This window comes from Cynocephalus volans, chromosome 5 (genome assembly GCF_027409185.1).
Source record: "Cynocephalus volans isolate mCynVol1 chromosome 5, mCynVol1.pri, whole genome shotgun sequence".
NCBI lineage: Eukaryota > Metazoa > Chordata > Mammalia > Dermoptera > Cynocephalidae > Cynocephalus > Cynocephalus volans.
In genome coordinates, this window is record NC_084464.1 from 10,228,867 (window position 1) to 10,300,955 (window position 72,089).

The 72,089-nt window shown below is 41.1% G+C and overlaps 2 pseudogenes; both read right to left on the reverse strand.

Annotated features, from left to right (window-relative positions):
• Positions 1 to 23,976: 23,976 nt before the first annotated feature.
• On the reverse strand, positions 23,977 to 46,790 carry LOC134378874 (DCC-interacting protein 13-alpha-like; annotated as a pseudogene).
• Positions 46,791 to 62,510: 15,720 nt separating this feature from the next.
• LOC134378875 (dead end protein homolog 1-like) lies at positions 62,511 to 64,685 on the reverse strand (annotated as a pseudogene).
• Between the last annotated feature and the right edge of the window lie 7,404 nt (positions 64,686 to 72,089).

Genomic DNA, 72,089 nt, shown 5'->3' on the forward strand with positions numbered 1-72,089 from the left:
TAAATGGAATCATGTATATAACATGTTCCTTTCTGTATCTAATTTATGTTGTTAGATATGGCAATGTCATTCATTTTTGTTGTTGTATGGCATGCCATTGTTCAATTATATCACAATTATTTATCCATCATTCTATTGATAGACATTTATTTCCAGTTTGGGGATCTTGTAAATAATGCTACTAAGAACATTCTTTGTCTCAGTGCACATAAACATTCACTTCTGTTTGAGCACATACCTCAGAGCAGAATTGCATGCTCATGGGGTATGTGTACAGTCAGCTTTAATAGACACTGCCAAGCAATTTTCCAAAGTGGTTGTACCGATTTATTCTCCCACCAGCAGAATATGAGAGTTCCAGTTGTTCCACATTCCCAACAACACTTGGTGTTTATTTTAGTCACTTTGGTAAGTTTATACGGTTTTAATTTGCATTTTTTCTGATTACTAAAGGTTGGCACCTTTTCATATGTTACTTCTCATTTATTTGTAAATTGTTCGTTAAGTCTTTTGCCTATCTTTCCTCCTAGGTGATCTGTCTTCTTTCATTGATTTGTAGGAGTTCTTCATATATTCTGGATACAGGTTCTTTGTTGTTTATATGCATCCAGGCAGAAGATGTAATGTGTCATTTGCAAAGTTCACACCACCAACCTCAACTCCTTACTCTTTCTCCCACCCATCTCCCAACTTTATTTTAGGACTGAATTCACTTGTCCCATTCTGTCTATGATCAGCCCAGGCTCCCACTAATATTTCTAATCCTTCCTCACCTCCACGTGGCCTGAATACGGGTACACAAGCAGCACAACCAGATGCAATGTGGCTATTGGCAGACAGATGCCAGTTCACCCAGTCCTTGTGCTCTAGCCCTGAGCTGCACAGTGGCCTTAACACAGTCCCAGGGCTCACCCAGGAGTGTGAGCTCAATAAGGACTGGGGGAAGGGCACTTGGTATAGAGCATTTGTTTCATAAGTGAAAAGGCTAGTGTTCTGGCTGGAAATCAGGAGACGAGGACCTTGTCTCAGTACTGCCTATGGTGACTAGGCCATTTTGGTTTGCCTAGGATTGCCCAGGTTTTAGCTTTTAAAGTCCTGCATCCTGGCAAGCCCCTCAGTGCTTGGAAAACCCCTCAGTGCCAGGGCAACTGGTCACCCTGTTACTGCAGCCTCCTAAATAGCTGTGTGTCTTGGGGAAAACCATTCTCTTTCCCTGGGCTACAAAACTTTCATCTATAAGTTGAGTTGGGAGTATATAACAGGAGATTGATGAATTGCCTGAGGAGGAATCCCAAAGGGCAATACTAAGGAAACTCAAAATGATGGATAAAAATTAGATAAAAAGAAATAAATTTGAGGACATGTATGAGAAATTCAACAAAGAGATAAAAACAATAAAAAAAAATCAAGCAGAAATCCTAGAATTGAAAAATTCATTTAAAAAAATAGAAAATACAACAAAGAGCATAAACAGCAAGCTAGAACAAGCAAAAGAAAGAATCTCTGAACTACAAGACAGGCTTTTTGAAATATAGTTGGACCAAAAAGAAAATAAAAGAATTTAAAAAATAAAGAAAACCTACAAAATCTTTATGGTAATCTTAAGCATACAAACATCTGTATTATAGTTGTACCAAAAGGGGAAGAGAAAGAAAAAAGCATTGAAAGCCTGTTTAATGAAATGATAGCTGAAAACCTCCCAAATATTAGGAGAGATATGGTCTTACAGATCCAAGAAACTCAAAGATCCCCAAACAGATTGAACCCAAACAGGACTTCCCTGAGACACATCATAGTCAAAATTATCGAAAGTCAAAGACAAATAAACAATTCTAAAAAAAGCAAGAGAAAAGCATTAAATCCCCTATAGGGGAGGCCCCACCAGGCTAACATAAGACTTCTCAACAGAAACCCTACAGGCCAGAGGAGAATGGGATGACATATTCAAAGTACTAAAAAAAGAAAAAAATGCCAACTAAGTATACTATATCCAGCAAAACTTTCCTTCAGAAGTGAAGGAGAAATAGTACCTCTCCCAGACAAACAAAAACCGTGGGAATTCACTACCACATGACAAGCCCTTCAACAAATCCTCAAGGAGGTCCTACATCTGGAATAAAAAGAGAAAGATATGTCATCATAAATACATGAGAAAGAATAAAAACTGCTAGTAGAACCAATACATAAATGAGAAAGAGAAAGAAAATGCATTTTATCATTACAAAAAAACACCCAATAGCAAAGACAAGCAATAAAAGGGAAAGAAAGGAACATAAGAAATATAAAACAAATATAGAGAAATTAACAAAATGGCAGACAGAAGGCTTTGCCTTTCAGTAACAACCCAGAACATAAATGGACTAAATTCCCCACTTAAAAGATATAGACTGGATTCCCAGCTCGGCCGAGTGTACACTGACCAGAGAGGTGCCCTGCTGGAGAGGCCCAAGATCCGTGGAGACCACGTGCCCTGTGGTGACAGCATGTGACTGAGCAGGTGGGCCTTACCACTGCTGGATCCCATCCCTAGACCAGCTGAGTACACACTGACCAGAGAGGCATCCCTCTGGAGAGGCCTGAGTCACACAGAGGCCATGCGCCCCTCAGCACCAGCATGCAACCGAGCAGATAGGCCTCGCTACTGCCAGACCTCATCCCCAGCCCAGCCGACTGCACACCAACCAGAGAGGCATCCCCCAAGAGAGGCCCAAGTCCTGTGGAGACCATGCACCCCTTGGCACCAGCGTGTGACCTAGCAGGAAGGCCTTGCTGCCCCCAGACCCCATCCCCATCCTGGCAGAGTGTGCGCTGACCAGAGAGGCAGCTCCCCAGAGAGGCCCAAGACCCGAGGAGACCACACGACTGAGGCACCAGCAGACGACCGAGCAGACACTGAGGCAGCCATGCCAAATTGGCAGCCCCAGCAGGATCCTAGCCAGACAATAGTGTCAAGCCAGTGGACTGTGAAATCCCTTGCCACAATGAATGAACATCAAAGGAAAGATACCAGAAATACGAAAAATCAAGAAAGTACACCACCAAAGGGTAAAAACTCTCAAGCTCTAGCTCCTATAGAACAAGAAGTCCTTGAAATGTCTGACAAGAAATGTCAAGAGATAATTCTAAGGAAACTAAATGAGATACAAGAAAACTCAGCTAGACAACATGATGAAACGAGGAAAAGTATACAGGACCTGAAAGAAGAAATGTACAAGGAAATCAATGGCCCTGAAAAAGAATGTAGCAGAGCTTGCTGAGCTGAAGAATTCATTCAACGAAATAAAAAACACAACAGAGAGTTTAACCAGCAGGCTTGAAGAAGCAGAAGAGAGAACTTCCGACCTTGAAGATGGGCTGTTTGAAAAAACACAGGCATCCAAAAAAAAAAAAAACAATTAAAAACATTGAAGAAAATCTAAGAGAGATATCAGAGAACCTTAAGCTCTCAAATATCCAAGTCATGGGTATTCCAGAAAGGGAGGAAAAAGGAGATAGCATTGAAAACATATTCAACAAAATAGTGGCAGAAAACTTCCCAGACACAGATCTTCAGATTCGGGAAGCTCAAAAATCCCCATATGTATTCAACCCAAAAAGGTCTTTTCCAAGACATGTTGTAGTCAAATTGGCAAAACTGAAAGACAAAAAGAGAATCTTAAAAGCTGCAAGAGAGAAGCATCAAATCACCTATAAGGGAGCCCCAATCAGACTAACATCAGACTTTTCATCACAAACCCTAAAAGCCAGAAAGGAATGGGATGATATAGTCAAAATACTAAGACAGAGATTTCCAGCCAAGAATACTCTATCCTGCAAGGCTATCCTTCCGAAATGAAGGGCAAATAGTATATTTCTCAGACAAACAAAAACTGTGGGAGTTCACCACCACACAACCACCCTTACAAGAAATTCTCAAGGGAATACTGGGCTTGGTTCCTGAAAAATAACTACCACAGCCATAAAAACTCAAGAAAAATAAAAAGCCACTAGTAAAATAAAAATGCCAACAATGAAGAGAAAAAAAAAGTTTGTCTATAACCCAAGAAATGAACAAATACAGAAGACAAACAGAAAATCAGAAAGAAAGGAACAAAAGACACTTAAGACATCCAAACAAAAATCAGTAAAATGCTAGGAGTAAATCAACACTTTTTGATAACAACTCTTAATGTAAAAGTATTAAATTCTCTAATCATAAGACACAGACTGGCTGACTGGATTAAAAAGGAAGACCCAACTATATGCTGCCTTCAAGAGACCCACCTCACCTATACTCACACAGAGTAAGAGTGAAAGGATGGAAAAGATGTATCATGCAAACAGAAATAAAAATCGAGCTGGAGTAGCTATTCTTATATCTGATAAAATAGACTTTAAACTAAAAATTATAAAAAGACATAATGAGGGCCACTACATAATTATAAAAGGATCCATCCATCAAGAACACACAACAATCATAAATATATACACACCCAATGTCGGAGCAGCCAGATTGATAAAGCAAACTCTATTAGACTTAAAGAAGGAAATAGACACTAATACCATAATAGAAGGGGACCTGAACACCCCACTGTCAATATTGGACAGATCATCTAGGCAAAGAATCAGCAGAGAAACACAAGATCTAAACAACACCCTAGACCAATTGGACTTGGCAGGTATCTACAGAACATTCCATCCAACAACCGCAGAATATTCATTCTTCTCATCAGCACATGGATCATTCTCCAGGATAGATCACATGTTAGGTCACAAATCAAGTCTCAAAAATTTTTTTTAAAAAAATGGAATTATCCCATGTATTTTTCCAGACCACAAAGGATTAAAATTAGAAATCAGAAACAAACGAAAATCTGGAAACTATACAAACACATGGAAATTAAACAGCATTCTACTTAATGACATATGGGTCCAAGAAGAAATCAAACAGGAAATCAAAACACTTATTGAAACTAATGAAAACAATGGTACATCATACCAAAACCTGTGGGATACTGCAAAAGCAGTACTAAGGGGGAAATTTATTGCATTAAATGCTCACCTCAGAAGAATGGAAAGATGACAACCTAACACTTCACCTTAAAGAACTATAAAAACAAGACCAATCCAAACCTAAAGTTAGCAGATGGAAAGAAATCATTAAGATCAGAGCAGAACTTAATGAAATTGAAACCCAAAAAACGATACAAAAGATCAATGTATCAAAAAGTTGGTTTTTTGAAAAGATAAATAAAATTGACAAATCATTAGCATGGCTAACTAAAAAAAGAGGAGAGAAGATCCAAATAACAAAAATTAGAAATGAAAAAGGTGATATTACAACTGATTCATCTGAAATACAAGGAATCATTCGAGACTACTATAAACAACTATACGCCAACAAATTTGAAAATCTGGAGGAAATGGATAAATTTCTGGACACACACAAGCTCCCAAAACTGAGCCGTGAAGATGCAGAAAATCTGAACAGACCAATAACAATAAAGGAGATTGAAGCTGTTATCAGAAGGCTCCCAACAAAGAAAAGCCCAGGACCAGATGGATTCACAGCAGAATTTTACCAAACATTCAAAGAGGAATTGACACCAATACTTTACAAACTATTCCAAAAGATTGAAACAGATGCAAATCTCCCAAACTCATTCTATGAAGCAAACATCATCCTGATACCAAAACCAGGTAAAGATATAACCAAAAATGAAAACTACAGGAAGATATCCTTCATGAATATAGATGCAAAAATCCTCACTAAAATACTAGCAAACAGAATACAGCAACACATACGTAAAATTATTCACCATGATCAACTGGGATTCATCCCAGGGATGCAAGGTTGGTTCAACATATGCAAATCAATAAATGTGATACACCATATTAATAAAATCAAACACAAGGACCATATGATCATCTCTATAGATGCTGAAAAAGCATTTGATAAAATTCAACATTCATTCATGACAAAGACCCTCTGTAAGTTAGGTATAGATGGAAAGTATCTCAACATAATTAAAGCCATATATGATAAACCCACTGCCAATATCATCTTGAATGGGGAAAAGCTGAAAGCTTTTCCTTTAAGAACAGGAACTAAACAAGGATGCTCACTCTCACCACTCCTATTCAACATAGTGTTGGAAGTACTAGCCAGAGCAATCAGAGAAGAGAAGGAAATAAAGGGCACCAGATTGGAAAAGATGAAGTCAAACTGTCCCTGTTTGCAGATGACATGATCCTATATATCAAACAGCCTAAAGCCTCTACAAAAAGACCCTTGGAGTTGATAAATGATTTCAGCACAGTAGCAGGATACAAAATCAACACACAAAAATCAGTAGCATTTCTATTCTCCAATAGTGAACATGCAGAACGAGAAATCAAGAAACACAATAGCCACCAAAAAAATAAAATACTTAGGAATTGAGTTAACCAAGGATGTGAAAAATCTCTATAATGAGAACTACAAACCAGTGCTGAGAGAAATTAGAGAGGATACAAGAAGATGGAAAGATATCCCATGCTCTTGGATTGGAAGAATAAACATAGTGGAAATGTCCATACTACCCAAAGTGATATACAAATTCAATGCAATCCCCATCAAAATTCCAAAGACATTTTTCTCAGAAATGGAAAGAACTATCCAGACATTTATATGGAATAACAAAAGACCATGCATAGCCAAAGCAATGCTGAGCAAAAAAAATAAAGCTGGAGGCATAACACTACCTGACTTTAAACTATACCACAAAGCTATAATAACCAAAACAGTATGGTACTGGCATAAAAACAGACACACTGATCAGTGGAATAGAATAGAGAATCCAGAAATCAACACACACACCTGTAGCCATCTGATCTTTGACAAAGGCACCAAGCCTATACACTGGGGAAGAGACTGCCTCTTTAGCAAATGGTGCTGGGAGAACTGGATATCAATTTGCAGGAGAATGAAACTAGACCCATTCCTTTCACCATACACTAAAATTAACTCAAAATGGATTAAAGAATTAAATATACACCCTGAAACAATATAACTTCTTAAAGAAAACATAGGAGAAACACTTTAGGAAGTAGGACTGGACACAGACTTCTTGAATATGACCCTAAAAGTACGGGCAACCAAAGGAAAAATAAACAAATGGGATTATATCAAACTAAAGAGCTTCTGCACAGCAAAAGAAACAATTAACAGAGTTAAAAGCCAACCAACAGAGTGGGAGAAAATATTTGCAAAATATACATCTGACAAAGGATTAATATCCAGAATATACAAGGAACTCAAACAACTTTACAAGAAAAAAAAAAGCAACCCAATTAAAAAATGGGCAAAAGAGCTAAGTAGCATTTCTCTAAGGAAGAGATACAAATGGCCAACAGACATATGAAAAAATGCTCAACATCACTCAGCATCCGGGAAATGCAAATCAAAACCACACTGAGATACCATCTCACCCCAGTTAGGATGTCTAAAATCCAAAAGACAATGAACGATAAATGCTGGCAAGGTTGCAGAGAAAAAGGAACTCTCATGCATTGTTGGTGGGACTGCAAAATGGTGCAGCCTCTATGGAAAATGGTATGGAGGTTCCTCAAACAATTGCAGATAGATCTACCATACGACCCAGCTATCCCACTGCTGGGAATATACCCAGAGGAATGGAAATCATCAAGTCGAAGGTATACCTGTTCCCCAATGTTCATTGCAGTACTCTTTACAATAGGCAAGAGTTGGAACCAGCCCAAATGTCCATCATCGGATGAGTGGATATGGAAAATGTGGTATATCTACACAATGGAATACTACTCAGCTATAAAAAAGAATGAAATACTGCCATTTGCAACAACATGGATGGACCTTGAGAGAATTATATTAAGTGAAATAAGTCAGGCACAGAAAGACAAATACCACACGTTCTCACATATTGGTGGGAGATAAAAATAAATAAATAAATTCACACACACATACACAAAACCGGGGGGGAGAAGAAGACATAACAATTACAATTCCTTGAAGTTGACATGACAAGCATACAGAAAGGACATTGTTGGGTGGGAGGGGGGAGAGGGAGGAGGGAAGGAGGTTTTTGTAATGGGCCACAATAATCAACCACATTGTATATCAACAAAATAAAATTTAAAAATTAAAAAAAAGTATAACTGGATACTATGTGTGTTTATATGAAATAAGAGTACTACTTTGATTTTTAAGAAATTATAACAGAAAAGTGGTGGCTATGTCATAGCCGGTTCTTCCTCAGTGTTAAGAAAAGAGAACTAATTAATTTAAATCTATCTCTTAAGTGATAAATGTGTATATAGCAAAGTATGACACATCGAAAAGATCCGAAGAACTCATGGAGGAAATTAGTTTTTTAGAATAAAGACATACCTGCCTTTCATTAATTGATAGAGGTTTTCTTTCATATATTCAAATATAAAATAAAGAAGGTCATTTTCTCTGATAACTTCTTTCAGTTTAATCACATTGGCATGATTAAGTTTCTTCAGAGACTGCAAAACAACAAAGCATTGAAATTTTTAAAGAAAAATTTTAGAAGTTGGTCAAATCTCATCAATGCTAAGTATGATAAGTATCTTAAGTAATTTTCCATTTCTTCTGGATTCATTAACAAATTACACTTTAATATCTACATAATCTAAAAACATCTTAGAACATCTACTGAAAGCAAGCAGTAATTGTTTTAAGTAATGAATGTTCAGTGCAAAAATAAACCAAGTCAGCAATAGCTACGGAACATTTCAATCTGTCACTTCTTCTCTCGGTCTGTGAGATAGGTCTAACTTTTGTCTGACTTAACCATGTGAATTCCATAAAAGTCTCCAAAAGTTTACACAAGTCATACAACATAAAATATTTTAAAAGTGACACGAAGCAATTAAAAAAATCTTTCCTTTGATATTGTGAATTAAAATGCTCCTATAAAAGTGAGAGTAAACTTTCAAATATGAGGGAATAATTATTTTCTGTTCTCCACTAACATCAGAACAAGAAGAAATGAAAAATTACTTTAGGAAGATAAAGGAAAAATATAAACACAGGTATCTGTGGAATGCTTCCCACAGAGAACAGAATCATCTCCCTGGCTACAGTCCTCAGGTGTGAGGTAGAGTTAAGGCCTTCTCAGGTTCTGTTCATCTTTAGTATTTTACCTTAACTTCTCTCACGTTCATACATTCGTCGCAAGAATAGAACCTTCTCTTCATCCTGAAATAAATAAGGACAAGTTTAGTGTACAGGAACTGAGGATCTGAAGATACAAATTACACTGGTGGCTTTCTTACTCTATTATTGGTTCCCTTTGAGCAACTATGAAAAAGAAAAACCAAATATGCCCTACTGTTTTCATTTAGTATTGTAATCTCCTATCGAGATGTTCTAGAAGAGCCTTAGAAAGCTTAGAGGTAGAATAATTCTTATAATGCAGAGCCTCTATGAGGGTGTACTACACAGGTAAGGAAATGAATAAACATTTGGCAGCTCAACATAACGCTCAAGAGCATGGGCTGCAAAAATCAGCTTGGATTCAAATCCTTGTCCAGCTGCCCACTGATTGTATGACCTTGGACAAGTACCCGAATGGCCTCTCTGTGCTTTAAATTCCTCAGCTAGCCATAAAGTAGAAACTACTGCATAAGAAAAGTTTATTGTAAACCGCTCAGCTCAGCATTCAGTACATGTTCTTATTTTTACCAATATCTCTGATCAACTATAATAAGACATGAAGGCAACACTGCTATCATTTCTAAAATACACTTAGTGAATCAGAATTTCATTTGTAGTCACTCAGGTACTAGAAATTTATGAAGAAGCTTGATGAAATTGAGGGTTTTCTGCCTTACCAAAAGCTATTTTTCAGTGCTATAGATTTATAAATGTCTTGCTAAAATGAAAAAGGTAAATCTAGCACAATGATGAATTTAAAATAAAATAGAAGTCAATGCAAATAAAGCTATGCAAGTAGTGTAATGGAATGATCACATCCATCCAAAACTGTACATACAATCTGCTATGATTCTTAAAAAGTAATTTCAGAATTTAAAAAGTATCCAAGCTTTTAGAAGCCAGATAAAAATATATTCAAGTAGCTTTTCACAATTCAGTAATTGAAACTTTTAGCCTACTTAAAATCTGTACTCTGTTCATCCATACTTACTAATATGCTACTTTCTAGAAATTAGCACTTCTCATCAATACTTCCCTAAAGTGAGGTATGTATCTATCTGCAAAAAAACACAGAGATTTCCTTACAAAATAGTTATCTCAAAGACAAACCAATTTCCTAGAATAACTTTAATAAGGCCTTTTGGGTTCCTAGCCATCTTCTTTTATTTATTAATTCATCCAACATCAGCTACATGTCACGGCAATGAACAAATCAGATATGGTCACCATGGTGCTCCTCATCTAACAGAGGAAGTAGACTTTAGATTGCTTAATACAAAACAGATGGACAAATTAGATATAAGAACCCTCAGCCAGAATAACAAGGGGATCTTTTAAAGACTTAATGAACAGTCCTTTCAATAAGGCAGCATTTCAGCTGCGACCTGAAAGATAGAAAGTGCCTGCATGTGAAGACAGTAAAAGGTTTCAAGGCAGACAGAAACATCTAGAAAGACCTGGCTGGTCAGAGGAAATGAAAGGCCACTTCAGGCTGATCCTTATTTCTTTAAGACCCTAAACTAATTTGCATGGCTGTACCCAACTACTCGTCATAAGAAAATGATAGTAACTTTTCCAGTCACCTTTCTTGCTCTGCTTTTTCTCCATAGCATTTACCACCTTCTAACATGCTATATAATATACTTATTTTTTAGGTTAATCCTTCTCCCCTCCCCTCACACACAAGCTCCTGAAGACACTTCCATAAGCCTAGACCAGTTTTTGGCACATGGTAGGTGCCCAATAAATATCTGCTAAATGACTGGGTGGATTTCTATACCCACAGGTGGGCTCACGAGGACCTGCCACCCACACGGCAGACTCAGAAATGGAATTGCCTCTCAAGTCCTCCAAGGGCTTAACAAATATTTAACTTAGTGAGGTGAGGGAATCTAACAACCATCCTCTAATGAATTGTATGTTATGGCTTTTTTAAAAATGGCAAAAGGTTTCTTACCATTGCCGTACATTAAAGTTTTCCAAAGGAAATTTTCAAAAAGGAACCTTTTACTTTGTCCGTCATCGCAGTGTTCTTCCAGCTTCTAACCACTCAACCTCCGACTCACCCTAGAGTTCTGACTGCATTTCTAGATGGCTCCAAAGCCTAGCCCACTGCTCGCTGAACTATGTCCACACTTTCTTTCCTGTGCTCACATTCTCTAGTCACACCCCCACATCCACCAGCTGCCAGCTGCCACCCCCTGGCTTCTGGGTGACCGCACTGTGCTGGCGCTCAGCTTTTGTCCGTTCCATGCCTCCACGTCACTCTTCACTGAGTATGTCTAGTTCCAACAGCCCCCCGGCCCCGACCCCTGACTCCTGGTTCTTCTGTTCAAAATGCTTTTAGAATAAAAAATACCACCTTCCACATAATCTATTTCCCTTCATGGGGACATGTTTACTGTCCACTTTGAACATTAAGGATGGGCAGCTCTTCATCTGCTACATCCCTACATGGAATTTGTTTAATTTGGGGGCTAAAGTATGGATGGATTTAAAGTGTTGTCCAAAGTGTTATACCTAGAACATTTAGGGCCGACATTGGGAATGCCTAACATTTCATACCAACAAGCATAAGATGATGGCCCTGACTGGATACAATGGGATGCGAGTTGTGTTGGTAACGAATAGAGATAAATTGAGGATGGAGAATAAGGGGTCTAATATCTGTAAACTTCAGGTAGTTTATTCCTTCGCATCAGGCTTGAGAGAAATGACAAAGCCTTCTCTGTGTGACTCTCGTAGGACAAAAACTATCCTAAGATTCTACCTTGTCCAGAACCAAAGGAGCAGTGGCTACAGTCAACATTCATATCGATAGTCCTGCCAGCTGGCCTCACAGTTCCTTAACTCCAGACAGCTGTTCACCTCTATCCCACCACAGTCGCTCGTACACACCTTGTCATCCTGAGGAATAGTTCTGCTCTCCGAGACCTCAACCTGTATAACTCCAGACTCTGACCATAACCTCCTACCCCTGCACTAGTGCTACCCAGGAACGCCCTGCTGCACACGCCTCTTGTTCAGCTCCTGCTCTTCCTGTGATCACCTGCGTGGCTCTGCTTGCTGCCACATCCAGCGTGGGTCCCACAATCAGCCCTCATCCCTGTACTCTCGAGATCGCACACATGTTCTAAACGTGCCCCTCTCTCAACACTCCTCCTCTCCCGCCTTGCCATCCTCCCATCTCGGCTTTCCCTGAAGACTGGTGAAGGAAGAAGGAAAGGTCATGCGAGGCTCCCAGCAGCTCCACACTCCTAACCGTCCCATGTAGTCTCAGGTGGACCCTTCACGATACTCATGACTTTCCCTGTTCTCAGAAACACATTTCTCACAACTACTGAAAGCTCAGCGCCTCCAGTGCCATGTTTCCCTCTCCCTGCCCTCCTGCAATCTGCCTCGTCTCATCCACTATTTCCTGGAACAGCGCTCACCATGGCCACCAGTTATGCCACATTCCCCAATCCAAGAACACCCTGGCACATAATATCACGTGGATACAAGAATATTTCCAGCCCTGTTCCTTTTGCCTCCTAGTATAAAAGCTGGAAGAGCGAACACTCACTTTCTCAGCCCCCTTTGGAAGTAAAGTACCCAGTTCTAGCCATTAAGATGTAAGAGGAAGTCCTTGGGGGCTTCTGGGAAAGAAATATTCCTTCCTGGTAAACGAGGAGAGAAGGGTATGCTGGTATTATTCTCCCATCTTCCCACCTTGGGCATCAATGTAATGCCTGGAGGTGAAATAGCCATTAGGTGACAAAACATTTGAGGACAAAAAAAATGCTAATGGCTCATATAAAGTAGAAAAGTCTGGATTCCTTGGGTACACTGCTGAGCCACTGAAAGTGTTCTGGAAACATCAAACTCCAGATTTCTTGATATGACAGAAAAATAAACTCCTACTTATTTAAAGCATGGGTTTTGTTACTTGCTATTAATCTATGAATTTGTTACTTGCAGCAAGATGTGTTCCTAACAAATCCAGACGCTTTTCAGTCGTTAGTTATTACCTGCCTGCCAGTTGAGCACCCTCCTTCTTTAGATCTTTCCCTTGGGTTCAGCCATTTCCTACACTCTCCTGGTTTTCACTCTATTCCTCTGCTGGTTCTTTCTCAGTCTTCTTTGTAAGACTCTAACCCAGGCCCTATCCTTTTTATGCTGGGGTTTCTCAGTGCTCTGTAGGAGGACATATTTCCTACAAGAAAAGGAAATTTGGACACAGACACACACAGAGGGAAGACCATGTGAAGACAGAGAGAGAAGACAGCTATCTACAAGCCAGGGAGAGAAGGCTCAGAAGAAACTGACCCTGCTGACAGCTTGATCTCAGACCTCTAGCCTCTAGAACAGTGAGGAAATAAATTTCTGTTGTTTAAGTCACCCAGTCTGTGGTCCTTTGTTATGGCAGCCCTAGAAACTGACAGAGTGAGCCACTTGGAAGTGGATTCTGCAGCCCCAGTCAAGCCTTCAGATGACGGCAACCTTGGCCAATATCTGACTGTTACCTCATGAGAGACCCTAGGTCAGAACTACCAAGTTAAATGACTCCTAAATCCTGATCCACAGAAACTGTGTGAATTAATAAACGTTTGTTCTTAAGTTTCTAAGCTTTGTGATATTTTGTTAGGTAGCAAAAGATAAATACAGTAAATTAAAAAGAAATAATTAAATTAGTAATAATTAATTCTATTTAATTGATAAGCTCAGGAAAAAATACCAAATGCTATTCAGAACTCAATCTGGTATTATGAATGCCATCTGATTTCGAGGCCTATTGTTTTAAAGAAATAATAAGCTCTACTCTGTACCCATCTTAAATTTTTTTAAACTTTTAAACTTTAAAACCATCCCAAAGATTACCTTCAGTTTCAGTCCAAATGCATTATGCATAAAAAGCAGAAAACATATTTTTTTGTTCATCAATGGAGCTGGATAAACCAGAAAATTAATATACATGGGATTAGCAGAATATTCCTTTTGGGTCATTTTTTTCCCAGCATGGCATTCCACATTAGCCAAAGCAGCATGGTGTCTAAACTAGACCGTTCTGTGTACATATATATTTTCTCAAGCAAGCAAAGGAAAACGAACATCAAAATTTCAAAAGTAAACCTTGCCGTGTTGCACACGGTACCTTTCGATAGCCACCAGCTCCCCAGAGTCGTTACTCTTGCCCATAAGCACACTCCTGTAGGTGCCATCCCCCAACTGTCTCATGGTTGTGTAGCGGTTCATCTTGGAAAAATAATGCAGCAGAAGTTGTTGACTGAAATGACTTCCTTGTTGAATATAATTTAAATGCGTTATTTCTATTCTTTTTTGTCCTCTCACTGCTGGTGCTACACGGGTGACAGGTTTGTCATCATTAAATAAAGGCTCTTCCCCAAGACTATGTAGGTTCATGAGATATAGCAATAAGGAGTCTGGCAGGGAAACACTGCTTCCATTCTTATGAATACCCTATAAAAGAAAAAAACAAAAACAAAATAAATTTTCTTTAAAGAGTCTCTTTAAAACATTTACTGGCCACCACGAGCACAAGGAAAAAATATAAATAATGTAAATACCAATGTACCAGTAAATAATGTGAATGCAATTTGTCAGTAAATCATTTGTGCTATGTGGAATGTAGTTCACATAGAACACACTGATAATATTCATTTGGTGAATGCTTCATTTACATGGTTCTGTGCTATTTACCCCATGAATGTTTAATATTGGTTTAATAATTCATATGATTCCTTTTATTTAATATAATCTATATTATTGCAAATCAGACCTTGAAGAATCTGACATCTATACTATATCCATTCTTTAAATCAATTTTTTGCATATTTAATTTAGCATATTAAATTAAAAATTGTACTCTGTAAAAAAATTCCCTGTAGAATATAAGTTCCCCAATTATGAAAGGTAAATATAAAGCAAACTTTCATTTCATATGAAGAGAATAGTATTATAAAAGAACATCGTATCCTATTTAAATAATATGCTACTTTATTGGATGTCAAACGAAGAAAATTTTAAGTACCAGTTAGGAATTAGTGTTACAGTAGATTCAAAGAAATAAGAAATGTAAGACTATGATTACATATATATATGTCTATTTGTGAATATATGTGATTACTGTAGATGGAGTTCAAGAGACATAACCATAAAATTGTAGAAAGCTACATCTCACTGAACTATAAAGAAGCTGGATTAGCAGAACAGAGATTAAGGTTTGAATCTCAGCACAAATTCCAACTCCCTATATCCCAGGCAAAGCTTTCAATTTACTGGACTTCACTCTACATGACTGTAAAACAAGAGCATTCTGGCTCTACAATTCCATGAGGCTATGAACATGTATCTACTAATCACTTTGAACGTCTTCACACATACTCTCTCTCTTACCTAGTAGTTTTGCAATTATTACATCAAAAAAAGACACCCACAGACACACACTCTCTTATAACTAAAAGGGGCCAAAACACCAACTAAAATAAAAGCTTAGTGAAATTGCAATTTTCTTACCAGTTCTTCATTATCTCAGTTACTCTTTGCCCCAGTGGCACATGTGTGAGTGGCACTAATACATCAAGGGCCAGGTAAATGTGTGACCCACGTCATCCTGTGGCAGTTTCTCCCAGTGTTCCAAGTCCTCCAACTAAGTAGTGGCAGTGGGGGTAAGTGGGCAGTGGATGGGTGTCGGGTCTGCTGCCGACCAACCCGAACAGCCCTAGCCTCGTTCCTCTTGGTGGGCGAGTAAATGGCCCGGGATTCCTTTTTCCCTCCTGTCCCCTTTGGAAGGAGACGGGGGAAGAGAGCCGTGAAGAGAGGTGAGCACACCGCCGGCCCTAAAAACAGCCCAGTTAAAGGACACTCAGATGCAGCGGGGGTTCTGTCGAGCAGTTCCATTTATTACCACACAAGCGCTTGCTTTTAAAGGCAAATGGGGAAGGGAGGTTTTGTACATAATCCTATCAGCCTAAAGGTCAAGAGAGCATGCATCCTGTCTCAATGCCTAGCTATTGCAACCTCGAGCGCGGAAGTGCGTATTTGGCCAATAAGGGCTAAGGCAAGGTTCCCGCAGACACCCCCATCCTACTTCCTCCCGGCACCGTCTTAGGCTGCCACGTTTACGCCCTTGTGGGCCCATAATGGTGCCGCTTGTAATGTCACTTAAGGTGGCGTTAGTTTTTAAGGCCCGACAGATGGGCTATTCTAGCACTCTTCCTCAAGAGGCCAGCTCTTTCACACCATAAATAGAACACACCCAAACAGCAACCGTCAACAGAAATCCCTATTTATTTATTTGTACAACAAAACCCCAGAAAAACTTTAGGAAAGGAACCCAATTAGATAAAATGGTATAGTTTTCCATGTATTCCAAATACGAATCACAGAACATTACATGTAAGGACCTTGAAAGTCATTAAGCTCAAAACTCTCATTTGTTGGCAAATGCTTTCCTCTAAATTGTTGTTTATTTTTATTGAAACTAACATATGTACCTTCAAACAAATAATGGAATACTCATAGGACAGAGACTGTATTCTTATTTTCTACCCCTCCTAGAGAGAATCATACTGCCTTGCCCTTGCCACATGCCTTCTGGTGCCCATGTGGTAGGAGAGTGCTCACACGCCCCACCCCAACTGGCCATGTGACTTGCTCTGGCCAATGAACTGCAACAGTTGCAACACATGCCACATCTGAATAGAAGCTGTAAGAGCTAGCTAGGATCCCGTCCCGGCACTCCTCTAGACCATAAGTGTGGCATGCCCCATATGGGGGCTGCTCTTCAACCTGGTCCGGAGATGAAGACGACACAGCACCACTGCCAACTGCAGTTACAAGGTGATGGGAATGAGAAATAAAGCATTGTGTTGCAGCATTATGTATTACCAAAGCAACGGTGATCAATAAAAATATCAAGGGTCATAGTTGCCTTTTTCCCCTTTTAACTGTAGAAAGGTCACATAATTGATATGTAAGCTGCTGGAATAATAGCTCACGGGCATTTTCCTTCATGGAGAGGACAACATAGTTGATATTTACTTATGATAATTAACCATGAGATGATAATACATGTGGAGAACACGGCAACTATACATGTACTATAACAATAACGCCAAGCATCAATTATCCTTTAAACAGTATAAGTAAAACACTTCAGGCTCTCTGTTATTTCTAATTTTCCAATAACAGTATTACATAGCACATGATAATTTTCCAGAATACTCTCATGTAGCCTCCCAACATTTCTGTAAGGCCGTCAGGGTAGTTAATAAGCCCAGAAATGTTAACTGGCTTAAAGTCACTCCAGAGTCACAGTGGAGGTTGGTACAAGAACTAAGTCAAGGCCAATTCTGCCATAGCTCCTCCCATTAGTCATGTGCTATGGTCTGAAAGGTTGTGTCGCCTCCTAGATTCACATGTTGAAATTCTAACCCTCAAGGTGATGGTATTGGGAGATGGGGCCTCCGGAAAGTGACTAAGTCATGAGGGCTCTGCACTAATGGAATTAGAGCCCTGACAAAAGTGGCTTCAGAGAACTCCATTGCCCCTTCCACCATGTGAGGACACAGCGAGAAGACAGCCACCCATCGTGAGCTAGGAAGCAGGCCTTCACCAGACACCCAATAAGCTGGCACCCCGATTGCAGATTTCCCAGCCTACAGAACTGTGAGAAATAAATGTCTGTTGTTTATAAGCCACCCGGTCTGTGATACTCTGTTATAGCAGCCCAAACAGACTAAGACACATGTCAGTTAGTCTTTGCTGACTGAGAATCGGACTCTGTCTTCGGGCAGGATGTTGGCATTAGTGAGGGTCAAGACTGACAGAAATAAAACCCCTGAGGGAAGACACAACATTTTTATACGGCATTATGATCAGATGTTCTAGTAACAACACAATCTTGGAAATAAATTCACTAATATATGGAATAACATTTTTTATACCATTTTGAATTTTCCATTGAATAGAAGTTAATCAAATCTATCACAAACGGAGATAAGAATTAATGATTTGCTTATATTACTGTCTGTGAACTAACGTCGTCAATAACATTGGCAGAGCTCGGGCTACAGAGTTGTGGTTTTTTGTTTTTGTTTCTTTTTTTTCTTTTTAATTCTCTCGTAATATACAGGCCTTTTATTTTTTTTAACCTCTATTTGGATATCATTTCAACCTTACAGATAAGTAGCAAAAAAGGAGAACAGTACAAAGAACACAGAACACACAAAGAACCTAGATTTATCTATTTAGTGTTTTACCCCATTTTCTTTATCATTTGAGCACTCTATACACACACACACACACACACACACACACACACACACACACACACGAATCATTTTTTTCTGAACCAATTAAGGTTAACTTACATACATTATGGCCCTTTTCCCCTACTGAAGGTGAAAACGATATTTTAATGAACCATTCCTACTCCAGTTTTATCAGCTGACTCTATCATTCCTTTTATAGCTTTTCCCCCTCCATGATAGACTCCAGATCAGATATTGCCTTTCGTTGTCATGTGGCTATAGAGTTTTTAAGTGCATGGCCAGCTACAAATTTAAAGTAAAGCATCAAGTAATACCAATTTATATGCATAGTAATTATACTTGATTTTTTATTTTGACTCGAATAACAAATTTATTTTTAAATATTATTTGAAAAGTTAATAAAGTAATTTGCTTTATATTGTATTTTTGAATTTCAAAAGCAACGAAATTTATTATTAAAAAAACAAGTGACAGGGTCTAGATTCAAACTCAGGTATTCTAAGTCCAGGCTTCCTTAACTGGCCTGGAAAGTGAATTGGGGGGAGTCCCTTTGAGCAGCGCACTCACCAAATTCAAAGCTTCCAACTTCCTAAGTTATTTTCCGGTTTGTGTCCTGCCATCAGGATTGGCCGTTATCTGCCTAATCCGGAAGGAGCATGATATTTGTTAAGCATCAAGGAGGAGTGGTATCGACACACACAGTCCAGCAAAGGTCCATGAACGCTTACATGAAACTCCTGGACCAGACGTGTTTTGGAATCCAGAAATGTTCACATTTTAGAAAAGGAGTATGCTGTGTATGCCATATGTTTGTAACACCCCTGAGCAGCATCTTAACGTAGATGCAGAAAACTATGAAATGTAGACGCAGCAAAATAAATGAAGACTATAAAAGGCCTCACACTACTTAGGTCCCGTTTTAATAACTATTGCAATGAGTTTGCACACAATTATTTTTTAAATTTCATTTTCAGAGCTTTGTGGATTTCAAAACTACAGATAAGGAACAGCCGATCTGTATATATTAGAAGGTCATAGGAAGACCTTTAAGGTTTCAATAGGTTCTGATTTTCTTACTGCTTTTAAAGGAAAATAAAACAAAGCACTCGCCTTAGTGTCTAACTCCATTACAACAATGTTCAATAATTTCCTCCCTTGTCCTATTTTCAGTTCTGCATTTCAATGAGCTGTTTCTAATAAATACTTATTCATCATTCTTATTTTGCTTTTAAAAATCTCTATCATTCTGTTACAAGGCTTTACGCTTTATGCTTAGTTACAGATGGTAACAAAACGTTTGGTACCATTAAAATAGTTTGTTTTAAAATGCTGTTTACAATTCAGTGCTTCTTTCAAAGACTATTTTTGTCTCACTGTAGCACTTTCATTTCCACAAAACAAAATCATGGAAATTTCTTCTCTATTATATGCAGGAATTTAGGACCAACAAGGCTATGTTGTAGTTGTCTAACTACCTAAGGATCCCAAAGGCAGGCTTTCTGGAGAAAGAAACAAATACGTATAGAGAAGTGCAGTAAAACCGTGGTGTTTCCTATTTACAGGAATGTATTTGTTCACAGGAAACTTTGGAAGAAGCCTGTGGGGCTTATAAATAACAAGGTGTATATGTTAATTCAACATTTATCTTACTTCATATAGATAATAATCCCTTCAAAGGCACATGTAAAATAACTTAGGCTATGCTAACTCCATGACCAGGATGTTGAAAAAGACACCATGACAATAGATTCCATTTCTATTTAGGGGTTTCTTCGTTTTCCTCAGCTTAAACCCAAGCTGGTGGTCTTAATGAATGCCAGCAGGTGGTTTCCCAATTGCCTAAAAAAGAATCGTTTTTGTAAGTGGTCTTTACATTATGCACAGACACTGATTCTAAACATTAAGGTGTTAATATAGAGAAGGCAAAATCTCTCTACATGGTTCCTAACCAAAACATGTATTTGCTTTTCTTAATTTTTACTTTATCTGTATACGTAAATATAATTTTGAAAGATCTTTTGGGTTGTTTTGTTTTGTTTTGTACTATGTGCTATGATTAAAGAAAACATGTGCTAAAATATATTTCTTATCACTTAGGATTTTATTAAATCAGTATTTTGCAATTTATTACCAGTATATTAAATTGCTATACATTCTTTTCTAGCTTCCCTACTTAAGGTGACAAACACCTATCTCTTTTAAGGAAATATACTCTCTCTAGGTTTACTGATCCTTTCTGGTTAAGTAACAATATACAGAAGATATGAGGGTACTTCAAGAAGTTCATGGAAAGATTTGTAGTATCTTTCAATTCTATTTTTCCACGAACTTTTTAAGGTACCCTGGTATTTGTGCAAAAGGCCATTGTGATCCTCATGTTGGTAAGATTGTAAAATAAAAATATGGAAGGTTAAAGAACCTGTCTATGATTAGTCAGAGAATCAATGATGGAGTCAGTGTAATATATTAGGTTTGAAGCTGTTTGGCTTTTTAGCTTAGTCTCCAAATTATAAACAACCTATTCTTATGAAACAGTGCCAGCTTTTACAGTCACTGATGCAACTAAAGGAACCATCCCCTTCGCTCCAAAACCATGCAGACTTGGCCCCAAAACTCAAGCTGTTGCCCCCACCTGCACCTGTGTCATTCAGATCCCTGCTGAGACACTGTGAAAAAGAACAGAAAACAGTAAAAGTAAGGAAAGTGTGAGACATTAGAACTTGGAAGTTTAAGGGAGGAGTCTACTTGGAGTTCCCCTCATGAAAATTATTTAACACAAATGTAATGGTCTAATAGCATTATTTTTTCTTTTACCCAAATTATTTTCATGTTAACCCCTAACCGAGGACAAGCACTGAGGATCTGAGAGGTAAAAGCAATGGAAGCAATTCTGAAAAAGGACATATTGCTTGAGAAAGAAATGTGAGAGGGAGCTGCCCCCAGTAACGTGCTGGGGGTCACGGGGGTTGTTTGTTATCCAGGAAGTTCGAACAGAAATTCAGAGGTAAGAAGGTGCCAGAAACAATCAGCCAAATTTACCATGCATTGGCCTTAAAAGTGAAATTAATTGCATGTCTCTCTTCCACTAATATGACCATCAACCACCACCATCACCAGCACCAGGAAGTGAGAGGATGACCCTAAATCTGCATTAGGACAACAGATCATTCAGTCAATGACTTTCTGCATTGGCCTGGAAGACACTCCCAAATTAGCTGTTTGGGGAGTGGTTAAAGGTAGAAACCTCATTCCAAGCCTAAGCAACCAACTTCCACATAAACACTGGAAACACAAATTTTGTTTCAACTGAGGATGGCTACAGGATAGGGCATACTTATACTTAGGGGAGAATCGACAAGGAATATGACCATCTTCCCAGCTTCTTTCTGTTCAAGGGGTGGAGTGGTGAAGATTATGAATATGACATAGATTTTAAAAAGGTCAGATTTGTGGATCTGTGAGAATCTATCCACTTTTAGCCCTACCTAACCTTTAAGTAAAACTAGTTTACATACTATGATCTCAAACAAAAAATTCAACAAAGGCCTCTGTTGAGCCATATTAATTACAACATAAACAGCTCTCCAGGGTAAGAAGCTGGTCATTTCAGGGTAAGAAGCTGGTCATCCCCCTGAAAATATAGGGACAATGGACTAATGGAATGAGGCATACATATAAAGGTAGTTTTGTTTTGTTTTTTTTACGTCAATATTCCCACATACCTACTCACTGAAATCATAGTGTAGTATAGCAAGGTCCTAAACTGATTACTAGTCAAAAAGCAGTATATGGAACTAAGAAAATATAGACTGCCTTTGGTACTCCAACTCACACACAATAATGTTTCTCTATGGGATACAGATATTGTTCTTTGTTGACCTATTGGACAATTGATTCTGCAAAACAGGGATGTATTAACATGGTTTCTTTTGTATGTGAATATATATATATATGATATACATGCAACAAAAAAATCCAAGTGTAATATAACTACAATCCTCAATTTAACAAAATTGTTAAGAACTTAGAATATTCTACAATCAAGCTACAATATTAATTGATTTTCGTATGGATTAAACAAAACATATTTCGATTTAAAGAAAAAGACATTTATTTAGAGTCTCAATTACAGACTTTCACTAAATAAATATCCTTATAATTTATCTCCCATTCTAGTTTTCTTATTTTTATCTAAGTGCATTTACTGTAAACTTGGGCTTTATTCTCAGCAGCTTTGGCCAGCTAATAAGGGACTTAGATAGGATTAAAGAAGATAAACACAGAGGGCAAATGGAGGGTAAAACATGTCTGCCAATCACTGAACAGATGAGGTTTGGATGTCTTCAACTTGGCTTTGTAAAACATACTATAACAATCTCACTCCAAGTCTGGCATTAACGTTTGTAAAACAATACAAAACAGTAATTAACGTTTTAAAAATCGCTAAGTTGTTTAAAAAGCAAAACAGAAAAACGATTTCAAAGTAACCAAGTTATATATTTACAGAAATTAAAAGAGGAGCTAATACAATGGAAAAACAAAGATTCTGTCTTAAAAAAATAAAAGTACAGTGCTCTGTGCTAATATTCACAAATTATTTAAAAACTAAATTAAACGAGCAAACAACAAAAAACCTCCCCCAGACAAACAGATCAAACATCCTGCCCAAGGCCAGCTTTGTGGGGGCAGCAGGTGGTCGCCTTCAGGAGAACTTCTTCCTTCCCTATCAAGGCTGTAAAATAACTTGTTTCCACCGCTATTTTGACTCAGTGGTTGTTTTTATGATTAAAGTAAGTCCTTTAACTTTTTGTTCTCTCCGTGAGAATTCCGTTATCACCAAAACAAACGTCTGCTCACACAATTATATAAATCTCTTTCCTTATAGAACTGAGATGACTCACCGCTAAAAACCACTTTTATTGCTCCCGACACTCTGCACCTGTCCCTAAATTAAGGTCTTGTTTACAGTAAAGGAAGTTTCCGTCACTCGCCCTCTGATCGTTCTCCGCAAACCAGGATCCTTAAAAGACCCCTGGGGCCCGCGCACAGCGATGTGCTGGGAGGGGGTCGTCCCCGCGCCCCGCGTCTCTGGCCGCCGCGGACGGGGGGGTCCCCTGGCACCCCGGGGCTCCAGGACCCACAAAGCCGCGGGCCCTTAGGGGTACCCAGTGCCCGGATTACGCTTTCACCTGCGCGTCGTTTGGGATGCACCGACGAGGGCTGCAGTCGGACCCGTTTCTTCCTCCTTTTAAATTTCCTAACGTTCTGCGCTCAATTCCACCGCCTCCCGGAGACCCAGTCCCGCCCCTCGCTCCTCCGAGTAGTTTCCTCTCCAGCCAGGCCGCAGGGGGAGTGGAGGAGACGGGAAGGGTGGGAGGCCCGGGCGGGAGGCCCCTCAGACCCACGAGGGCGGGAAAGTTGACGAGGGGACCTGGGAGGTCACCGACCGCAGTCTGCGCGGGCGGACCCCTCCCGCTCGCTCCGCCCCTTCCCGGGACCCTCCTACCTCCGGTCCTTCGCCTACCGGCGTCCGGGCACAGTCTCTCGGCTGAGACTGGCCCCGGTAGGACAGGGCGCCGAGGGGACATGCCTGACCGGCCTCGCAAGACAAGCGCGGGCTGGGTAGGAGGCTGAGCGGCGGCCCCGCAGCGCGCTCGGGATGACCTGCCCGCGCCGGCCGCTTACCTTGCTCGCTCCCTCGTGGGGCTCCGGCGTCTTGTGTGTCTCATCTCCTAGGAAACGGCGGGGGCGCAGCAGCTCCCGCCCGGCCCGCCCGCTGACACCCCGCTCAGAGAGGGCGTGGCTGCGCCGGTAAGTCCCCGCCCGCGCAAGCCCCGCCTCCCCGTGGGCGGGGCTTCAGGGCACCTGCACCGTTCTATGGAGCTAGTGCTCTCAGCCGGTTAGATTTGGGGCTTGGGAGAGCTTGATTATCTTTCCAGTCGTTCTTTATCAGTTGGCTTGTTTGCCCTTTGTTTTTGCTCCGATCCATTCTACAAAGTCTTGATTAATTAAATCTGGTTAACAAACTGGGCAGGGCAAGAGAAGGGCACATGTTTTCCTCACACTTGTACTTTTTTAAGTATATACTGCCTGAGAAAAACTGCTCTTGTATTGCAGTTCCTTATATTGGTCAATTACTCAGGTCTGTGTGATCTCCTGGGCTGCACTTCTAAGTTCGTTTTCATTATTCATTCAGAGAACCTACTCAGTCACAGGGTTAGATCATGGTAATTCCAAGATAAATGAATGAACGTGTGAATATACAAGTAAACAGAAACTAGCCTAGTGTTGTGAGAAGAAGGCACACTTGTGTTACTGCAAAAAATTCAGACTGGCAGGCATAAAGGGTCCATGAGTCAGAAGCACAAGAGATGAGACAGTGGTGTGTCTATTTAGTAATTGTCTATTAGGAGTCAGGCTGTGGGCTTGGCACTGAGAATAGTGCCGAGGGAGACAAGATAGACGTGCTTGAGGCTGTCTCACAGCTTGAAGTAAAGTAGGCAGGCAAAGTACAAAGCATAAGTTAGATTGTGGAGGTCTCACATGCCCAGTTATGAAGTTATGTCACTGGGGGAAACCAATGAAGAACTTCCCACAGAGGAGTGACATGTTCAGATTTGCATTTTAGAAAGATTGCAAGAGCAGCAGTGGTAGGGTGGATTTGAGCAGTGACTGGTGGTGGCAAGAGAAAGAAAAGGAGGCTGTTGCAATTGATTGAAAAGAAATGATGAGGATCCAGTTGTAGCAGTGATGGTGGAAATAGGACAGCCAGGGGAGAGAATTCAAGGGACATTTAAGAATTAAAATTGACAGGCCCATCTGGCTTAGAAGAGTAGTGGATAGTCATGTCCACAACCAAGTTGGGAAACATTGGAAAACAAAGAAATTTGGGGGTGGGGGTAATGGAGGTTACAAGAAGGCAGTTTAAAATATAGATTTGTAACTTAGGGTTCTGTCAGAGTTGGAAATACAGACATATTAGGATACTGTGGATGAAGCCATGGATGTGATGAGATAAACTGTGAGAAGAAGAAAGGGCTGAGGTTCTGGCAAACTGCGTCTTCTAAAGGGTGGGGAAAGAAGAGTGAAGGTGAGGGACAGAAAAACTGAAAAACTAAAGTCAGGGAAGTAGTAGGAGATCCCTGATGAAAATGGTATTTCAGGATGGGAAAAGGTGGGTTTTCAAAAGGAAAGCAGGAAACGAGGGGGGAAACAAGATGACGACAGGCGGCACATTATATCATCTGAAGATTCAAAACAACTAGATCATGCAAAAAGCATCATTTGTATCACAATGTTGTGACAGGAAGAATAGAAAGTCTCTGAGTATTCCCAACCCCTTTGAAAGGTACTAGCACCTGAGCAGGAGCAGTAAACATACATGAAAGACAAAATTGGCCCAAAGGCAAATTCCATTTTAGCATAGCATCTAGCAGACTAAGCCTTGCACCAGTGGCAATGTGGCTGAGCTGAGCAAGGGACTAGAAAAATAACCAGGAGACCTGTGAAGGGGCCAAAGTGGTCCCAGGTCAGTAATGCCACCTGAATCCCAGAAGAAGAAAACACAAATCATCTCTGAATAATGCAGCCCCAATTTAGGCCTCCAGGTTTTTCACAAAATATGAGGTCATGACCACAGAAGAATGAACCCCCTTGAGTGAGAATCAACAGAAAAAGCAACAATATACTCAGACTTTCAAGGATTTCAGAAATTGGAAATATCAGCTTGAATATAAAATAGCTGTGTATAAAATGTACACAGAAATAAAAGATGGGATCACAAAAGTGAACAGAAATCAATGAGGAATATTAGAAAAAAGAATTAAATAACCTGTTAAAAATGAACACCGTAGCTGTTAAAATTTTTAAAAATGAGTTAAGCAATATATTAGAACCAAAGAAAAAATTAGGGAACTGGCACAAGATCTGCAGAAATCACCCAGAATGTAGCATGAAGAGATAAGAAGATAGGAAACACTACTGAGAGATTAAGAGAGATGATGGACAGAATAAGAAAGTCTAACATACGTCTAGATATAGTCTAAGAAGTAGAGAATAGAGAGAATGGAGGGGAGGCAGTGTTTGCAAAATCATGGCTGAGTATTTTCTACAACCAATTAAAGACATGAATCCACAGATAAAGGAAGTGTGAAGAATACCAAACAGGGCAAGTAAAAGGAGATATTCATTCCCATCTAGGCACACAGTCGTAAAACTGTAGAATGCCAAAGCAGGGCAAACTTAAAAGCAGCAGAGAGAAAAGAGAGATGAGGCACGAAGGAGCAGCGATTAGCCTGTCAGTGGCCTTCTCAATAATAAAAATGGATGTCAGAAGATGAAATGAAAATCTCTATTCAAATGAAAATAATATAAATGTCCCCTTAAAGTAATGAGAAGAAATAACTCTCAAAGTACTAGAATTATATGTAAGAGAACTATCTTTCAGGAACAAGGGCAAATAGAGAGTTTAAAAAAAAATGGTGACTATTCACCACAAACTGACCTAGTGTAAAGAAACTTTTTTTTTTTTTTGGCTGCTGGCCAGTAGAGGGATCTGAACCCGTCACCTAGGTGTTACCAGCACCACGCTATCCTAAGTGAGCCACCAGCCAGCCCTTAAAGAAACTTCTTTTTTTAAACTTTATTTTGAAAATTTTTTAAATTTCAGAAAAATTGCAAGAGCAATAATTCAACTCCAGTGTATCCTTTACTCAGAGTCAAATATTTTTAACAGTTTACATTTTAAAAAATGAATCACTGTCTCTCTCCCTCTCCCTCTCCTTACCCCCAGGTTTCTACAGATGTGGCATTGTGATTTATTTATTTATATATTTATTTATTTCGAATATTCACAAGATACAAAGCTGATTGTCCCCCCTCCTGCCCATGATGTGGGGGCCAGATTCACATTGTGGACATACTCATTACCAGAAATTGCTTTTGTACCTTTTGTCCCTAAAGATACTTCTAAAGGCTATACTTTAGGATGAAGGAATGTCATCTCAGGAGGAGGGTCTGGGGCACAAAATGATAAGATGAGTAAAGAAATCATTACATATATAAATGTATATTCTCAGTGTAAAATAATAATAGGCCAATTTATGGAGTTGAAAATATGAACTAAAATATTCGATGACATTAGTACATACTTTGAAGGAGTAATCAGAATTAAAGACAGCTAAGGTCCTTGCAGCATTTGGTGGCCTGTAAGATGGTTTCTTTAGCCTTTGTTAGGTGTTAATGTGTTCGCTGCTACTGTGGTGTCATTATTTCTAGTCTCTTTCAGTGGACAGAGATAGGAAATATTTTTAATGAGTCGTGCTCATCACTCTACCTCCAAAGTAAACTTGGCACCATGGACTTTTTCCTTTTCTTCCTCCATTCTGTATCTTTATCTCTTTTCTCCTGAACTATAACCCTAGTTTTCAACAGCATCAATATAGACTCAATTCTGCTATACAGACAAATTGTGTTGGAATTACCACAGCAATCCACCATCGACAATACATCTGCTAAGTAAATTTCAAGATTTCTTTGCAGTTTCATTTATCCTTAACATATATCCCACTGAAAATATACTGTCAGTTCTGTTTTCAAAAGTTTCTTCAAATTTTTGTTGTTGTTGGCCTATATAAATAAGGTAAATTATAGTTACATTCGTTTCTATTTGTATTCAATTTTAGTGTTTCTTTTTTCATTTATGTAGGAGAACAAATATAGAATAATGAATTTAAAAAAATAAACTATAGGAAGAGAAATAACATGCCTCTGTATGAGAAGGCTCAATACTATGCATTTGCAAATTCTCTAAAAGTGATCTATAAATTCAGTGAATTCCAATGGAAACCCCAACAGGGATTTTCTAGGAATGAATAAGCTGATTCTAAAATTTAAATGAAAGAACACAGACCTAAGAAGAGTTAAGATACTCCAGAAAGAGAATAGAGTGGCACAACTGCCCTATCATATATCAAGACATTATTTTTAAAAAGCAATAATATTATACAGTATGGATGCAGGGATAGAAAAAGATGTCCGAAGGAATAGAATCGAGAGCTCAGACACAAACCAGGCATACAGGGGAATTTGACATATTTCAGAGGTGTCGTCGCAGCCCACTGGGGAAAAGATAAACTATTCAACCAACAACATAAGTAATCCATATGGAAAAAGTGAAATTTGACCTTCATCTCCTAAGTAAGCTTAAAGATGCTTCCACTTGCCCAATCTGAAATAATTTGAGCATCAAAAAGAATGATGACAATAAGTTATGTCACATTAAAATTTTTTAAATTGATAGTAAAAATCGTATGTATTTATGTTGTACGTGAGGTTTTGCTATATGTATACATTGTGGAATGGCTAAATCAAGCTATTTAACATGTGCATTACCTCACATACTTACCATTTTGTTGTGAGAACACTTAAAATCTACTCTCTGCACTCTTCGGGTGCACAATATATTGCTATTAATGAAAGTCACCACTATGTACAGTAGATCTCTCGAACTTACTCCTCCCGTCTCAACCAACTTGAACTCATAGGTTGCTCAGGAGCATGTTATTTAATATTCATGAGTTTGTATATTTTCCAGAGTTTTGCCTGTTACTGCTTTCTAGTTTTAATCAGTTGTGGTCTGAAAATATACTTGAAATTATTCCAATTTTAAAAAATTGGCTTATTTTACGTAACATAATGTCTTCCAGGTTCATCCATGTTGTCAGAAATGACAGGATATACATATATATACAATGGAATACTATTTAGCTTTAAATTATATCACATTAAATTTAAAATATTCATCAATTCCTGATCAATAAAGACTTACACGTAAAAGGCAAAACCTTTAAATGTTTAGAAAAGTATATTGAAGAAAACATTTATGGCTTTAGGGTAGGTGAAGATGTTTTAAACAAGACACAACAGTGCCAACTCTAAAAGAGAAGTAATAAATTAGGGTATATTAAAATTAATATACCAAAAGACACAGGGGGAAATGCTAAGTCACAACTGGAGAGAAAATATTTGAACTGGATATAATCATCAAAGAATTAATTATATTTTATGTCCTAATCAATATATAACAAATATTCTGAATGCATATGAATCTTACATATCAAAAGAAAGACAACAAACCCGATAGAAAAATGAAAGAATATGCATTTCACTGTAAGTACTAGAGGTGAATAAACCATCTAGAGTGACAAAAGTATTGGCAAGAATATAATGGCACAGGGACTGTATTGGGGTGCAGGCGAGTGTAAACTGGCACAGCCAATGTTGAAGTTGATACTCAGTTAACCTGTGATCTGGCAAATCCACTTGCAGGGAGACTTAAGAAAAAACATGCCCAGGCCACACCTCAGACCAATGAAATCAGAATTTCTGAGGATGGGACACTGGCATTAGTGTTATTTAAATATCCCCAGTACAAATATCCGAAGTACAGCCAAGGTTGAGAATCAGTTCCTTACATTGTACGCGTATATGTGCACCAGGAGGCATATACCAAAAAGTTCACATATACAATATTTGTAGTAGCAGAAATTGAAAACAGCCTAAATGTCATCAGCAGGAGAATGGACGGATCAATTGTGGTTTAGCCACCCAAGGGAATATGACAGTCATGAAAATAAACATCACAGAGTCCTCTTAGAAACATAGTATTGAGTGAAATACAAATGTTACACAAAGGTATATGTAGTGTGCTGCCATTTAACAAAGCTTAAATACAAGCAAAACTAAACAGTGCATTGGTTAGTGATTGGGTTAGGAGATTCAGAGACTAGGTAGAAGGCCCCCCAAGACTCAGTACGTAGTTGTACTCCAAACTAAGATATAAAAGGAGACACAACTGGATCATTAGAGGGAAGGACAGAGGCAGAGTCTGCAGTGACACCTGCACAGGCTACCTTATGCTCTCTCCCTCCCACGAGGAGTCGCACAGAGCACCCTCCTCCCCCAGCAATGAAAATACAGCAGTATTTGAGCAGAAACACTGCACAAGGAAGCCCACGAGTGATTTTGAACCCAAGGTGACTTAGACACCCTCTGCCTACCACGTACCCAATTTCCAGACTCCCAGAAGGAAAGCAGGTGTTCAGCATGAACCACATCGTGTGCACAGGCCCACGTGCTAACCCTTCCATTATTTGAAGTTAGCTGTTAGTCTCTGCCTGCCTTCCCCTGCAACCACAGAACTGCAGGGTGAGTCCAGACTCCCATCCCATATTTGAATTCCTCCCCCAGCCTCAATGCCAAGTGTGTAAATCTGACACCAGAACATCTTCAGATCAGTACATTGTTGACTATGCCGCACTCTCTTCCTGTTTTCTCACCTCCCAACTCTGAGCCAACTGACATCAAATGATGTGTTTGTGAGTATCCCCCTCCTTATCATTTAAATTAAATATTTTCCAAAGAAATTTATCAACAATATAAGCTCATGATCAAATTTTAATCCTAAAGTTAAAACAAGTTTTATATGATTATAATTTCAAGAATAAATCTCCACACACTCATAGTTTACCTGTATGAGAACACTTGCTCCTTTGCAATTCTGTAAAATAGCCAGCAGTATTGTCATCATTATTGACTTTGGTTCAGACTAAATACATTTGTCAGAATTATTAGTTAGAAGATGTCAGTGTAAGAAAAATCTTTTAGGAAAAGTTAAAAAGAAATGAATCTGAGCATTATTTACCTGCCATATCATGAGTCATCGAAAGGTAGCAGTGTTCGAGATATTGTAATTCTGAAAACAGTTGGCAGTAGCCTGTCTTATTAAGAAAATCAGTGTTTTAACAATTTATGGTTTCCCTGAATAGGAATTTGAGTTTCACTGTGTTATTTATACCAAATAATATGTGAGCAATTTTAACAATGAATAGCTAAGTAGATACTAGCAAAAATATTAAAGCATGCCTGGTGGTTTTTACTTTATTAATCTATTTTATTATTTCACTTGATAGGTAATACATAACAATGTCACATTAGAAAATATAACAAAAATTACATATCTCACCATTGTTAACATTTTACTCTATGTTCTTTTAAATTTTTGAGTGAGCTTTTAATTTTAAAATAGTTTTTAGATTTACAGAAAAAATGCAAAGATAGTACAGAGAGTTGCTTTATAACCTGCAGCCAGTTTCCCTTGTTGTTAACCATCTTACATTAGTATAGCACATCTGTCACAACTAATGAACTAATATTGATACATTATTGTTAACTGAAGTCCATTATTCAGATTTCCCTTAGTATTTGCCTTATGTCCGTTTTCTGTTCCAGGATCTCATCCAAAATATCACATTATGTTTAGTTGTCATGTATGGAGATTCCACAAAAAATGAAAAACAGAACAGCCATACGATCTGGTAATCCTGCTTCTGGGTATATCTCCAAAAGAATTGAAATCAGGATGTCAAAGAGATGTGCACTCTCATGTTCATTGCAGTGTTATCCATAATAGCCAAATATGGAAGCGGCCTACATGTCCACCAACAGATGAATGGATAAAGAAAATGTGCTACGTACATACAATGAAATACTTACCAGCCATAAAAAAGAGGGAAATCTGCCATATGCCACAACATGATGAACCTCGAGGATATTTTGCTAAGTGAAATAGGCCGGGCACAGAAAGACAAACACTGCATGATTTCACTTAGATGAGGCATCTAAAATAATCAAAGTCAGAGAGTTTGATGGTGGTTGCCAGGGGTTGAGGAAGAGAAAGGGGGAGTTGTTGTTCAATGCATATAAAGTCTCAAAGAATAAATATGCACAATTTTTCCAAACAGCTCACTCTAAACAAAAGAAACCACATTATATCACCCTGTAAATAGGTTTGCCACTAAAGTAAGAATATGTGTGAATGCGTTGGTTTTTGCCAGTGTCCACGGCCTGTTGCTTTTTACGAGAACAAGAATGCTGGTGCCATTCAGTGATACACAACAGCACATTGGCCACATGGCACTGTCGCACGGGAACCTCTTCACCTACCTCATGAGGTCCAGGGTTACAGGCAGAAGCCAGGGAAGGCCCGTATCAGAACATCAAAAAACAGCAAACCCAAAACACTAGATTGGAACTTCAGGCACAAATCATCCCTATGGATGACTGTGACAGTCTTGAAGGGCCACAGGGCAGGCTTGGGAACCTGAGACCTGGGCTGTCTGTCAATAAGCAGTGACTTCACTGTGTCATGCTCGTACGGGCTCTAAAGTTCACTTCGTTCCTTTCACCAATAAGTCTTGAGGTTGTCCTGCTTAGGAGGAAGTAATAAATTATATCACCTCAAGTATGTTTGCTCCTGTCAAAATGACTTTGTGGAACTGATCTTTATCAATACATTTCTAGGGCCAGCAACTTTGTTTATGTGTTTTATTCACTGACTTAGACTATTTTATCATAATATGATATATCATCAAGTTTCTGCCCCAAATCAAATTCAAGAGCTCTGAAATAAAATTTTAAAAATACTAGAAGGACATAATAAAAACAACTGACTAATGAAATTTCTATTTTAATTCTCAACTTTGATTTCTTAAAATGCATAATTCTTGATTTTGCTCACAATGGGACATCTGTGGGAGGTTTTGGTCACAGGGGGAAATCTGTGTTTTAACTAACTCAGGAAATCCATGCAGCTTTTTTTTTTAGCACAGAAAGTAAATATAAGCTTCACATTTTAAAAACACTATGTAAGCCTTTGATTGGTAAGAGTAGTTTTTAAACGACTTCATACTGAGCTTTTAGGCCTAGGCCTATTTATTAAGATATCTATTTTTATTTAAATGTCAAGATTTATAGTTTTTTTAATAGAAGAATATTTGCTCTGTTAAGTCTATCAGTTATATAAATTAAAAATTGGACTTAGCCCAATTCACTATGTATTTTAATGATAACTTGTGCTTGGTTTTTGTCTACTTGTGAACAGTCACACAAGACCTAAATCTTGGGTGAATTAGGAAAAGGAAAGAACTTTATCCTGAGGATAAATGATCCCACTTCCAAAGTAAAAGCACGACTGCAAAGACTAACCAGCAAACCAGAGAAGGTGATTCATGCTGCCAAACGCAGATATGTTCAGCAGCTGGGTGTTTCTAGAGACCCCAGAAAGTGGCTGGGGAGGGACTGAAGAAAGAGGACTGGCAGAAGGTCCATAAAGAAAAAGCAGCTAGACCTCCGGGTCTTATCCTCTGGCCCACTCAAAGTGGCGACTGCCTTCCCCAGCGCAGCAGAAGGCCGGATGAGGGACCCTGTGACAATAAGAGGTTAAGACAGATGCTGCACGTGGAGCGGTGAGACCCTGCACCACCTTCTCTGCTTGGCTTCCAGAAAGATGGCAGCTGGGTTCTGCCACAGGTAATAGCTTAGAGCGTTCCTCTCTGGGGAAGCAACAGGAGAAAATCTTGTCGACACTGACTGTGGAGTCAGTGTCGACAAACAGGGAACAGAAATCACCCGAGGATATTCTGTAACTCAGAGGAAACAAAAACAATGCAGAAAACATGTTTCTTTCTTTCTTTCTTTCTTTTTTTTCGTGACCGGTAAGGGGATCGTAACCCTTGGCGTGGTGTCGTCCGCACCGTGCTCAGCCAGTGAGCGCACCGGCCATCCGTATATAGGATCCGAACCCACCGGCCATCCGTATATAGGATCCGAACCCACCGGCCATCCCTATATAGGATCCGAACCCGCGGCCTCAGTGCTCCCAGCGCCGCACTCTCGCGAGTCAGCTGCAGGGTTGGCCCCAGAAAACATTTTTAAAAAGCAAAATAAGCCAAAACATAATTAATATTCTCCAAGCCCTAAAGAGAAAATATCATATCCATGAAATAGGAAGAGGATTCTGTAAAAGAAAGTAATATCCAGAAATTTAAGATAAATTAATAAAACAGTTGGAGATAAAGGTAAGGAAAACTCCCTGAAATTGGAACAAAACAACATATAGTTTAAATAAATAAACGAGGGAAAAGATAAGAAAATAAGAGGATCAAGTTCTTCATCTACCTCATGAATATGTAGAAGAGGAAGAAAAAAGAGGAAACAGGAAGATCAAATATTAAAGAAATAATACAAGAATAATGCAGAATTGAAGGGCACTTGTTTCCAGATTGAAAGAGCCCACTTAAATTCCTAGTAAAAGAACGGGGGCGAGGTACCCACATGAAGATACATCACTGTGAAATTTCAAAAAATAGTAAAAAATAGAAGATTCTAAAAGCTTCTCAAAACAAAAACAAAAAACCCAATCACACACATAAGAATAGGAACCACAATGGCAGCAAATGCGGGAAACTGGGAAAATGTCCCAGGAAACAAAAAACGGAGCGATGTACTCAAAACCTGAGGGAAAAAATGATTTCCACCTTGACTTTGACACTCAAGCTAACCCTCGAGTTTGAGATGTGCACCTTTTCTCCCACGAGCACTCTCGTGATCCACCAAAGGAAGAGATATGTCAAGAAAGAAGACATAGGATCCTGGATAAAGAGAATCTAATACAGGAGAGAGGAAAAATTTCCCATTATTCCCGGTATAATGCTTGAGGGAAGAAATAGCAGCATGAACATGTGGTTTACAAATACGGAGGTAAATACCAAAGACACACTGGAAGATTTGAAAGTGGTTGCCTCAGGGCGGCGGAAATCAGCGATAGAGCAGGGTAACCCAGGGACAGCTAAGCTTATTACATATATATATATATATATATATATATATATATGAAAATTTATACGTATTATTTCTATTTACATGTATATTTATATGCATATATAAATTTTATGTATATATATTTATATAAATATATACAAAATTAATGGCACCCTGGTATGGCCTATTGCACTGTGGATTCTGTTATGTCAAAATACTCTTTCCAATGAATTATTTCTGTTGTCTGGCTTTTTCGTGAATCATCTTAGAGTCAGCTAAGACATGTTTAGAATTTGAATACTGCAAATATGCACTGCTGAGATAAGTCAAGCCTAAGCTGCTTCTGTTACCTAAGGATTACTATACAGCTAAAAAATAAAAAAGTGGCCCACAAACAGTTACTTATGAAAAATGACAGTTCTGAAAATGTGTTGTTAAAAAGAAAAAAAAAAAAAAAGAAAATGTGTTGTTGCTGTTAGAAATGAAGAGACTCTCTAGAAAACTCAACAGCTCCCCCGTCCCCCACCTCAACAAACACAATTCCAGATTTCATGTTCCCTTTGTAGATATGGACTTAGCTTATGCCTAAAGTCAAATGGCAAATGCCGGAGGATAAATAAAATTAGATTTGGTCACTGGATATCGTGCTCCTGTTTGGTCATTTTAGGAGAAAGTTGTAGCATCAAAATGTGCAGGATCTCTGAGTATTTCTCTGATCTTGGCACTACCAAGATGCAGTGGGACATTTAGTAATTCACAGTGTGTGATCTGAATCTATACCTTTTCCCAAAAACCTAAAAAGTTTTTAAAAAGTATCTTGGAGCAGCCCAAGAACAGATATTCATCTTTAAGAAGATAGTGGTTTCTCAGCAAAACACTTTCAGTAAGATTAAAGGACTTTGTTTAGACAACTTTCCTCTCTAAAGTTATTTCATTTCTAGAGGAATATTCAAATAGAGGTCACTATTTTATTCTGGGAAATCCAAAGAACTCACTTGCTGAAACTTTGAAGTAAGATTTACATACAGTGAAATGCCAGACCTTAAGTGTATAATTTAATGGGTTTTATAAATGTATAGAATCGTGTTACCACCACCCCGATCAATATACAGAAAATTCCCATCACCCTAGAAAGCTCCCTTGTGTCCATGGCAACCCAATCCCTGTCCTCCTCTCCTCCCAAAGACAACCTTCACCTGGTTTCTATTGTCATAGATTAGTTTTGCCTAATCTTGAACGTCATGTGAACGGAAGCATGAAAGATGTACCCTTTTGTGACCGGCTGCTTTTGCTCAACATAATGTTTTCAAATTCACCTCTGTTGCTGTGTTTATCTGTAGCTCGCTTTTGGTTACTGAATAGTATTCCATTGTATGAATTTACCTGTATTTGTTTATTCATCTTCCTGTTGCTGAACATTTGGTTAATATAAATAAAGGTGCTCTGATAATTCTTGTACACGTCTTTTTGTGGAAATATGTTTTCATTACCTTTGGGTAGATAACTAGGAGTGAAATTTCTGGATCATAAGAGAGGTGTATGTTAAACTTCAAGAGAAACTGCCAAATAGTTTTCCAAAGTAGTTGTACCATTTAACAATTCTATGAGCAATATATGAGAACTCAAGTTTCTTCACGTCCTTGCCGATATTTGATGCTCTACATTAAAAAGAAATTAACCACTCTACTGGGTGCAAAATCTCTCCATTTTAATTTACATTTTCCTGATGACTAATAAGCTTGAACATCTTCTCATGTACATATTAGCCATTCTTTGTTTTCTTTTGTGAAGTGCCTGTTCGAGTTTTTATTGGATTGTTTCTTTGTTATTGATTAGCATGAGTTCTTTATATTCTCTGCATAAAAGCCATTTGTCATATACATATTTTACAAATATTCTCTTTTTGACTGTGGCCTGCTTTTCATTTTTTTAATGGTGTCTTTCAATGAGAAGTTTTAGATTTTGATGATGTCCAGTTTATCAATTTTTTTCTTTGACATTAGTGTTTTTTGTGTGCTTTCTAAAAAATCTTTGCCTACCACAAGGTCACAAAGATGTTCTGTGTTTTCTTCCTGAAACTTAATAATTTTAGTGTTTACATTTAGGTCTATAACCCATGACAGATTAATTTTTGTCTGTAGTATGAGGTAGGTATCGAGGTTCACATCTGTCCTAGGTGAATATCTACTGAATTATATTAGTATTTGAATGTTAATTAAACGTGATTTCCTAGACTAAGCCCCACTTTAAAAGGATGTATTACCCACTTTATATATTGCTGGATTCAATTTAATAATATTTTGGTAAGGATTTTAAAGTTATGCTCAGGAGGGAAATTTTAATTTATTTATTTTAATTTTTATTGGAACATAGTTAATTGTCCATATCTGTGAGGTATAGAGCTGAAGATCAATAACTGTGTGCGATATGTGATGCTCCAATCAGGATAACTAGTATATTCAACATTATACAACGTAACCATTTTTTGTGGCCCTTTCCCAATCCCTCCCTTATCCTCCTCCCCTTTCCCACTTATGGTAACCTCAGTTCTGTTCTCTCCTTTGGAAAGTTCAACATGTTATTGGGATTGCTGTATCATTCTTTTCTTCTTTATTTTTTGTTTTGTTTTGTTTTTTAGCTCCCACTTACTAGTGAGGACATGCGGTATTTCTCTTTCTGCGCCTGACTTATTTCACTTAACATAATTTTCTCTAAGTCCATCCACGTTGCTACCAATGGCAGCATTTCATTTTTTATGGCAGAATAGTATTCCATTGTGTAGATCTACCACATTTTGCTTATCCAGTCATCCAACAATGGACACGTAGGTTGGTTCCAACTCTAAGTGATAGTAAATAGGGCTACAATAAACATGGGAGTGCAGGTTCCTTCGACGTGATGATTTCCATTCCTTTGGGTATGTACCCAGCAGTGGGATTGTCGGATTGTATGGCAGCTCTATCTGTAGTCGTTTGAGGAAACTCCACAATGGCTGCACCAATTTACAGTCCCACCAACAGTGTAGGAGGTCCCCCTTTCTCCACATCCTCTCCAGCACTTGTCATTCTCTGTCTTTTAGATAATAGCCAGTCTAAGTGGCTTTGATTTGCATTTCCCTGATGCTGAATAACACTGAGCAGTTTTCATGAGTCTGTTGGCCATTTGTATGTCCTCCTTTGAGAAATGCCTATTCAGATCCTTTGCCCATTTTTTAATCAGGGTTTTTGTTTGTTTGTTTGTTTGTTTGTTTTTAGTGTTGTTGTTTGAGTTCTTTGTATATTTTGGATATTAATCCTTTGTCAGATACATAGTTTGCAAATATTCTCTCCCACTCTATAGGTTGTATTTTTGCTTTGTTAACTGTTTCTTTTGCTGTGCAGAAGCTTTTTAATTTGATATAATCCCATTTATTTAGTTTCCTTTTGTTGCATGTGCTTTGGGGTCATATTCATAAAGTCTTTGCCCAGTCCTACTTCCTGAAGTGTTTCCCCTATGTTTTCTTTTAGGAATGGTATAGTTTTGGGTCTTATATTTAAGTCTTCAACCCATTTTGAGTTGATTTTGGAATATGGTGAGAGGCATGGGTCTAGTTTTCTTCTTTTTCATATGGATGTCCAGATTTGCCACCACCATTTATTGATGAGGCAGTCTTTTCCCCAATGTTTGTTCTTGGTGCCTTTGTTGTAAATCAGTTGGCTTAAGTTCTGGTTGCTCTACTCTGTTCCATTGTTCTGAGTGTCTGTTTTTATGCCAGTACCATGCTGTTTTGGTTACTGTAGCTTTGTAGTATAATTTGAAGTCAGGTACTGTTATGCCTCTGACTTTATTTTTCTTTGCTCAGATTGCTTTGGCTGTTTGGGGTCTTTTGTTGGTCCATATGAATGTTAGGATTGTTTTTCCTATTTCTGTGAAGAATGTCATGGTATTTTGATGGGATTGCATTGATCTGTAGATCATTTTGGGTGGTATGGACATTTTCACAATGTTAATTCTTCCAATCCAAGAGCATGGAATGTCTTTCCATATTTTTGTGTCTTTGTTAATTTCTTTCAACAGCAATTTGTAGTTCTCACTGTAGTGATCTTTTACCTCCCTGGTATAATTTATTCCTAGGTATTTTATTTTTTTGGTGGCCATTGTAAATGGGCTAGTTTTCTTGATTTCTTTTCCTGCTGGTTCATTGTAGGAGTATAAAAACACTACTGGTTTTTGTGTGTTGATTTTGTATCCTGCAACTTTACTGAAATAGTTTATCAACTCCAAGAGTTTTCTCTTGGAGTCTTTAGGTTTTTCTATATATAGAATCATGTCATCTGCAAACAGGGACAATTTGACTTCATTTTTTCCAATTTCAGTGTCCTTTATTTCTTTCTCTTGTGTGATTGCTCTGGCTAGTATTTCCAATGCTATGTTAAGTAGGACTGGTGGTAGTGGGCATCCTTGTCTTGTTCCTATTCTTAAGGCTTTCAGCTTTTCTTCATTCAGAATGACATTGGTGTAGGTTTGTCACATATGGCTTTTATTGTGTTGAGATACTTTCCTTGTGTACCTAATTTGCCGAGAGTCTTTATCATGAAGGGATGTTGAATTTTGTCCAATGCTTTTTCTACATCTATTGAAATAATCATGTGTATTTTGTCAGTGGTTTTTCTTAGGTTTTGGCTTACGGTTAGGGTTAGGTTTAGGGTTAGGGTTACAGTTAGGCTTTGGGTTCAGGTTTGGGTTAGTGTTAGGCTTAGGGGTAGGATTAGGGTTTGGGTTAGTGTTAGGGTTAGGGTTATTCTTAGGGTTAGAGTTAAGATTAGGGTTAGGGTTTGGGTTTGGGTTCGGGTTCGGGTTCGGGTAAAGGTTTGTATTAGGGTTTGGGTTAGGGTTAGGTTTCGGGTTCAGCTTAGGGTTAGGGTTAGGGTTAGGATTAGTGTTAGGCTTAGGGTTAGGGTTACAGTGAGGGTTAGGGTTTGGCTTTGGGTTGGGATTAGGGTTAGGGTTTGTGTTAGGGTTAGGGTTTGGGTGAGGTTTAGTGTTAGGGTCAGGGTTAGGGTTCAGGTTCGGGTTAGTGTTCAGGTTCGGGTTAGGGATAGGGTTCGGGTTAGGATTAGGGTTAGGGTTAGGGTTAGGATTAGGGTTAGGGTTCGTGTTCGTGTTCGGGTTCGGTTTCGGGTTTAGGTTCGGTTTATGGTTCGGTTTAGGGTTACTGTTAGGCTTAGGCTTAGGGTTAGGGTTAGGGTCACGGTGAGGGTTAGGATTCGGGTTAGGGTTAGGTTTAGGGTTTGGGTTTGGGTTCAGTTTAGAATTAGGTTTAGGGTTCGGGTTAGGGTTTTGGTTGGGATTAGGGTTAGGGTTAGGATTAGGGTTAGGGTTTGGGTTCGAGTTAGGGTTAGGGTTAGGGTTCGTGTTAAGGTTAGGGTTAGGGTTGGGTTTAGGGTTCAGGTTCGGGCTCTGGTTAGTGGTAGGGTTCGGGTTCGTGTTAGGGTTCTGGTTCTGGTTCTGGTTCGGGTTAGGTTTAGGGTTCGGGTTGGGGTTAGGGGTAGGTTTAGGGTTAGGGTTAGGGTTCGGGTTCCTGTTAGGGTTAGGGTAGTGTTAGGGTTAGGGTTAGGGTTTGGGTTTTGGTTAGGTTTAGGTTTTCGGTTAGGGTTAGGGTTAGGGTTAGGGTTCCGGTTCGGGTACGTGTTCGGGTTCGGGTTGGGGTTAGGGTTAGAGTTCGGGTTCGGATTAGGGTTAGGGTTAGTGTTAGTGTTAGGGTTATGCTTAGAGTTAGGGTTAAGATTAGGGTTAGGGTTTGTTTTCGGGTTAGGGTTTTGGTTCGGGTTGGGGTTATGGTTAGGTTTATGGTTCGGGATCAGGTTCGGGTTCGGGTTCGGGTTAAGGGTAGGGGTTGGGGAGGGTTAGCCTTCAGATTAAGGTTCATTTTCGGGTTATGGTTATGGTTAGCGTTTGGGTTAGTTTGAGGGTTAAGATTAGGGTTAGGTTTAGGGTTCAGGTTCGGGTTCGGGTTTGGGTTACGGTTAGGGTTAATTTAGGGTTAGGGTTCGGGTTCAGGTTAGGGTTTAGGCTTGGTTTTGGGTTCAGGTTAGGGTTAGCATTCGGGTTAGGGTTACGGTTCGGGTTTGGGTGGGGTTCGGGTTCAGGTTCGAGTTCGGTTTCAGGTTCGGGTTAGGATTAGTCTCAGGGTTCGGTTTAGGGTTAGGGTTAGAGTAAGGCTTAGGGTTAGGTTTAGGGTTAGGGTTAGGGTCACGGTGAGGTTTCGGTTTAGGGTTAGGGTTAGGTTTAGGCTTATTGTTAGGGTTAGGGTTAGTGTTAGGGTTAGGGTTAGGGTTTGGGTTAAGCTTAGGCTTTGGGTTTGGGTGAGGTTTAGTGTTAGGGTTTGGGTTAGGGTTAAGGTTCGGGTTAGTGTTCGGGTTCGGGTTCGGTTTCGGGTTCGTGTTCGTGTTCGTGTTCGGGTTCGGGTTTGGGTTAGGGTTACAGTTCGGTTTAGGGTTACTGTTAGGATTAGGATTAGGGTTAGGGTTCGGTTTAGAGTTAGGGTTACAGTTAGGCTTATGCTTAGGGTTAGGGTTAGGGTTAGGGTTAGGGTTCGGGTTCCTGTTAGGGTTAGTGGTAGGGTTAGCGTTGTGGTTTGGGTTTGGTTTGGGTTAGTTTTAGGGTAGGGTTAGGGTTAGTTTTAGGGAATGCAGTTCAGTTAACACACCCAAATGCTAAGGCTGCCAGGCTGATTGAACAAACGGTTTGAACGTGGTTCCCTCGGTTGGGTTCTGCCAGTGCTGCATCGGGGCCCACAAGCGTCGGGCAGGCCAAGACTGCAGAGGGAGACCACAGAGTGGAGTTGAACATCCTCCCGGGGCAGGCATCTGAGAGAGAGGACACTTGACAAACCCCAAGTTTTCTCACCGGAATTTCCAGTGACCTGTGTGTGTGTGTGTGCATTTGTGTACTTTCATCTATTGTATACTTTTCAGTTACTTATTTTTCCCTGTAACCTTGAATCCTATGAGCTTCTGAAGGAGTGGAGGTGACTTATCCTGACCATTCAGTACAAGAAAAATGTCACGGAGTGCGAGGAGGGGACATGCCTCTCTAATGAAGTGGCCCGCAGAATAATTACCTGAGGAACTAAGTTCTGAAAGGGTGCACTGACATAGGAGTTGGAATTATATTCAGTTAATTATACTTATTTTTTTAATGTAATTCCCATTTGATCAAATTAATTTTTTTACTAAAGCATAGTTGATTATACATATTTGGGGGTTACAGTGTTGACTCTCAGTATTTGTGTGCAATATGTGATGATCAAATCAATATTATTAGCATATTCATTATTACAAACCATAATTATTCTTTGTGTCCCTTACCCAATTTTCCCCTCTCCCCTTCCCCTTTTCCACCTCTAGTAAACATAGGCTTGTTCTCTCCTTCTGAAAGTTCAATGTACTCCTATGGTTTGTCCTTCCTTCCTTCCTTCCTTCCTTCCTTCCTTCCTTCCTTCCTTCCTTCCTTCCTTCCTTCCTCCCTTCCTTCCTTCCTTCCTTCCTCCCTTCCTTCCTTCCATTAGCTCTCACATACAAGTGAGAACATGAGGTATTTCTCGTTCTGTGCCTGGCTTATCTCACTTAACATAATTTTCTCTAAGTGTATCCACATTGCTGCGAATGGCAGTCTTTCATTCTTTTTTATAGCAGAGTAGTATTCCATTGTATAAATATACCACATTTTCCTTATCCACTCATCTGATGATGGGCATTTAGGTTGGTTCCAACTCTTAGCTATTGTAAATAGAGCTGCAATCGACATGGGAATACAGGTGTCCCTTTGACATGGTGATATCCATTCCTTTGGGTACACCCAGCAGTGGGATAGGTGGGTTACATGGCAGTTCTATCCTAATTATCTATCCTACTTCTACAGAAAACAACATAAAAGTGTGAGACAGCTGCGCTATATTTTGTCAACATAAACAAATGCCATTTCTGGTTCAAAACTAAGAAGAAAAAACCATTTCAAAAAACAAAAGACTTTCCCTTATGAAATTAGTCTTAGTGGTTAACCTTTTGAAAATCTGTAAGTGTATAACTATGTAAAACATTTTATTCAATGTATTTAACTTGTGTATATATACTTTTACATGTGAAACACATGAACATAATTTCTATAAGCAATGTCAAGAATTTGATTAAACAAATCAAGGTTTGACATACAAGATAGGCAATAGAGAAATGTCATTTTAACCTTGGCACCAGGCTAAAATCTTTCCTCGGTTAACTTCTCCTATACTATACCAGGCATTCAGTTTTTTTCAGTCTTTCATGGAATTAGACCCTTTACTCATCTGAAGAGTAAAAGTATTTACAATAATTAGTGCAAAATATTTTATTCTTATACATTAGTTATTTGTCTTTGTGGATATAAAGCGGTGATTCAGTATTTTATCAAAACATGGGACTATGAAAATACTAGGAATATCAGTCTGAAATTTAAAACATTACATTTTCTAAATGAAACTCTGGGAATTTTTACTTTAAGCAGAAAACAATTGTTATAGAAGTTCTTTTGAAAGGTCCCTTGATTTTTCAATAAAAATTATTTCACACAATGCAGAAAATACAATTTATCATCCTGTTAACAATATCTTTACATGTCAATCCTAATCTAAAATGTACTTGAACAAAAAGAATCTTTTAATACATTCCAAAATCTTATTTTAACCATTACTGCTCTGTAGCAAAAACTGAAATCCCAACCTGAGAACTAAGAATGAGATAATTAAATGCCAAGGGCTGTATCAATCTTGAACCGAAGACACTTAAGCGTCTTTCCCACGGCCTCAGGTGGAGGACATCAGAGAAGTGTGAGCAATCCAAGAAAGTGCCCTGAAACCAACAGTACCACCTGCCATAATTTGAAACCTTAAGTCTAAAATCTCTGTTCTAATTTTTTTAATAAAAGTTCTATTGCACATATAATATTGATAAAATATCTGCAAACTTGTAGAATTCTCTGTATAAAGGGTTTTGAACTTATTCAGTTGAATGCTTCCTCACTACAAGCACAATGTTCCTAAGAAAGAGAGGGAGCATATCCATAAATATTTGAACCTAAAGAACAAATGATTTCTTATGGTCATAACCAATTACAATGCAAGATAAAAATTTCACAATCTGAAGGAAAAAATGCCTGAGCAAGTATTTCCTCAGCAATCTACTTCGGGGAGTTGAGCAGGCTTCTTTTAGACATGTGGAATTTAATATTAATGCATAGTATAGTGATTTTTAAGGAAAAAAAATCAATGCAAACCTAAGTCAGCAAGTTCAATCTTACTGTTTTAAATGAAGCTAAAACAAACCAGCAAATACAAAGCTTAGTCTCCTCCTGGATATTTCAACATAGTTGTTACCTTGTACCATTTCACCACAGAAATTGTCAAATTCCAAGGGGGGAATATTCAATCAAAAAGCAAGGATAAGTTTATGCTTCTGACCCTCTCTTCTTCGCTTCTTCTCCCAATCGCTCTCTTCTGACGGCTGCTGCTAAGGACGACAAACTGCCCCTCACTACTGGCGTCGTTTGTTCTACTGGAAGCAGCTATCAACCGACGTTGCTCTTCCAAGCCCTTTTCAATTTGCTTTTGCTTACTGAGTTCTTTCTGTTGCTTCTCTTTCACTCTCTCTATTTCTTCTTGTTTTTCTGACGCCCTGCGATCCAGTTCGGCATGCAAAGCTATCTGCTTTGCCGTCCAACAGAATCACAAATCTTTCCCCCTCGTTGTTTGATTCAAATATATAACAGACTGATGACAGATTCCTTTCACTTCTCCCTCCTGACGTCCGAAGAACAAATCCAAAAAGCCGCTTCTTTTCCTGGTGTGCAGCATACGAAACTACACAGGGTAATGGACACGTGAGCCTTGTGACTTGTGTTTGTGGATCAATTAACTTGAAACAGTCACAAGTCACTAATAAATGTGATTCTGTCATACGAAAGATGTTATGACGGCCCGGGCAGCTAAGATTTGGCGCATTGTTTCATAAACAACATCTGGATGGTCATCTGGTTTCACCTCCATAGACCCGAGGAATCGAACAATAAGTAACTGATGAAGAATAGAATCTTCGGTTTCAGAGTTTGTGCTTCCTGCAGATTCTCCACGTGGATTCGTGCACCTGCCTCCCTGGCCAGAGGCTGCTGCTTGGCCAGGCTGATCGTCACGCACAGGAGAAATGACGTCGGACTGTGCTGGAGTGTCCGGGGCAACAAGAGGATCTAGAGAGAGGGCAGCCAGATCTGTGCACTCAGATCCCAAGGATCCCGAACTGCTGGTTCGAGCTGTTGATGGCCGAGAGTGTCCTGCTGGCCGTAGGCTTTCGTGCCTCTGCAGGAAAGATGGGGAAGGAGTGACAGCTTCCGGAGCAGACTGACTGACTCGTGCAGCAGTTTCCTCTGGATTTTCACTTCAGTAGATTTGTTTAGATACGTTGTTTATTGTACAGATCCACTCCTCATGGTCTTTTTAGTCTCTGCTTGTAAAATTGAAGATTTTTTTCCATCAAAAGAAGTGATCTGAAAACAGTATCTCCTGTCTTCACAGTCCACAGCCATCACTGCACAGTTGTCTGTGTGCATGGCCAGGCCTCCTGCTACATCCCCACGGGCTTGACTCATTAAATTTCCACCTTGCGTGAAGTAAAACTGTCTGTCTCAGGTAGATGACACCAAGCCTGTTTTATTTCTAGCGTGAAGGTATCCAGCCTTTCGGGTTAAGTTTCGATTAACAGGAAATTTGGTGAGGTCTGGGTCAGGCACATATGAGGGGTCACTGGCTACTTCCAAATCCTCTATTATCTGTTGCACGGTCTCTACGTCACTGTCCATTTCCCTGCGAACATTCTGCACACTTGTCCCAATATTAGCTAAAAATTCTTCCAGTTGTTCACTGAGATTTTCAGAACCCATCTGAAAGAAACTTATCTGATCTTGCATGTACCCAAGTAGAGGTTCTAACAATGCTGTCTTTTTCTTGTCCTGAAGAGTATTTAATGCACAAAAATAATGCATCACGGTCTGGTGTTGTTTCTTTCTGGAAGTGTACACATCTTCTGTTACTTCGTATTTCACCTTGTCGTTCTCTCTTTTTTTTTTTTACAATCGGCTCTATCTGTTAATTGCAGCATCATGATCATTACTGGCAATCTGAAACACTTCCTTTAATGTTAATATTTCTTTCAGATCTCTTTCTTTAAACTGGTTAATGGGGAACATCATGGCATCAGCAAGTTGAGTTGAAAGTACCGCATGACAAGAGGTAAGTTCATCTATAACTTTTGCAAACTGTTGTAAAGTAGAGCTCATAACCTCATCATCACCCCCAGTGGAAAACGCTGTTTTTCACATTCTTTTAAAAGTTTTGAAGTCAGGTGTGTTGCTGCACTTAATTCATTCTGTGCATCAGAAATCCGATGCATAGCTTGATACAGTCGGTTCATATAGATGGAAATAGCTGCAGCATCTTCTTCAAATACAACCAGGAAAGACCTTGTCTGCGGGCTGTCCTCCAGCGTCTCCTCTATGGGCAGCTTGTCGGTCCCCTGGCCTTGTGGACGAAGCGACCGCCCACAGGTCCCCGCGCCCGCAGCAGCAGCAGCAGCTGACCCCCACCCGCTCTCCTGCAGCAGGCTCTGCACCATCCATGATGTATAATTTTTTTGATGTGTTGTTGCTGTATTCTGATTGTGGATATTTTGTTGAGGATTTCTGTATATATGTTCATCACACATATGAGTCTGTAGTTTTCTTTTTTTATTTGATCTTTGTCTGGTTTGGGTATCATGGTGATGCTGGCCTCATAGAGTGAATTTGGGAGAGTGGCCTCTGTTTCAACTTTTTGGAATAGTTTGAACAGAATTGGTATTACTTCCTTTTTAAAGCCTTGGTAGAATTCAGCAGTAAAGTCATTCAGTCCTGGGCTTTTCTTTGTTGGGAGACAGCTGATTACTGCTTCAATATCATTGCTTGTTGTTGGTCTGTTCGGGTTTTCTTTTTTTTTTTCTTAGTTCAGTCTTGATAGTTTGCATTTGTCCAGAAATTTATCCATTTCCTCCGGGTTTTCATATTTGTTGGCTCTAGTCATTTATAATATTCTTTAATGATTCTTCATATTTTTTTGGTATCGGTTGTAACATCTCCATTTTCATTTGTAATTTTTGTTATTTGAGTCTTCTCTCTATTTTGTTGCTGTTGTAAATCGTGCTAATGGATTGTCTATTTTGCTTCTCAAAAAACCAACTTTTTATTTCATTGATCTTTTGTATAGTTTTTTTGGTCTCTATTTCATTTAGTTCTGCTCTGATCTTAATTATTTCTTTCCATCTACTACTTTTAGGATTGGATTGTTCTTGTTTTTCTAGTTCTTTGAGTTGTAATGTTAGGCTGTTTATTTGAAGTATTCTATTCTTTTGATGTAAGTGTTTATTGCAATAAACTTCCCTCTTCATACTACTTTTGCAGTTTCCACAGGTTTTGGTATCATGTATCTTTATTTTAATTTATGTCAGGAAATTTTTTGATTTCTTGTTTAATTTCTTCTTGAACCCACAGTTCATTAGAGAGCCTATTGTTTAGTTCTCATGCACTTGAGTACTTTCCAAAGTTTTTCTTGTTATTAAGTTCCAGTTTTAATCTGTTGTGATCTGAAAAGATACTTGAAATGCTTGTGATTTTTAAAAATTTGCTTATACTTGATTTGTGACCTACCTAACATGTGGTCTATCCTGGAGAATGTTCTATTGGCTAATGAGAAGAATGTATATTCTGTAGTTGTTGCATAAAATGTTCTATAGATATCTACCAGGTCAAATTTGTCTAAAGTATAGTTTAAACCCTGTGGTTGTCTGCTGATTTATTGCCTAGATGATCTATCCCATGCTGAGAGAGGTGTGTTTGGGTCACCCACTATTACTGTATCAGGGTCTATCTCTTTCTTTAGGTCTAACAGTGTTTGCTTTATATATCTGGGTAGTCCGGTGTAGGGTGCATACATATCTATGATTGATATGTCTTCTTGCCAGATAGATCCCTTTATCATTATATAGTGGCTTTGTCTCTTTTTATGGGTTTTTAGTGTATTTTATCCAATATAAGAATAGGTACTCCTGCTCATTTTGGGTTTCCATTTGCATGGTCTGTCTTTCTCCATCCCTTCACTTTTAGTCTGTGTGTGTCTTTACAGATGAGGTGAGTCTTGAAGGCAGCGTGTAGTTGGGTCCAGCTTTGTGATCCAGTCCCTCAGTCTTTGCCTTTTGTACGGGGGGTTTAACCCATTCACATTTAGGGTTGTTATTGGCAGGTGTTATTTTGCTCCTGGCATCTTGTCACTTTTTGTTTAGATGTTTTAAATGTGCTCTGTTTCTTTTCCCAGTCTTATGATTTGTCTTCAATGCTTGTTGGTTTTTTGAGGTGGTGAGATTTAGTTTCTTTCTGTTGCTCATTTGCATGTTTGTTCTGCCAGTGGGTTGTGTTCTTTCTCGTGTGTTCATGGTAGTGATTAGCATTTTTCAGATTCCAGATGCAGAACTTCTTTGAGGATTTCATGTAGTGCTGGTCATGTGGCTGTGAACTCCTGAAGTTTTTGTTTGTGTGGAAAATATACTATTTTCCCATTATCTCTGAAGGATAGCCTCGCTGAAGGATAGTATTCTTGGACAGCAGTTTTTTTCTTTTAGTATTTTGAATATATCTCCCATTTTCTTCCGGCCTGTAGAGTTTCTGTTGAGAAGTTTGCTGTTGGTCTGACAGGGGCTCCCTTATAGGTGACGTGATGCTCTTCTCCTGCTTCTTTTAAGATTCTCTCTTTGTCTTTGAGCTTTGCCAGTCTGACAATAATGAGTCTCGGAGAGGATCTTTTTGGGTTGAATCTGTTCGGATCTTTGAGCCTCCTGAATCTGAAAGTCCATGTCTCTTCTCAAACCTGGGAAGTTTTCCATTATTGTTTCATTGAATAGGTTCTCCGTGCCTTTTCCTTTCTCCTTCCTTTCTGGAACACCCATGATTTGAAAGTCTATGGGCTTAAGGTTGTCTGCTAGTTCTCTTAGATTTTCTTCACTTTTTAAAATTCTTTTTTTTTATCTGCCTAGGTTATTTCTAAAAGTCTATCTTCAAGATCAGAAGTTCTTTCTTCTTCTTGCTGTAGCCTGCTGCTTAAGCTCTCAGTGGTGTTTTTCATCTTGTTGAGTGAATATTTCAGTTTTGTGAGTTTTGCATTCTTTTTCAGGGTATTAATCTCTTTGTAAATTTCCTCCTTCATAGCCTGGATTTTATGCTGTCTAACTGTCTTCTCAAAACTCAGTGAGCTTCCTTAAGATTGTTGCTTGGGATTCCTTTTCATCATTTCAAGGGTTTTCTGCCCTATAGGGTATGGTATTTGAGAATTAATTTACTCTTTTGGTGGTGTCATATTTTCTTGGGATTTCTCATTTCTAGTATCTCTACATTGATGTCTGGTCACCTGGTAGAGAAGTTGTGTCTTCTATTACTCTGGAGTGGGCTTTGAGGAGAGAGATATCCTCTGCTTTTTCTGGTCTCTGCTGATGACTTTCCTTGTGTGAAAGCAGTTCAGTGTCTGGTGGGCCCCCTGCCTGGTGACTGTGGCTACTGCTATGGTGTTGAGCCACTTTTTCAGCAGTTATGGCTGTGGTGGTGGCTATGGTGGACCACCAGCACAGAAATGGTGTTTTCAACATGCTTCTTGCTTGCTTCCATGCAGGGGATGCTGCCCTCAGCTCCTGCCATGGACCCCAGGTGTGCTCCATTTCTTGCCTGCTTCTAGGCAGGTGGGGCTTCCCTCAGCTCCTGGCTAGGACCCTGGGTATGCTCTCTGCTTTGGTTTTTTACAGCCTACCTGCCACTCTCTCTGCAGGAGTTCCTTTGGACTACTGGTGCTGCTTTGTCCACATGTCACAAAGCCCAAAGTGCCTGGAGTATACATTCTCCACCCTTCCCACCCTCTACTTCAAAGTTCAAAGCCAAAGACTAAATGATGCCAAGCCCAGCTCCCTTGCCTGAAGGAAGGATGAAACCTGGCACACAGTTTGGACTCAGAACTCCCCTGTAGAATCAGGCTAAAGGTGGGACATAGCCTGAGATGGTCCCTCACTGGATTTCTTGCACTTTCCTCTCCTGCTTTCCCCATTCATTAGTGGTATATCCTGGGAGAAATTCCTTGATAAATCACTTGCACATGTTTTCTCATCTCAGGGCAGGGTCTGCTTCTGGAGCACCTGCCTGAGACAGTGACAATTTGAATAATTGAATGTATTTCTCTTCACATGATCCCTCCTAATGCCAAACCATTTTTATTAAAGGCGTAGTTTACATATAGTTTCATTTTTATTTGTTTAATTTTACATAAAAGTTATAATATTGATATAAAGAGTCCATGAATTAATGGATAGACCTAACCAGAGTTCCATAAGCTTGCTCTCTTATAAGTATTTCTGAAAATTTTGAAAGGTTAATGTAAATGATTGTAAATATGCAATTTTAGATCTAAATTTGTAATATTAATTCTATTTGATAATGCATGCTATATGTCAGGTTGCTTTTCACGTGTTATTTAATTTTCTTAGCAAATCCACAAGGTCAGTCTTATTGTTACCAATTTATAGATGAAGAAACTAAGGTGCTGGAAGTTAAATAGATGCACAGTAGATAGCTGGATCCTGACGTTGAACCTAGGATTGACTCCCAAGCCTATGCACTTATCATCAAACTTCATTACATCAAAATGGAAAAAAGAGAAGAACCATGTAAATAGAGTTTCTTCCATGTTAATTAGAGATAAATAGAAATGTATTCTTTTGCAGTATTCTTCACAATTATATGGAAACTTTTATGTATTATAAAGAATTAGAAGTTTCCCATGAATAATCTTTTCCTTAACAGTGGTTTGCAAAGGAATGTTGTCCCATAGTAATGAGAGAACCCTTCATGAATAGATTTCTAGATAGCGTGTCTAAGTAAAGAAACAATTCTTTGAAAAATGATCATTTTGACATTTTAGGCCATTAAAAAATATTAAATCAGCTTCCTTTGGACATTTGACTGATGATGAGATGGTAGAAAACCATAAGTCAAGAAAGACAGTCACCTGAGTGACAAGATTCTTTGTGTGTCTAGCTGGCAAGATAGATTAAATAGTGCTTTTCTTTTGGGGATGCTTTAAGAATTGTTATACACGCTGTTTTCATAGTTTCTCATCAGTTTCCATATCATTTCTTGGCCTCAGGACAGGCTATTGATAGAATTCAATCAGGTAGAGAAAACGTTACAATACTTGCTCTGGGAACTGTTTGAAAATTCTCCAAGGAGATGTGGTCAACTCTGCTCTTGTGTGATGACAGAGAGGTCATATATTTCTCTAAAACATTAGCCATGGGCCATAGATGCTAAGGTGTTGCAATGAAAACTGCAGAAATTTATCAGTAGGAATGGTGTGTAACCTTACAGAGCACATTGAAAATAAATAAAAACAGTGTTGTAGGAAATACTGAAAAAAAATATTCTTGTGTCAATGCATGATTCCAGATTCTGGACTTCCTTGAGGATTTCTTGTAGGGTTGGTCATATGGCGGTGAACTCCCACAGTTTTTGTTTGTCTGGAAAATACACTATTTTCCCCTCATCGCTGAAGGATAGGCTTCCTGGGTATAGTATTTTTGGTTGGCAGTTTTTTCTTTTAGGATTTTGAATATATCATCCCATTTTCTTCTGACCTACAGGTGATTTGATGCTCTTTTCTTGCTTCTTTTAAGAGTTTCTCTTTGTTTCTTCTTGCTCTAGCCTGCTGCTTAAGCTCTTGGTTGTGTTTTTTATTTTGTTGGGTGAATATTTGAGGTCCATGAGTTCTGCTACATTCTTTTTTAGAGTATTTATCTCTTTGTGAATTTCCTCCTTCATAACCTGGATTTTTTTTTTCTTGCTTCATTATGTTGTTTAACTGAGTCTTCTAAGATCTCTGTGAGTTTCCTTAAGATTGTTGCTCTAAATTCCTTTTCATTATTTCAAGGGCTTCCTGCTCTATAGGCTCTGGTATTTCAGAATTACTGTATTCTTGTGGTGGTGTCATATTTTCTTCAGTTTTCATGCTTCTAGTTGAGGCCTTGACATCTGGTAGAGCAGCTGTTTCTTCTACCATTCTGGAGTGGGCTTTGAGGAGAGAGATCTCCTCTTCTTTTTCCATTCTTCACTGGTGACTCTCCTTGTGTCAGTGAAGTTGAATGTCTGTCAGGCCACCTGCACAGTGGCTGTGGCTACTGCTGTGGAATCGAGTTGTTTTTGTGGCAACCATTGCTATGGCAGTGGCTTTGGTGGGCCACCCACATGAAAGTGCTGTTTTCAGCATGCTCTCTCATCTGCTTTTGGGTGGATTGGGTGGCTGCCCTCAGCTCCTGCATGTGACCCTGGACATTCCTATCCTCTGTTTTTATATTTTTGATATGTGAAAAATTATATCTCCTAGGTTTCTAATTGATAATATTTTATAATATGAGAGAAGTTGAACATTGTCTCTTTTGTTTACTCTCTTAGTATGTACAGGCTGCTATTAACAAAATGCCATAAAACCAGTAGCTTATAAACAAATTTATTTCTCACAGTCTGAAAAGCTGGGGAGTCCGTGAGCCAGGTGCCAGCAGATTTGGTGTCTTATGGGGGTCAGTTTCCTGGTTCATAGGTGGCACCTTCTTGCTGTGTCCTCACATGTGGAACGGTAAATGAGCTCCCTTGGACCGTTTCATAAAGCCACTGATCCAAATCCTGAGGAGCCTCCTCTCATGACCTGATCTCCTCCTCACACTGACACTCTGGGTGGTTTGAATTTCAACATATGAACTTAGGAAGATACAAACATTCAGACCATAGCACTGACCACAGGTATTGTTTTTTTCTAAACTACTTGTTTATATCCTATTATTTATTTATTTGTTCTTCACTTTTTTATTGATTGATGTGAGCTCTTTAGCAGTTTTGAAAACTATCTCTAGGTCTGTTATTTTCCTTGCAAATTGGGTTAAGCTTTCCCAGTGTGTATAAAGAAATTATAATTATTCTTCCTTTTTGAATTTGAGGCTTTGTAAATTTCTTCAAAATATGCCAGGAATTAAAAAAATTTACCTCCTATTAGGCTTTTTCTAATCATCCACCTAAAATAGTTAGCATCTTTCTCAATATACAGATAAGAAAGTTGAAGGTCAGAGAGGGTAAATAATAGGCCCGAGGCCAAGCAGCTTGTAGGTAGTGCAAACTGGAGCCAGAATTTAAGCTCAACGTCATCTGACTCCAAAGCCAGTATCGATGTATTATCCTGTCCCATCCTAGCCTCATCACCTCCCATGGATAGAAATATAGTATTTTAGGGTTGAAAGAGATTTTCTATGCAAGGTCTTAAAAGATAGATCTGAAAGGACATATAGATTCCTGGTAGTAGATATTTGAAGCTTATCAGTTTGACCAATGGTTACTTCTACTAGAGAAATTCGCCGAACTATTTTACTATGATGTATAGAATCTCTGATATTTACTACTTTTGCATGCATTAATGCCCTCTCATTTTTAATACCCCTTCCAGATGATAAACATTATTATGTGCAATTATTATTATTTGCATTAGGAAGGCTAAGATTTCTAGCTAGAATTAATAATTAATCCCCATCAGTATAGTTATTTATTATTCAGAACATTATGTGGTAGCAGAACCATGACTATCAGTAATTAAGAGTTTCTATGAAATTCTTTTCGAATAAATTTTCAGATTCAGGAAAAACAAAAGGCTGATTAATGGCATATTCCTGCTAAATGTCAGGAAAACAAAACAAATGCTCTCTGTCAGTAAATCAAAATTACTGGTAGTCCTAGAAGAATGCATAATCAAAAGAGTTAGTAACGTAATGTTAACTAATTCTTTATATTTGAATTATTTAAGATAAATTATTAATCTTTGCTGACCATGGAAATTATATTATTTGAGTTGAAAGGTTGAAGTTTAAGGGTTCTACTCAGCAGGTCTAATTTATGTTCCCATAATTTATTAGTTGATGGCTGATTATGGATGAGCATGTCATAACACTGTATTATCTCTTTTTTTAAAAATAAAATTATATAAGGTTTTGCTTAGCAAGGAAAAGGCAATTTATATGTAGTGTTGTTACTCATCACACAGCCGTTCTAATGACTTTCCTTTAAACAGAATACAGTTTTTTGGTTAATATATGTAGATGATTATGACATATAAATTTACTGTATTATTACTCCATTCAATGAATATCTATCAAGCCCCTAAACACTGAGCAAAACGTTGAAGGGTATTTGGGATAATAAAGACATTGTCCTTGCTCTTGAGTGGGAGATGGGCTGGATGGTGAGCCGAGTTGCTTAGAACTGGGTGTTATAACATGAAGGTCAATGGTTCAGATTTCCCAGATCCCTGTACTGTCCAGCTGCCAAAAAAAATAAAAATAATAATAATTAAAATAAAAGAGATGGGAGACAGCTATTATAACCCCGAAGTTAGTTGTCCCTCTATCATCTTGCTCTGCACCACCGCTAATATTAATCTGTCTTTCTCCTCACTACCCAGATTCAGAACTCAGCATCTTCTTTCACTGTCCATACAGAAATAACTTTCACAAAAATACTGTGAAAAATGTCGACATTGTTGATGATTTCAGAAGACACTAAAGAGTAATGGTTAACAGCATGGTTTAAATCCTGGCTCTGTAGCTTCCCGGCTATGTTTTGCTGGGTAAGCAATTTAGATCCTGTGCCTTAGCTTCCCCATCTATAAAGCAGGGGTAATAATAGTACTTACAGGGTGTGGTAAGGATTAAACAAGTTAATGTGTGTAGAGTTCCTTCTGTAAGTGAGTACTGTAGAAAGAAACATAGTTATAATTTTTAAAGGGTTGGCAATGAAAAGGGTTTTCATTACATACCACATAGGTAGCAAAACAACTCTAAAATTCCAATTAGATTTTTCTGTGCTCTCCAGAAGTCTCCTCTCTATCGCCTGGCATCAGAGTTGCGTTAGGATTGGGGATAAGTCCTCTAGTTTATTCTCTCATATAAGCCTAGTCTCCCAGGAGTAGATTAATGAGTTAGAGGGGCCTATAGATCACCTAAAGGGAAATTCAAATACAGGTCAAAGGATAGGTAAAGAGGCCACGACTAAATATAGAAATGTGGTAATAATTTGTGTGGAAAAATTGGAGAAATCTCAACAGTGACAGCGAAGAGTAAGGATGAGCAGGCAAAAGGAGACGAGGCTGGGAAAAACCTCTAAAGATAACCAAATTATTAAAATTTTAAACATGAAATGTGTACTTCCAACATAAGATGCCAGACTAAGCACACTGCATTTAAGAAAGTTCATTAAAATTATAGTAAAAGATGTAAACCTACAACAATGGAAAGAAAGTGTGGTGGGTATCAGAGGATGCAGAAGGCAAACTCTTGAAAAAGTGCTGACAAGTGCAGCTGAGCTTAAAATCCTCATGGAGAGGCTGCAGCAGAGGAGAGAGAAGCTAGACTGACCAGCAGACCCTGGGGACATGCTGGGTTCCTGACCATCAGGCCAGATGCGTTAGACAGTAGGTTGGAAAAAGTAGGGCTGAAATTCGGAAGTAGTTATAGGTTCTATATGAAACTTTTGACAATGGATCCCAGAGGACAGTGGAGCATTCCTTCACAGTTGAGGGAAAATGCCATTAACCTAAAATTCTATACCTAAAACATTATTCCCTGTTAGAATTGAATATAGACATTTTGTAAACATGCCATGGGTGAAAAAGTTTGTTTCTCGCATACCTTTTCTAAAGGAATTATTTGAGGATGTGTTCCAAGAAAGCAAAGAACTAAACTAGGATAGAGTAAACTACGGGATTCAGAAGACAGTGTAACCAACTCAGGGGGGCAGTAGAAAGAAGCTCTAGTGTGAGCGTGAGGCAACAGGGCCCGTGGGGAGACTGGACAGGAGAAGAAGGCTGAAGGGATGGCCTGAGACCAGATGGTGTGAGAGAGTGCTGGAAGAACGGAAGGATAAGCAAATGGCAGAGTGCGCAGAGGATGAGAGGAGTGATGAGGAACTCCAGGTCAAAATGAAAACCAGAGCAAGAAAATCATGGCCTGAATATGAAGCAAATGTACTAGGATGCCTCATAAAGATGAATAAACTGGGTCCAAACAATAGATAGAATGTGCAAGTAGCTGGAAGATAAAGGAAAACATTCACACATGGAAGAGTAAAATATTTATATAATAAATTCATGGCGCAAAAGTATAGCATCTTGGTCCATTTTGTGTTGCTGTATCAGAATACCACAGACCGGGTAATTTACAATGAACAGAAAATTATTCAGCTCATAGTTCTGGAGGCTGGAAAGTCCAAGAGCATGGAGTTGAAGAACACTACTTGACACAACAATGATCAATATTTACACCATCAAACGATGTAAATATTATTAGTTGGTTCTTTAACTTATGGAATCAACCTGTATACAAACACTGAAAACTTTATTTAGGCATGTAAAAAATTTAAAAGTTCTGAACCCTGACAGTATAAAAGTAAGGATTTGGCTACAACATTGAGAAGTGGAGGGAAGGATATAGATGACAAGATAGTTACTTTACAGAGGGGGCAATAAAGGAAACTAATAGAAGGGCCAATATTATTGATGCAGATCTGCTAGTGAGGGAGGGAAGAAGAGAAAGCATTACAGATAAACTAGATCATCATCAAGCAGTGATGGAGTCAACAGATAAAAGCCGAAGCTGAATATTCAAAAAGAGCTGTATAAATGTAACAGAGGCTTCTAGTTAACTATTTAATATTCATCCTCCTTTTTATACAATAAAAATGAATCAGGGCACATGGCCACCTAGCAAAAACTACATTTTCCTTGCAGTTAGGTATGGCCAACAAGGATGGGAGCTGAAGAAAAGTGTTCGAACTTCAGATCAGGTCCTTAAAATATGAAAAGCATGGCGCTTGCTCTACCTCCCTAGGCTGGAATGCAGCTGAGGCAGAGAGTCTGTTAAGCACGTGGAAAAGGTCCACCTCTCACAGAGGCCAGAGCAGCAAGACAGAAGGAGCCCGGGTCCCAGCACTATCAGAGTGCTCTAAATTGCCTACTAGGGCTATGTGAGAGGAAAATAGCTTCTGCCATGCTAACACCACTATATTTGGGGGGTTGGTGTTAGAATAGCCTGACTTGTATCTGACTCCTACGAGTAATTATCTGGAGACATAAAGGTAAACATGCAAGATTTAAAACAGAAATGATTGAAAGTTTTATTCTGGAAACTAGAATCAGGTGGTGTAGCAGTTGAACAGAAGATGAACATTGCTTTTCATTATAAAGCTATGTTATTTAATTTTTAAGCATGTGCTTGCACGATTTTGATGAAATGAAAGGTCATTTGTTAATTAGAAGAAGATAGGACATATACAGTAGCAAAATGAAAATAGCCCATTCTTTCACCACTGTGAGAAAACAACTTGGTGATTTACTTTAAGCTACTTTTCTACACACATTTTTTCTTTGTTTGATTGAAAGTCTACATTTGACATTTAAATTTTTTACCTACATTATTGAACATATGTTATTTTATTTATTTACTTATTTATTTGGTGGCTGGCCAGTGTAGGTATTGAACCCTGGCCCTTGGTGTTATCAGTACCATGCTCAAGCCAACTGAGCTAACCAGACAGCCCCCATATATATTATTTCAAGTGAACTCCGGCTCCTGTGTGGAGATTGGACTCTAGGAGGCAAGATGAAAAGGGACATGACCAGTTAGGAAGTTATTGTAGCTGTCCTGGCAGGAATTAATGGTGGCTTGTACTTGGATAATAATAATAATAGAAATGATGAAGGAGTTAGGATTCTGGATACAGTTTGAAGTTCGGTGCCAAAAGAGTTTGTGCGTGGATAGCAGGTGGGGCATGAGGAAAGGGAAGAGCTATTGGGTGACTGGGAAGGGAATGATGCTAAATAGTAAGGGAGGAATAGATTTCAGGTAGGAAATCAAGAATTCTGTTTTAGATACATTAAGTGTCAAATACCTATTACACATCTAAGTGAAAATATTGAGTATCAGTTGTATATAATAAATCTAAGCTCAAGAAGAGCTTAGAATTTGACGCGTACACACACACACACACACACACACACACACACAATACAGAATATATATATTTCAAAGATCCTCGGTCTATTAAAAAAGATCCTATATATGTATAAATGTACGTTTATTTTTTATTTTATTTTTTTCCCCAAAGATTCATACCAGGTCATTCACCTTTTGGGAACATCCTAAAAGCCATTAATTCTCCTCTGGACTGGAACACCTACACAAGGTTTTCTTAGCCAGACTCAGAAAAACGCCTCTTTTCCTCATTTCCCTGCACTCACATTAGGCGACAGGTAGTTTTTTTTTTTTTTCATTTTCTTTTTTGTGACCGGTAAGGGGATCGCAACCCTTGGCTTGGTGTCGTACGCACCGCGCTCACATAGGATTCGAACCCGCGGCTCGAGCGCCACCGCGCTCGCAGTCGCCGCTCTCTCCGGAGCGGGCCACGGGCTGACCCAAGCAGGCAGGTAGTTTAAATCACGTAGTAAAAGAGGGTGGAGTCAAAACGCTGTGATCCACAAGAACAAATGGGACCTCAAGTCGGTTCACCATTGGCAAACTGGGGGCGTTTAGATAACTTAATGAAGAAAAAACACGTTCTCAAAAGGAGGCCGACCCCCGACTCAGTGGGAAGTCGCCCGAAGGCAGGGGGAGGGGCCTGCGCCCGCCCCGCCCCTCTCCTGGGGACGCGCGACGTTTACACTCCTGACAGCGCCGGCGGCGGAGGAGGAGCGGGAGCGGTTGGAGGAGGAGCGGAGCCGTTGGAGGAGGAGCGGGAGCCGTTGGAGGAGGAGCGGGAGCCGTTGGAGGAGGAGCGGGAGCCGTTGGAGGACGCGCGCGCCTCGTTGTCGCAGGGTGGGTGCCCGCGCCTGCAGCGTCCGCCGGACGGCGCGGCGGGAGGTGGCCGATCGGCTCCCGGCCTCGCTGCCCAGCCCAGTCCCCGGCCCAGCGGGCCTTTACGCCGCCGCGCCTGGCCGAACCGCCCGCCCGCTCCGGCTCCGTCGCGGGCGGGAGAACGGAAAACTCCCAACTTCCTGGTGAGTCGCTGCCGCCGCGGGCGCGGGCGCCTGGGCCGACTGGCCCCTGCCGGGCGGGGCTGCTTGCGGGAGTCGGGCCGGGAGACGGAGGTCGGGACCCCGCAGGGCGGCCTCCAGGATCCCCGCGCCCGGGGGATGTGGGGCGGTGCGCGCCGAGCTCGGGCCGGCTGAGCGATCGGGTCTGATCGTTGGCAGTGGTTGGCGCGGGCGGCAGGAACCTCATGCCGGGTACCGATTCTGTCGCCCCGAGCCGGTCGTGGGCCCCGCGGCGGTGGCAACAGGTCCTTGCTGTCAGGACCCGAGGAACTTCAGTGAAGTCCCGCCCTCGGCGGATGCTGATTGGTGGCCTGTGGTATTTATCCTCGTGGATTGGTTGAGTCCATCTGTCAGGATTCGGCAGCTGCCCGACTTAGAAAAGTGAAGATCACTGGGAGAGAGAGAGAGTGGTGGCAGCCGGGGACATAGAGGAGGATCTGAAGTGGCTGGAGAAGTACAGGGAGGGTGACAGACCTGCTGGAGAATCACCTTTAGAGAGACTCGGGATTAGAAAATGTCAGAGAGAGGAATTGATTGGGAGTTAATGGCGAACATCCGTGCTGATGGGGGCAATGGAAAAGAAATAAATGGAACTTGAGGCCAAAGTCAGGGAGAGGAAGGGGACCCAAAGGAAAAAGAAAAGTAAGACCATGTGGCTTCAGAGAAGCGTTAGGCAGCGAACACAAGCTAGAGGATGCGGCAGTGAGGTCTTAGAACGCCCGTTGCCTCTCTTTTATGCTGTAGACTTTGGGAAACGTATCAATAAATGAATCCTGTTGTCCCATAGCTGTAGTCCTTGTTAGGTATAAATACTAAAAATATCTAGGATCCTGCCGTTCTCTGCACGGGTGGCCCAGAGCCCACGTCAGGAACTCCAGAGGCCTCTGTCCCTGCTCCTTCCCAACGGTGGCCTGTGCTGCTGGTGTGTGCACCTCTGGTCTGGAAGGCAGCTGACTGCAGGGCTGTGCTTGCAGCTTGAATGTGAGAGCTGTGGTGTTCACGTGGAAACCCAAGAGGATCTTTGACTTGTGGAGTGGAGCCGGGGTGGGAAGAGAAGGGGAGATCGTGTGCGGGCTGTGGTCCTCTCAGTATGGCACAGCCTGGAACTGCAGGGTGTCTAAACATTCTAAACTTGAAACTGACTTTCCAGGTAATTAGGAAGGAAAGTTGTAGGAGTGAGCAGGACTGAAGCCATGTTGGGAACTAAAACTGCATGGGTTCTAAAAGATTTGAATAGGACACGGATGTTTTTTTTTTTTTTTTTTCCCTTGGACTTCATTTCTCTGAGTTCTCTCTTTCCCCATGGTTATTTGATATTTTGAACCTCGGTTATGGGGCAAGATGACATTATTTACATGGACGTGAAGCTGTTCTCCGGTCGACCTGGAGCTGCAGAATTGCATGTGCTATCCAAGGAAGACTCACTAAAGCTATGCTGAATCCATCCCTCCAACAGGACCCTGAGATAACAGCAAGGACCGGAGCAGAAACCAGACGGAGGCTGGCTGAGACTGCACCTGGTTCCTTGCACGTGCCCCTCCCTCCTGCTTTTCATTTTTCATACTCCATTCCCTCCGCTCCCCCTTAAAGTCCCCTGAAACCCTAAAGTGGTAGACAGTTCTAGTCTGTCTCCTTAGACATCTGATAATGAACTTCCTGCCTCGCACCAACATTTGGGACTCACCAGTCTTTTGTTTCTGATTGGTGAGCAAGCGGTGGGACCTGGATGCCAGTAACATACTTGTAAATGTAGGAGGATAGGACATATTTGATTGAACTATTTGCAGCTCAAGATGGGGCTTATAGGACTTCAGCTTGTGTTAGTTGATTGGGAGAGGGTTCAAGGAAGGGGTGGTTTTGTTCTAGACTGGGTGCTGTCAAAAAGCAAGAGCAATTCTATGATTATCTTAATTTTTACTTAGAAGCAGGCCAAATAGTGCAAGAAAGGGAGACATCTGGCCATTTTGTGGTTTGGACAAAGTTCTTGTTTTTGTCTGTTCTTAGACAATTAGAGAATGGTCTTGGTTTTTATCTTGCTCCAGAAAGGTAACAGAGAGAGTGTTCTGGGACATGGTTTATGTTCAGTAGGAGAACGCCATGGCCTGGCTCAGCTATGGTGGTCAGGGGCTGCTTTTTTCTTTCTCAAAGTTCACATTATAATCACTTGTTTTGTTACTTTTTTTCTTTCTTTCAGTTTTTTAAAAGATGATCGGTAAGGGGATCTTAACCCTTGACTTGGTGCTGTCAGCACCACACTCTCCCGACTGAACCACAGGCTGGCCCTTGTTTTGTTTCTTTTAATCAAATATCTTCTGTGTTAGTTCATTCCTGTTGCTTATAACAAAATACTTGAAAGTGGGTGATTTGTAAAGAAAACAAAATCTATTGCTTACAGTTTCTGAGGCTGGGAAGTCCAAAGTCCATCTGGTGGTGGTGACAGTGACCCCGGGGTCTCACATTGCAAGATGGTGGAAGCTGAGAGAGCAAGACAGAGAAAGACAGGACCTCCTCTTCTTTTAAAGTCCTCAGAACCACACCCCAGTCCACGATTTTTAATCCATTTGCTCCTGCATGGTCCTACAATCCAATCACCTCATCAAGGCTCCACCTTTCAGCTACCATAATAGTCCCACCCTCTTAACAGTCACAGTGGGGGCTAAGTTTCTTTCTTTCTTTTTTTTTTTTTTACACCAACCAGGGATTTAATATAAATACAAGCAGCATAGAGAAACTGAAAACTATACATAAGCCAAACCCAGATGCCAAGAAGTGGGGATGAAGGCAGGATTTCTGACCCTTTGGTTCAGCCGGCCCCACAAATAAAATCCAACCAAAAGAAATCAAGAAAATAACCATGATTCCTACTGAGCTGTGGGAGAAAGAGGGGTGACGGGACAAAGGTAGGTGTGGGTGTCACCATGGGGTCAGGTCTGACCCTGGGCTGGGAGGGGGAGGGCAAGGTCCTTCACCAAAGCATAAGCCAAACCCGATCCACCCAGGTGCTATGAGGCCCTGCCTGAGCAGGGAGGCTGTGTCACACATGCGGCAGGACCCCGCCCCTCCCCCAATGGGATCAGACAGTGGCCACCCAGGCCTGCTGGGCTGGAGACTGAAACAGGCGCTTCCTCCTTGTTTAGGCTGCCTGTGGTGAGAGGACGGGGTCACTGCTTCATGATGGCACCTGGCTCAGCCCCAGCAGACCACAAGAAGCCGGCCCCAGACTCACTCAGTGCCTCCAGCAGCTGTGCGGACACCGCATCCATGGCTAAGTCATGCCCGTCCTGCCCATCTGCGGCCAGCGCAACCCAGATAAGACCGCTGAAAGGCACTGGATGACCAGGGATCACCACCTGGTACCGGAAGTGGTGCCAGCCAGCAGGTCCTGTGCCCAAACACTTGGTGAGGAACACCGGGCTGCCCAGCCTCATTTGTTGGCACAGTAGCTGGAGGGCAGCCCAAGCCCCTTGGGACCCTAGCCTGTCCCTAGCCAAGGCCAATCGGCTACCCTGCGGCTGTAGACACCGCAGTGAGGCACCCGCAAGCTGTTGGCGGAGTCGCCGCTTCGGGTCTGGCTTGAGCCACTCCACGGCCACCTGCCCTGCACAGAGGCTGACAACCCTCCCACCAGGGCCTTTGGGGCCATGGCCGCCGGTGGCGGTGCGCTGCGAGCGGAACTTGAGCAGCGCGATCTGCGAGGGCGCCGCCAGGGCTGGGCAGCGGCAGCGCCTCCTGCAGGCCGGGCCCGGAGGCTGCAGCGCGAGCAGCAGCGGCGGCGGCTCCCGTCGGCGGCGACCCATCCACGCGCAGCTCGCTCTTCTCGCCGCAGCGGGCGGCTGTGCAGCGTGGTCATGGCGGCCTGCGCGCCGCGCCGCGAGCTGCAGCGGGCGTCGGGAAGCCGCGGTTCAGGCCGCCGAAGGTCATCGGGAGGTGGATCTCGCAGGAGGCCCGCGCGCTGCCACAGTGGGATCCCCTGGTGCTCGGAGAGGTCCTGGGGCAGCCGCCCGAGAACACCTCCGAGCCGGCCTGCGGGCTGCCCACCCGGCCTGGGGCTGGCCCGCCGTCCTTCCTCTGCCCCTCCACCTGCACCAGGCGGACGCCAATCTCCCTGACCCGCGCCTCCATCGCCGCCTCGTTCTCTGGATTCACCTGCTCACCCCTGAGCTCACACGCCGGCTTGGACTCCTAAGTTTCTACTACAGAAAACCTGGGGAGTACAAGTCAAGCCTCAATGAGTTTGGGGGGACACAATTCAATCCACTACGCTTTCCCCCTACTTTAAAAAAAAATGATTTTTTGAAAACCAGGTCAGTTGTCTTATTAAAAAAACTGTCATATTCTGGAGCAATCTGATTGTTTCTTTGTGATGGCATTTAACTTGTTCCAATAAGCTGAACATAGGTCTAACAGCTTAGAATGGTTAAATAAAACTTTTTTCTGGCAAGAATACTTTCTGGACGATGTCAGGAGGTGAATACATCCTGGCAAGAGGTATGGAATACAATAGTAGATTGCCTCAGTGCTAGTGATGTTAAATTTGTTTAATTTATTATTATTTTTTAGTGATGTTAAATTTCATAACCTGGTTCAAGTTGACAGCAAACTTCTTCAGTATAAAGGATGGTCAGTGAGCCAGCCATTTGTCTGTGGGTACTTTGGTGCTATGCAAGTATCTGCTTCCCAAGACCCTCTTTCCAGCTTCAATTACCCAAACCTAAGTCGATGACTTTATTGTTCATTCTACATTTATTAGATGGCACTTTTTTCTTTTTTTCTTTTTTGGCTGGCCAGTACCGGGATCTGAACCCATGAACTTGGTGTTACAAGGCTGTGCTCTAAACAACTGAGCTAACCAGCCAGCCCCCTAGGTGTCATTTTTCTATAAGCAATTTTCTCTTCTCATCTGGGGATAAACTGCAGTTCCTCCTAAAACAGGGCGTACTTCATCATTTTCCCTTTCAATGTTGAATTTATTATGTTACTTAAATGTTTCTTTTCTTTTCCTTTTTTCAATGCTGGATTTTAAAGTAAGAATTAGCCATATGAGTCATCTCAAATCATGACAAATAAGTGTTTCGCCCCCTTCGTTTCCAGTATCATTAAGGATTCATGGATTTTTTTTTCAATGTTTTATAAAAAGTTATTACTATCCTTTCTTCGTGATGCTCAAATTGTCCCAAATTTGGGCAGTGGGAACTCCTTCAAGTTGGCTATGTAACTGCAGACAAGAGACTTAAGTCTATGACTTGACAGAATCCATCTTTTAGGGCCACGGGTCAGATCCAGCCTCCTGCCTGTTCTGGTAAATATAGTTTCCTTCGAACACAGCCATGCCCACTTCATTCACATATTTTCTCTGGCTGCTTTTTACACTCTAAAGGCAACAGAAACCACATGGACCCAAAATCCTAAAACATTTTCTATGGGGCCTTTTACAGTAAAAGCTTGCCAACCCCTATTTTAGAGGCAATTGATAACATGATATTCTGTGCAAAGGGCTGTTTGTCAGATTACTCTTGTTATTTAATAATTTAAACTGTTTTAAATTTATTTTTCTAATTGTTGCTTAGATAGCGAAATACATTTGATTTTTGTATAGATTTTGTAGCCAGTGAATTTCTTAACTTATTTATTAATTCTAATAATCTATCTGTTGATTTTTTTGGATATTATATGATTATGTTATATACATATAATTTTATTTTTTCCCCTTCTAATCCTTATACCTTTTACTTTTTATTTATTGCCCTAGCTAGAACCACCAGTACACGTGAAATAGAAGTGCTGAAAACCAGTATCCCGTCTCTTTCATAATATCAGGTAGAAAATTTTAATTACTTTAAGTACAAAACTTTCAGGGAAATACCTTCGTATATTAAAAGGATACTTAATTCTTGGAAATATTTTCTCTTTAAATATTTTTCTGGAGCTGGCCAGTTGGCTCAGTTATTTAGAGCATTCTGTTGCTAACACCAAGGTTAAGAGTTCGGACCCCAATACGTGCCAGCTGCCAAAACAGAAACAAAAACCAACTTTTTGGAGTATAAAATTATGTGTTTTATTATAATATCATCTTTTTTACTTAATATAGTCTAAGCATTGTCATTAAGTATTATGTTGTTTTTCTTCTACAAGATTTTAATACCTACGTGGTATTCCGTCACAGGCTTAGTTAGACATTAATCCATTTCATCAATCTCCTATTGGAATTTTCTATTCTCTCCAAGTCTGTGACAAATTAACCGCTTCCCTATTCTCTCTCTCTCTCTCTCTGCTTTTCCTGTGTCTGGTTAGTACGGGGATCCCAACCCATGGTTTAGTTGGTGTTCTAAGACTGTGCTCTAACCAACTGAGCTAACTGGCCAGCCCTCCTGTTCTCTTTCACAATGACCACTTCTATTTATAGATACTCAGTATGTAGGAACGATTCTACGTGTCATCTGGACAACAAAGCTAAACGAGCCCTCAAGAAGTGTACAGTTTGATTAGAAAATGTTGACACACAGGGAATAGGAAGGGCAAGGGCAGAGGAAGGGCGGGATTGGCACCTTTTGGAACAGAGAGGAGCTGGGAGGAGTGTAATGTGACCTGTCCTGTCAGGGACAGGTCACCCGGGTTTGAAGACCAGGGTAAGGATTTGGGAGTTTATCCCAAGAGCAATTGAGAATTGGGGGGATGGCATGACACAACTGGCATTTTAAAAAATGCCTCTTGTTGGCTCCTTTTTAATCTTCAGCTTTCTGTGACCCCTTAATTGATCTATCAGCCAATGTCACCAGTTAGTCTTTGGCCACCATACCCTCTCACCTCAAAATTAATCTGCACATAATGACACAGCCCAGGAAGACATACTTCTCGCATTAAATCATGAAAGAAGGTGTGGAAACTTACTGGAAGTTTCTCAGGAAAGAAGAGGAGAGGCTCACAGTATACGTGGCAGCCAAAACTGAATCTTTGAATGTTCTCCCCCAACCCCTGCCCCAAAGCTCCACTACATACATCAGTGGCCTCAAATCATTTTTTTCTCACCCAAAACTGAAAACGTCCACCTTTCTCCTTACCCCGCCCCTCTTATCCCCAGCCTCAGTTCTTGCCTTCTGTATCCCTGCAGCCCTTTATGTAGGAGGGATCTTGTCCTCTTGTCAATTTCCCCTGTTTTCAGTGTTTGTCTGGGTGGGGGAGAAGGGGAGAGGAAGGTCCACAGAAGGGCGGACAAAGATGTGCTGGGAAGGATAGCCGTGATTCTTGGTTTGCTCTGGGCAATGGTTTATTTTGATTTTCAGTTAATATCTGGTGTTGGTATTCATCTTTTGAATTATAAACACGTCGTACTCAGATTACCATCTGATAGTATTATTACAATAAAGAAAGTTATTTTTTGGTTTGCTTTTGTCAGCTGGCCGATGTGAGGATCCAAACCCTTGACCTTGGTGTTACATGTGGGCTTTAACCACCAAGCTAACTGGCCAATGAGAAAGTTATGTTGTATGGTACTTTAAGGACACCCAAGTGAGGCTCCTCTTAAGGTTGAGCAGCATGAGTCTGAGCGTCTTGGTCCACCGCTCCTCTGTGTTCAAAAGGGTGGTGATGGAGCAGCATTCCCTGCTGCCCCCAGCGTCCTCCAGCAGGCCTTTGCCCACGTGGCTCTTGTAGGGCAGGCAGAGGCCCTGCTCACCCTTCCCAGCCTCTTCCTTGAACTGCTGCATGCCGTCCAGGAAGTCCTGCATGGCATGGTCAAGTCTGTTACTCAAGGACTCACCCCACCCATATAACAGAACAGGGGCAGCTCAGTGGAGCCATCTGTTAAGGACTTCAGATAGGAGTGGTTTCTACAGGGGACCAGCCTGTACCTCTGAAACGGCAGCCCAATCTCATGGGAAAGGGCAAGCAGCAGCAATGTCGTCTGTCCCCAAGCAGCATTAATCTCATTCCAGTGCACGGGATCAGTGGGGGAGAACCAAGTCTGAAGTTATTGATGACGCCCAAGGGGCCCTCCTCCCAGATCTTAAATGTGGCGTTGAAGATGTTGGTTTTCTTCAGCCAGTGCAGCTGCCCATGGGCGTGGCGCAGCTGATTCTGCACACTACTCAGCTCATCCTACAGTCCCAGCTGTTGCCACTCCAGTGCCCTGCAGTCCCTCTGGACCCACCGCTCCCACTGTTGCAGCTCTGCAGTCTCGGCCTGGGCTGCCTGCAGCTCCGCAGCCACCCTTGCAAGGTTCACGTCCACGTCCTCCAGCTCCTGGGCCAGCCTTGCCTCCTCCCATTCTAGGTCCCCCAGCTCTGTCTGCAGCTCCTCCTGCCCCACCTGCTTGCTGGTGTCCAGGCAGTGCCTGTAGTCCTGGCTCTCAAGCTGTTTCAGACTCCGGGTTATCCGACGGAATAATGCCCCTTTCTCTGATCATGAAGAATTTTCCAATCTGGGGTTTGTCTTTTAAGCTTTGGACATTATTCTTGGTTTGTTTTGACCAGGAAAAGTCAGTCTTTTCCTCTGTGGCATCTGGCTCTCCAGTCATTCAAAAGTAGTTCCTATTTCAAGATTAGGGCAATAATAACTATCGGGGCTTTGTGTCTCTACATATAGTCTTTGATTTTTCTGTAAGTTTCCTCTTACTAGAAACATAAAATAAAAGTTAATCAGTTCCTTCTCATATTATGTGGCCAGATACAAAAGGAACAATCCACGATAGGTAAATTCACACACAGAGAAAATGGAGTGTTTGTCAGGGACTAGGAGAGGCGGGATGGGGAGTGACAGCTTAATGGCTACAGAGTTGATGAAGCTGTTCTCTAACTAGACAGAGGTGAGGGCTGCAGCACATGAGAAATGTACTTCATGCCACTGAATTGTAATTTTGAAAATATTTAAACACTTTATTTTATACAAGGGATATAAGTCAAGAAAAAATGATAAAATTTGGGAGGTGCAGGACAAAGACAAAAATGAGGACAAGCACAGTGGCAGGGAAGGGGAAGGACAGCTCTGGAGTGGGGACTGGTGAGGGTGTTTGTGGGAGCTCTGGAGCCAGGGCTTCCCAGCCCGGCCCCCTCCCCAAACCCTCACAGACACCCACCCTCTTCCTCCTCACCCTCAGTCTCCGGGTGCTCCAGCTTCTCCAGCAGTGCCAGAAGAAGATCAGCCTTGCACTCCACCTCTGAACCCGGCATATTGACATGTACATAGACCAGCAGAGATTTCAAAGAATGAAATTCGGGGTTCTCATGGAAATCAATGTAATAGAATTCCAGCCACATCTCTAGGATGGAGGACATGGCACTGGGGGAGAAAGGTGGGCAGCAGCATCAGAGGCCTGGCCTATCCCTCTATGCTGCCCTCTCAGGGCTCCCCTGAGTGAGCTGCAGTCTTGTCCCCTGTGCCCCTGCCTGAACATAGACCAGCCCCTCCAATGTCCACCCCCAGTACGGCAGCCCCGGCAGAGATGGTCCTGGAAACCAAGGAGGGGCTGGCAAAAGCCTCTGTGGGGGGAGCCTTCAATCACTGGTGTGACCACCTTTCCCTTCTTCAGGGAAACCTGACACCCTCCTCTGTCTGGGTCCCTGCCCCGTCCCTATTGGAATGACCTGTCCATCAGGGCAGGAGGGTGCTGTCTGCTCTGGGCATTACTCGCTGGCACACAGGAGGTGTCCAGGAATATCTGATGAATGAGGAAACAGAGGGAGGCTCTGCTCCCCTGGCCTTCCCAGGGCCCTTGGAAAACCCCAAACTTGAGCTGACACGTGGATGTGCTGCCCAAGTGTCTGCATCAAAATCTGCATCTCCTCTTCCCACTGACACTGATCTCTTGACCCTGACCACACTCTGCACCACCAGCACCAGCTGAGCATCCGCATGGGTGAGCATCCCCGAGTCTGAGCGGGATGCTCTGCACACCTGCTCTGGCTCAGCACGGGCTCTGGGGGTGTGGGCAGGGCTGGATGGGAGGGGTGGGGGCAGGTTCTCTCTGGGCTCACTCTGCTCTCCAGCCTCTCGCACACCCTACAGTGCCTGTGGCCCCCTCCCCAGCTCATCTTGACTCCTTTTCCTGCAGGAAAGCCTGTGCCCTGGGCCCTGTAGCAGGAATCATAAGATGTGTGGCAGCCAGAGTTCTGCCAGCCCCCCCCATCCACAGGCCCCCACCGACCACACACAGTTCTGTGGAGATGGGAGCCCCTCCATCCGCACCCAAACCCCACTCACCATTTTAGCTGCTCCAGGGCTCCGCCATCCCCATGAAAATTGGAAAGAATGCTTCTGTACCTAGAGGAGACCAGGACGGTGTCACATCTACCATATGGTGGCACTACCTGCTTCTCATGTATATTGTGGTTGTCTGACCTCTGACTAGAATGGAAGCCCAGGAGGGCAGGGAATGTAGTCTCCTCGGTTCATTGGAATATGGTCAGTGCCCAGAAAGTCACTGCACATAGTGTGACTTCAGATATGTTTGTTGAAGGAATGAACGCCAACCAACTCCTCCCAAGATATCTGGGTGCACCTGAAGCCCCTCTGCCAGCCTCCAGTCTCCCTGCTTTGAATACACCCAGAAGCCTACAGATAGAATCTCAAATGTGAAAAGAGTGAAGCCCAAGTCAACGAGGTCAGTGAGGGTGTGACAGAGACTTCCTCGTGGGGGGGGGCAGGAATCCTGAATGAGGACGACCGTGGCCCCTCCAGCAGAACTTTCCACAGGGCTGGACTCAGGAGCAGCACTTTCCATGGGGGACCCACTGGAGCTTGTTCCTGTTACCACCCACTGAACACAGGTGGAAACTGAGGCTTAGAAGGGTGTGGTGACAGTCCCAAGACTCACAGCTGGGAGGCGGCCTAGTGACACTGTGTGATCGATGGGCAGAGTGCTCTACCGAGGAAAAGCAGGTGCAGCACCTACTGGGGAGTGGCAAAGTTCCTGTAGCTCGGGAGAAATGTGTGGACGTACGAGTGGTTGCCACGCATGACAGCGGGCACCAGGTGCTCCACCCACTTCTGCAGGGTGCCTGCGGAGACAGGCCACAACATGTGGGTGGCATCCAGGCTCAGGAAATACTTGTCTTCACTCTAGGACAGGAGAGGGGAGAGATGCACAGTGACAGCACCGTGAACCCCCAGGAGGGAAGGGGCTGGAGGCCAGTCTTAACCCCAGGGAGGACATGAGAAGACAGCCTGAGGGCCCAGGGTTCATGTACAGGGTGGTGGTTGCCACCCCCGCTGTCCCCTTTCACCCTCCAGCCCTGACCTGAGGTGTGAACGCACCAGGACCAGCAGGTTTATAAAGCCCCCACCCTCTGCCCCTGCCCTGGGAGGGTGTCCCATGTCCTCATGTCCCCCCACACACAGGAGAAGGGTGTGCGGTCACCCAGGGAGGCTCACAGTGTTGGCCTGGCCTGGCCCCCCCTGTCCTGGGACACCTGACATTACCTTTGGGGACCTCCTGCCAAATGGCCACAGGAGTCCAGGGCGAGGGCTGACCCAGCGCCGGAAGCATCGGACAAACCTCTCAGCCCAGGGCTGCCTGGGGCTACTGCCCCGGGACCTCGGGATACAGCACAACATCTCACTCTGCCTGTGGCCAAGTGAGCTGGGGAAGGGGCTGTGTATAGAATGTGGGTGCCAGGTTACCGAGTTCCGAGTTCAGTTGGGGTCTGTCGTCAAGGAAGTGAGGTCACTTCCTGGTACCTCATTTCCTGAACCCCACCTCTGTGTACAAGACTGCAAGTGCCCCTCTGGGTACCTGACTGCTGACCCTCCTTCCCCATGAACTCTCTCTATTGCCCACACTTCCACCAACACTGCCTGACCACACCTCTGTACAAGGCCTGGGTGCAGCCAGCTTCACAGCTCGGAGGAAATACATGTAGTTTCAGCCCCAGCTCCTCCTCCTTATCACTTATGTGACCCTGGACAAGCCACTGTGACTCTCCGGACCTCCCCAGTCTCCTCTTCTGCACAGTGGTTATCATTCTAGCATCTCCTTCCTAAGGATGTCAGCAGGCATGTGTGAGCAAACATCTCTGATACCTATGACCAGTGTCACATGTAGCTAATGAACAAAACTAGAGACAAAATCCATGATGGTGTGTAAGGTAGCATGGAATACGACTAATGACAGGCCTGTTTCCTGTCATATAATCTTGAAAGTGTTGCTTTTGCTCTTGGCCTGTTTTCCCTGTCTGCACCATGATTATTATTACCCCATTTTACGGATAAGCAAAGACGTACAGAGTCTGAGTGAAAACAGCCAGCTGCAGAGTGGCAGTGTTGTCAGTTACCAGTGACATCTTCTTGCATGATCTTTCTCTCCGGAGTTTCTTCTTTCCAGATCCTGTTTGGGTGCACTAATCTGGTACAGGTGACTAATCATACCCATTTGCGTTAGGATCTTTCGAAGTTGCACAATCAGGTTTTACAAATGAGGAAACTGACAGATTTAACTAACTTCCTGCGCTCCGGGGGGCAGGCCCATCATTTGAACCTAGATCTGTGCGATTGAGAGAGAGATGAGGGAGAGGGGTTTGGGGGGCACTCAGCTCCTGGCTGAGGCTTGCCAAATATTATTACCACACCCAAGTCTGGCTGCCTCCCCCTAAATAAAAATAAACCACCCCAAAAGTCAAATGTTGTTGAACATGGAAGTAAGACTTTATTCAGGAATATCAGTGACCTGAGGAGACATGTTGGGCTGACCTATCTCTCTAGAAAGCCTGAAGGAGAGTGGCCAGGCTAAAGCCATCTCAGAGAC